Consider the following 72089-nt stretch of genomic DNA (forward strand, 5'->3'; position numbering starts at 1 on the left):
TGGGGTTTTCATGGCTAATTTTTGGGGAAGTGGGTGGCCAGGTCCTCCTTCCTTGTCTGTCTTAGTCTGGAAGCTCCACTGAAACCTGTGCACCATGGGTGACACTGCTGGAGGATGAAATCCCAGTGGGATAGCTCTCAACATCACAGCAACATGCAGCTGCCACAATATGATAACTGACAGATGGGTGGTGTGGTTCCCTGACTGGGAAATGAACTTGGCTGTGGCAGGGAGAGCGCTGAATCTTACCCACTAGACCACCAAGATAGATAGACAGATGATAGAAAATAAAATTGGCTCTGCATCTTCCGTGACATAAAACAACAAGAACACCTGTGCAGCTGGAATCATGACGAAGTAGCTGAACTATCAAGGTGGAGAAATTTCAGCAGGTACCAAAAACCAAACTACTTTTTATGTAGGCAACAATTCATTGTTAATAAGTTCTGTCAGGCTAGCATTAAAGAACACATTTCCCTCAAGCAGTCTTTTAGATATGTAAAACGTGATATTTTATCTTGGTTGAAAATCTTATATAAATATATATCAAGACAGCTCCAAAATCACTTTCATGTCATGATAGAATTTTCACTCTAAGTTACATCCAGAGCGTCAAAGTGAATATTTACATTTAATAATAAATCTAGATGACATATCTTCTGGTATTTCTGAAATTGTTTTCCTGGGCAGATACAAAGGTAACATACACCATCACATGATCATTATACATGCGCAAGTTCTGGGATGGCAGAATGATACTGAAGTGAGCAGTCATTTATTTGCCCTTCCAGAGTCTGAGAAAAAACCCAATGTCAAATAACAAATTTTGAAAAAAATATCAGAGCTAAAGCTGAACTTAAGCTCATCCTTCATTTCCAGCCTCTCTTCTTCATCCTGTAATTTTAAGTCTGTCTCTCCTGATAAACATATTGTTGCATCCTGCTTTTGATTTAATATCCAATAAGAGAGTCTCTGCTTTTTGGTTGTTGAGTCTAATTTGCATTTGTTTACTGTAATTATTGTTTTATTGGGATTTATTTTTGACATCTTATTTCATGTTTTCTTTTTACCCTTTGTTTTTATTTCTATTTTTCTCCTTTCCTCTCTCCTTTTAGAGATAACATTTTTTTACTAACAGTTTGAATTATACATTTGATTTGAATTCTTGTGATGGTTATTAATAACTTATTAATGCTCATATTTGTGTTTATTCTACCCTTAGTTTGTTGAGCTTTCTCTTCCCACAAAACAAGTATCTTTGCATAGTCTCACCTCCTTCTTTTTCTACCCTCCCTTCCCCCCATGCCCACATACGACTTGTGAATTCTTACTCTCTTATTCTATACTCCTATAACTGGATATTGACATTTTTGAGTCTATCTTCCATACCTTAAAAGGTATTCCTATCTTTCTATCCATTCCTAATGTTCCTAATGCCTTCTGTGAGAATTTCTCAACCTAATCTCCCAAGTCACTAACTTCCTTTTAGGCTTTATCCATTCTTCTCAGTTTTTTTTTTTTTTTTAAATAAGAATTTTATTTAGATATAATGCACATACCATACAATTTATTCTTTTTTTTTTTTTTTTTTTTTTTTTGCTAAGGAAGATTCATCCTGAGCTAACATCTGTTGCCAATCTTCCTCTTTTTGCTTGAGGAAGATCCACCCTGAGCTAACATGTGTGCCAATCTTCTTCTATTTTGTATGTGAGCTGCTGCCACAGCATGGCAGCCAATGAGGGGTGTAGGTCCATGCCAAGGAACTAAACCTGGGCCATCAAAATGGAGCATGCTAAACTTAACCACTAGGCCACAGGGCCAGCCCCACAATTCACCCTTTTAAAGTGTACAATTCAACGGCTTTGAGTATGTTCACAGTTGTGCAACCATCACCACAATCTATTTTAAAACATTTTCATCACCCCCAAAAGAAACTCTATACCCATTAGAAATCACTTTCAATTTCCCTCCAACTCCCCAGCCTAGGCATCCATTGATGTATTTTCTGCCTCTATAGATTTGCCTATTCTGGCATTTCATATAACTGAAATCATATATGTGGTCTTTTGTGATTGGCTTCTTTTACTTGGTATAATGTTTTCAAGGTTCGCGTTGTAATATGTATTAATACTTCATTTCTTTTTATCACTGAATAGTATCCCATTGTGTGGGTATACCACATTTTACTTATCCATTCTTCAGTTGATAAGCATTTGTGTTGTTTCCACTTTTTGGCTATTATGAATAGTGCTGCTGTGAATATTCATGTCCAAATTTTTGTATGGACATGTGTGTTTATTTTTCTTGGATATATACCTAGGAGTAGATTGCTGGGCTATATGCAAACTCCGTGTTTAAATGGTCTGCCAGACTGTTTTCCAAAGTGACTCTACCTTTTACATTCCTACCAGCTAAAAATGATGATTCCAATATCTCCACATCCTTACCAATACTTATCTGTCTTTTTTATTATAGCATGCTAGTGTCTATGAAGTGGTATCTTGTGACTTTAATTTGCGTTTTCCTGATGTTTAATGATGTTAAGCATTCTTCATGTGCTTACTGGCCATTTGTATATCTTCTTTGAAGAAAAGTCTATTTAGATCCTTTGCCCATTTTTTAACTTAGTTATTTGTCTTTGGTTATCGCATTTTAAGAGTTCTTTATATATTCTATCACATGTATGATTTAATAATTAGATATATGTTTTGCAAAAATTTTCTCCCATCCTGTGAGTTGTCTCTTCACTTTTTTGATGCTGTACTTTAACATGATAAACATGAATAAATATTTATTGGATAAATGCATTAACTCATGAACCTACCTAATTATTTATTTCAATTAATGCCTTCTTCATTCGTAAGCTACTATTTTCTTGTAGGCTTGTATTCCTCTGGGTGTATTAGCTACATTGACTGGTTACTAGTTACTTCAGGGAGGAGCCAAACATGGCACAGAGGTTTTGCCCCGACTGTGAGTTAGGGTGTGGATATGAGGAACCCATCTCAGGGAAGAGAGTCTCTGCTATTACAATCTGCTCAACCACCTCTGGTCCACTCTTCCCACACTCGACTCTCACAAGCAAAAATTTACCCTGTCTCAAGCAAAAATTCCCATACCTTGACTAACATGATATTCTTCTTTTAGATTCTATTTTGGTTAAATTTAAAATCAATATCACAGCTTTTCTTGAAGTGATATTTTCCCAGCATATCTTTTTTGATCCCTGGCATTGATTTTTGCCCTGAGCTGCTTTTCTCAGTTAAACTTACATAGACAAAGAGTGAGAAGAAGAAAATTCTCAGGAGCTCACCCACTTATTTGCTCTGGGTACTATCTGTTCTCCACCTGAACTGGACCCCAACACTGTGCTGATGATACCCTGTCGCTTCTGGCTGGTTCTGCTGTGGTACCATTGTTTTTCTGTCCTACAATAGTGTAGTTACAGGCAATTATTCCCCCAAGGTTAAGTAGGGGAGAGAGAAAGGCACAACTCTAAAGCGCTCACCCAGGTGAGGCACCCAATCCACCTCTAACCTCAACTCCCCATGTCCCCACTGCAGATGTGGTCCCAAATGTCTTCTCTCTCCTCATTTGTCTCGGGTTATTGAATCCATCGGTGTCATTCTCTTTTCTATTTCTGGTTTTAGGTTTAAGGGGTAAGCCAGAAGCTGTGCTAGATCCTCTTGTCAGGAATCAGAAGCATTTTTCCTGTTAATTTGTAACTGGAAATTTCCTCATATTTAAAAGATTCTAACTCTGTATCACTGAGTATCCTTGCCACTTTCCCTAAAGGCTTAGTAACATTTAACTAGGTCTAGAAATAACCTTTAAAATACTGTTTTTAAGATGTCACCAGGGATTCACTGAAGACTTGCAATCTAAAATAATTTTATGAATAATGTAGGAGAGAGAGTAAGTGTGAAAAGGAAGGGCTTGGGAGAAAAGTGCGGAGAGAAAGAACAAAATTCGATCAAAGACAGTTTGTGGATAAAATTTTAACTTAAGGTAATATTTTAGGGACAAAGGAAAAAATTGGGGGATGTAAGGACATTAGATCATAAAAGATTTTTCTACAGGTTGCCCTTTCAATATACTTCAAATGTTGAGTGTGGCCTACTTTGTTTATGCAGACTTCTAGTTCTGTTAATGCATTTAGACCAAGCTAGGCAATTATATCATATAAAAAAAAATGAAGCTTATTTCTAATAATTTTTCTTTATAGCTGTTTTAAGAATTTTGCAATCTGTAAAAAAATGTTTCAGTAGAAGAATAGGTATTTTCTCATTCAAGTTATAAGTAGAATTTTATGAGTTTATTCTTTCTAATATGTTTTTTAATTTGAAAAAGAGACAGAGTCTCCAGAGAAATCAATCCATCTCAGAGAAGTTTTGTTGTTTTTTCCCTTTCTTTCAATGGCATATAAGGTGCTTGTCAAGAAATTTTGATGCCATTAATATTGAGATAATAGGAACAGTTCTGTAGTTATTTATGTACCATGTTCAAGAAGAGAAGAGAGGGATCTGCCAATTAGAACTTCAGGTTGTCTTTGTCACAGTAGATGATAGAAGAGTTTCAGGGCTGTGATTGAGTATTGATAAAACTGACTTAGAAACATCCTGGGGTTTAAAACATAGAATTAAATCTCCCTCTTGGTACAAAGTATACTTGGCTATTTCTATACCTCCCTACTAAGGCAGAATGATTTTCATTCATTGTAAAAACCTTCATGTGGAAGGCATTCATCTTTGGCATCCCTCATATGTTATTTCTGTGGTTTTTTTCATCTGCTATAAAGTGAACTAACAATCGAAGCTAAATTATAAGGTGAACATTTTGAAAATGGAAACCATTAGGATGTTCCACCCTAAACCACAGTGTCTTTTATTCATATGAGCCAAACTTCTTAAATCTAGTTAACATAGAATGAAATCTTTACATTTTCCAAAACCATGAAATTGTAATAACATAGAAATTTCAAGTAATCTACACATTAAATTCAAGTTATTTTCATTCTTTCTAGCTCCAGATCTAAACATGAATATAAGCTGGTAATGCTGGTTTGTTAGTTGTTTGTTCATAAACTCAATAACTCCATAAACTCAATAAAATGTTTTTTATTGAACTAGAAGTTCTTCCAAATTTTAAAGATTTGGTAGTGTATGAGACAGTTAGAAGGTCTTTTTCTCATGGAGCTTACATTTGAATGGGAGAGACCGACAATTAGCAAGTAAATAAATAAATGAGATAATTTCAGATCATGATCATAACAATGAAGAGATGAAAACAACAAAATGATATCTTGGTGTGGGTAGGCAGTGGAGTGAGTGGCATTAGATAAGGTATTCTAGGAAAGGGCTCTCTAAAAATGAAATATTACAGCTAAGATTTGAATGATAAATAGGAGTGAGCCATGTGGAGATCTGAGGAGGAAACATACCAAGCAGTAGGAAAGGCAAGAACAAAAGAGAAGGAAATCAAAGAAAGCAAACAATTAAACAAAAACTTGACACATGATTGAATTCAGTAATTATCTCTTGGGGGCGGAGTCAAGATGGCGGCGTAGGCAGACTCTGAACTCACCTCCTCCCGTGGACACAGCCAATTTACAACTACTCGTGGAAAAATTACCCCTGAGACAGAACTGAAAACTGGATAAGAGGAACTCCTGCAACAACGGACAATCCTAACTGGGGTAGAAGAGGCAGAGACTCCCTTCTGGAGAGGAAAAACGCCACCTTCACAAGCCGCCAGCTTCACGGCCGCCGGGAGCAGCTCACAGGTACGCAGCCTCCCTGGAGGCGCGGGGCCCTGAGCCGGGGAGCGCCCCCGCTGTGGGCATTTTGTGGACCCAGCACAATTGAGACCAGCAGCATAATATCTGACTTTGCCTGCTACTAAAGCATTGGGTAGCACCCCCAGAAAACCCGGTTCACAAAGAAACTAAAACTGGCTCTTAAAGGGCCCGCGCACAAACTCACCCGTTCCAGAAAGCATCCTAAAATCACCAGAAAGAAAGGTGCACAGTGCTTCGGTGACAAGAGACTCACCTAATAGGCCCTGAGTGCATCTCGGTGAGGGGTGAGACCTCTCCAGGGACTGGGACATTGGCGGCGGCCATTGTTGTGGCCTGGTGTGAGCGTGCTGACACAGACGCCATTGGAGTTCTCCCTGAGGCCTGCTAGCCCAGGGTCTGCTCCACCAGCTAGAGCGCCGATCTAATCCAGCTCAGCCAGGGCAGGCAGCCCACCCTAGAGACTAGCCCCACCCAACAACAAGCCCTCAGGCAACGTGTGGGCCTGCATAGATTGGTGACTGGATTCTCTGCAGCCTGGCAACTGAGCTGACTTGAGCGGGGCAGGGTGTGCACAAGGAGCGGGTGGAGAGTGTGGGGTGGTGGCAGAGTGTGTGGGGCTCCCGCCCTGGAGAGACTGGGTCCACTTGGGGAGGTCGGGGCACTCACACGGGGCAGGACTGTGTTGACTGTGTGTGTGGACCTGTGGGCGGCAGGGCTTCTCAGCCGCAGAAGACTTGTGCTTCTCAAAGACCCACATAGGAGGTTTGCTCCACCTTCCAAAACCTGAAACAATTGGGTGCTCCTGTGCCTGAGGCCAGCCCCACCCAGCTGCAATCCTCAGAGAGCTGACAAGAGACCTAATAGGCTAGAGGCTTACAGCAATTGTAAGGCCCTGAGCCTAACAACCTGCCACGGTGGGGGCCTACTCACTTAAAAGAAATACTGCAACACAAATGTGGTATTAGAACTTGCAGCCAACTGTGCTGGGGCTCCCCACACCTGATAAAGAGACTGAAGGGCCCACAACAACTCCAAGCAGCTGAGCATTACAACAGCTGGCCAGGAGCATAACTCAGCCTCCCTGGGTGCCTACAGGGAGAGCAAACAGGCCACAGCAGAAGGATACACGTAGCCCACATAGGGGTCACCCCTGAAATATTGAGAACTGAGGGAAGCACACTGGAAGCCTCCTAAGCCATCACTTACATAAGGTCACCTATCCAAGAGCAGGAGACGTAGCTGACCTACCTAATACGTAGACACAAGCACAGGGAAAGAGGCAAAATGAAGAGGCAAAAGAATACATTCCAAGTAAGGGAACAGGACAAAACCCCAGAAAAGGAACTTAGTGAAACAGAAATGAGCAACCTACCCGACAGAGAGTTCAAACTAAGAGTGTTAAGGATGCTCACTGATCTGGGGAGAAGAATAGATGGACTCAGTGAGAATGTCAACAAAGAAATGGAAGATATAAAAAAGAACCAATCAGAAATGAAGAATACAATACTGGAAATGAAAATCTCATTAGAGGGACTCAAAAGCAGAGTAGAGGATACAGAAGAATGGATCTGTGAGCTGGAAGAAAGACTAGAAGAAATTACCCAAGGTGAACAGGTAAAAGAGAAAAGAATTAAAAAGAGTGAGGACAGTCTAAGGGACCTCTGGGACAACATCAAGCGCACTAACATCCGTGTTATAGGTGTCCCGGAAGGAGAAGAGCGAGACAAGGGGGCAGAGAATCTATTTCAAGAAATAATAGATGAAAACTTCCCTAACCTAAGGAAGGAAACAGACATCCAGGTACAGGAGGCACAGAGAGCCCCAAACAAGATAAACCCAAAGAGGCCCACACCAAGACACATCATAATCAAAATGTCCAGAATTAAAGATAAAGAGAGAATCCTAAAAGCCGCAAGAGAATGTCAAGTTACATACAAAGGAAACCCCATAAGGCTATCAGCTGACTTCTCAGCAGAAACCTTACAGGCTAGAAGAGAATGGCATGATATATTTAAAGTGCTAAAAGGAAAAACTTACAGCCAAGAATACTCTACCCAGCAAGGTTATCGTTCAAAATGGAAGGAGAGATCAAAATTTTCCCAGATAAGCAAAAATTAAAGGAGTTTGTCACCAAGAAACCAGTGTTACAAGAAATGTTAAAGGGACTGATTTAAGGGGAAAAGAGAAGACCACAAATAGGAAAAATTATCTATTTCCACGATTAGAACGTAATGGATACAAATGCACAAAAAAGAGGTTGGATATGATATCAAAAACATAAAAGGAGGGAGGAGGGGAGTTAAAGAGTACAGCTTTCAGACAGAGGTCAAACTAAAGTGACCATCAATTCTGTATAGAAGAAGTAAGGAACAGAGAAGGACTACTAAAACACTGAGGGAAAAAAAAAAAAAGTTAAAAAATGGCAGTAAGTACATACTTATCAATAGCTACTTTAAATGTCAATGGACTAAATGCTCCAATTAAAAGGCATAAGGTGGCTGACTGGATAAAAAAAAAACCCATATATATGCTGCATACAAGAGACACACTTCAGACCTAAAGACACTCACAAACTGAAAGTGAAGGGATGGAAAAAGATACTCCACGCAAATGGCAATGAAAAGAAAGCTGGGGTAGCAGTACTCATATCAGACAAAATAGACTTTAAAACAAAAACTGTAAAACGAGACAAAGAAGGGCATTACATAATGATCAAGGGAACAATCCAACAAGAGGATATAACACTTGTAAATATCTACGCACCCAATGTAGGTGCACCTAAATATATAAAGCAATTATTAACAGACATAAAAACAGAAATAGACAGTAACACAATAATAGTAGGGGACTTTAACACTCCACTTACACCAACGGATAGATCATCCAAACAGAAGATCAATAAGGAAACATTGGCCTTAAAAGACACACTAGAACAGATGGACCTAGTAGATATATACAGAGCATTCCATCCAAAAACCGAAGAATACACGTTCTTTTCAAATGCACATGGAACGTTCTCCAGGATTGATCACATATTAGGCCACAAAACAAGTCTCCATAAATTTAAGAAGATTGAAATAATACCAAGCATCTTTTCTGACCACAACGGTATGAAACTAGAAATCAACTATAGGAAGAAAATCAGAAAAGCCACAAATACATGGAGATTAAACAAAATGCTACTGAACAACGACTGGGTTAATGAAGAAATCAAAGAAGAAATCAAAAAATACCTGGAGACAAATGAAAATGAAAATACGACATGCCAGAATTTATGGGATACAGCAAAAGCGGTTCTAAGAGGGAAGTTTATAGCAATACAGGCCTATCTCAACAAACAAGAAAAATCTCAAATAAACAATCTAACAATGCACCTAAAGGAACTGGAAAAAGAAGAACAAACCAAGCCCAAAATCAGTACAAGAAGGGAAATAATAAAAATCAGAGCAGAAATAAATGAAATAGAGACCAAAAAAACAATAGAAAAAATTAATAAAACCAAGAGCTGGTTCTTTGAAAAGATCAATAAAATAGACAAACCTTTAGCTAGACTCACCAAGAAAAAAAGAGAGAAGGCACAAATAAGTAAAATCAGAAATGAAAGAGGAGTGGTTACAACAGACACCTCAGAAATACAAAAGATTATAAGAGAATACTATGAAAAACTATATTCCAACCAATTCGACAATCTGGAAGAAATGGATAAATTCTTAGAATCATACAACCTTCCAAAACTGGATCAAGAAGAAGTAGAGAATTTGAATAGACCAATCACCAGTAAGGAGATTGAAACAGTAATCAAAAACCTCCCCAAAAATAAAAGTCCAGGACCAGACGGCTTCCCTGGTGAATTCTACCAAACATTCAAAGAAGACTTAATACCTATCCTTCTCAAACTCTTCCAAAAAATTGAGGAGGGGGGGAAGCTCCCTAACTCATTCTACGAAGCTGATATTACCCTGATACCAAAACCAGACAAGGACAACACAAAAAAAGAAAATTACAGACCAATATCACTGATGAACATCGATGCGAAAATCCTCAACAAAATACTAGCAAATCGCATACAACAATACGTTAAAAAGATTATACACCATGATCAAGTGGGATTTATTCCAGGTATGCAGGGATGGTTTAACATTCGCAAATCAATCAATGTAATACACCACATTAATAAAATGAAGAACAAAAATCACATGATCATCTCAATAGATGCAGAGAAAGCATTTGACAAGATCCATCATCCATTTATGATAAAAACTCTGAATAAAATGGGTATAGAAGGAAAGTACCTCAACATAATAAAGACCATATATGAGAAACCCACAGCTAATATCATCCTCAATGGTGAAAAACTGAAAGCTATCCCTCTAAGAACAGGAACCAGACAAGGATGCCCACTGTCACCACTCCTATTTAACATAGTATTGGAAGTCCTAGCCAGAGCAATCAGGCAAGAGAAAGAAATAAAAGGGATCCAAATTGGAAAGGAAGAAGTGAAACTGTCACTATTTGCAGATGACATGATTTTATATATAGAAAACCCTAAAGAATCCACCAGAAAACTTTTAGAAGTAATAAACGAATATGGGAAAGTTGCAGGATACAAAATCAACATACAAAAATCAGTTGCATTTCTGTACACTAACAACGAAGTAGCAGAAAGAGAAATTAAGAATACCATCCCATTTACAATTGCAACAAAAGAATAAAATAGCTAGGAATAAACTTAACCAAAGAGGTGAAAGATCTGTACACCAAAACTATAAAACATTTCTGAAAGAAATTGAAGAAGACACAAAGAAATGGAAAGATATTCCGTGCTCTTGGATTGGAAGAATTAACATAGTTAAGATGTCCATACTTCCTAAAGCCATCTATAGATTCAATGCAATCCCTATCAAAGTTCCAACAACATTTTTCACAGAAATAGAACAAAGAATCCTAAAATTTATATGGAACAACAAAAGACCCGAATAGCTAAAGGAATCCTGAGAAAAAAGAACAAAGCTGGAGGTATCACACTCCCTGATTTCAAAATATACTACAAAGCTATAGTAACCAAAACAGCATGGTACTGGCACAAAAACAGACACACAGATCAATGGAATAGAATTGAAAGCCCAGAAATAAACCCACACATCTATGGACAGCTAATCTTTGACAAAGGAGCCAAGAACATACAATGGGGAAAAGAAAGTCTCTTCAACAAATGGTGTTGGGAAAACTGGATAGCCATATGCAAAAAAATGAAAGTAGACCCTTACCTTACACCATACACAAAAATTAACTCCAAATGGATTAAAGACTTGAATGTAAGACCTGAAACTGTGAAAGTTCTAGAAGAAAACATAGGCAGTACGCTCTTCGACATCAGTCTTAGCAACATCTTTTCAAACACCACATCTGACCGGGCAAGAGAAACAATAGAAAAAATAAACAAATGGGACTACATCAAACTAAAAAGCTTCTGCACAGCAAAGGAAACCATCAACAAAACGAAAAGACAACCTAACAATTGGGAGAAGATATTTGCAAACCATACATCTGATAAGGGCTTAATCTCCAAAATATATAAAGAACTCATGCATCTCAACAACAAAAACTACCAACCCAATTAAAAATGGGCAAAAGACCTGAACAGACATTTCTCCAAAGAAGATATACAGATGGCCAACAGACACATGAAAAGATGTTCAAAATCACTAACTATCAGGGAAATGCAAATCAAAACTACAATGAGATATCACCTCACGCCCGTCAGAATGGCTATAATTAACAAGACAGGAAACAACATGTGTTGGAGAGGTTGTGGAGAGAAGGGAACTCTCATACACTGCTGGTGGGAGTGCAAACTGGTGCAGCCACTATGGAAAACAGTATGGAGATTCCTCAAAAAATCAACGATAGAACTACCATATGATCCAGCTATTCCACTGTTGGGTATTTATCCAAAGAACTTGAAAACACCAATTTGCAAAGGTACATGCACCCCTGTGTTCATTGCAGCCTTATTCACGATAGCCAAGACTTGGAAGCAACCTAACTGCCCATCAAGGGACGAATGGATAAAAAAGCTGTGGTATGTATACACAATGGAATACTACTCAGCCATAAGAAACGATGAAATCCAGCCATTTGTGACAACATGGATGGACATTGAGGGCATGATGCAAAGTGAAATAAGTCAGAGGGAGAAGGTCAAATACCATATGATTTCCTTCATTAAGTAGTAGATAATAACAACAATAAACAAACACATAGGGACAGAGATTGGATTGGTGGTTGCCGGGGGGGAAGGGGGGAGGGAGGAGGGTGAAAGGGATAATTGGGTACATGTGTGTGGTGATGGGTTGTAATTAGTATTTTGGTGGTGAACATGATGTAATCTATGCAGAAATAGAAGTACAATGATGTACACCTGAAATTTTTACAATGTTATAAACCAATGTTACTGCAATAAACAAAAAATTTATAAAAAAAAAAATAAATAAATAAAAATAAAAAAGTAATTATCTCTTAGTCACGGAACACTGAAGGCATGATCATATGTGTGTGTTTGGCTGGAGAAATCTGTGTTGCTTTTTTTTTTTTTTTTGTGAGGAAGATCAGCCCTGAGCTAACATCCATGCCAATCCTCCTCTTTCTGCTGAGGAAGACCGGCTCTGAGCTAACATCTATTGCCAGTCTTCCTCCTTTTTTTACCCCCCAAAGCCCCAGTAGATAGTTGTATGTCATAGTTGCACAACCCTCTAGTTGCTGTATGTGGGACACCGCCTCAGCATGGCTGGAGAAGCAGTGCGTCGGTGCGCGCCTGGGATCCGAACCTGGGCCACCAGTAGCGGAGCGCATGCACTTAACCGCTAAGCCACTGGGCGGCCCTGGAGTGATCTGTCTTTATGCATATTGCCCAAAAATAATTACTCATAGCTCACCCATTCACTCTTACAATGTTCTGGTTTCAAGAAGAAATGATGTGGTCACTCTGACTATAAATCTGAGATAATTGTAGCTATATATAGGACAATATTGGAAATTTTGAATATTAATTCTACTGTACTTATTAAACTCAGAACTCACAAAACTGCTTTCACTTATTACAATCTATTGTCTTAGGAAAATTCTTTGAATTCAGAACAATCCATTTTATTTATCATCTTTTTCTTGTGATCCTTATACTCTCCTCTGCTAATTATCTAGCTATGTACTCTAAAGCTGCAAAAAAATGAAAACAAAACTAAACACAAAAAAAATCTTTAAATGCCTCCTACGTTTCTAAATTAGGTTTCTCTCATTATCATTGGTTTCCTCTTAGTCTTTGGAATGTACTTGGGAAGTATGACCATGAAAATAAGAGTGATGGATGAGATTTTTACCATGTTCCTTCATGTGTGCTCATCCATGGGTTTCTCTCCCCGTTTTCTGCAGTCTACACACAGAAAAGTCCTGCGTGGTCTGAAGACAGTTTGGAGGCTGACACCACAGACGCCCCAGGACTGGACACAGAGACGATCAGTTAAAAAGTAGAATGTTTGTCTAGCACAAATCTGCCAGAGGGGCAGTCTTTCAATTTTCAAGCTCTTTTAAACCTTGATTTTTAGGAGAAAAGCGTTGATCTTTTTTAAAAAAGCATCGTTATATATTCTATATATGCATATAAATGCATATATTATATATATATGGAGTTTCTATCAGACCACAGGTGCAATAAAAGGTAAATGATATTAATTAATTATTTTTATGTTTAAAACACTCAACAATCCTTAGAAACCAAAAAGCATAAATGTTAGAAGACACAGGTCAAACAGGGGATGGGAAACAAAATGTTTCTTGTGGCATTTTAAGGTTTGTTTTATATCACCAGCCAAAAAGCATCACCCACATTTAAATTTTTTTATCTTCTTTTTTTCCCCTGAAAATTCAAGAAATTCAAAGGTACTCAAATGTGCACTTGGCTTAAAGAGCCAGGGGTATAAATATAGCAAAATCACATAATTTCATAACCTTTTAGCAATCCATTTGTGCATGTGCAGAATAGGGAGGTGTAATTAATCTAAGAATATAATGTGTTTGTCAAAGGACTAATTGATCTTAGTCTGCATTGATTGAAGTATATTCATCAAAATAACAATTCCTTGAATTCTGGACACTACTGTTTAAGAGGAATATGAACATACAGGAAAAAAATTACTTGCAAAGAGATTTTAAAATATAGTATTTGAAATATTGAAAATATGGTATATAGTGTACTGGAAATACAGTGTGTATCTAAAATTAATCCTTCAGATTGTTCAGCATCTGCTATATATTGGATATTTTGGTTAGCACACTTCGTAAGTTCAATGCTATTCACATAGAGTTTACATATTAAGAAATTGGGAATGTCTTCCCCAGGAAATTAAAATTGTCTTAAACTATATAGAAGACTACTTATGGAAGAGGGATTATATTCACTATGTAATGTCTTAGAACAGAGAATAAGGATCAAGTGACCTAGGCCAGGACTGGAAGGAGGGGGTAAAAGGATCAGCCTGCATTTCACCTTCAGTATCAAGGGTTTGATGGACTCTGTGGAAAATATTACCATTTTTTCATTCATTCAACACACACTTTATTAGGCACTTATACATCAAGATCCTTGGTATATACTAGGAAAAATATTAATGTTCTCACAGTTGAGGATTATCTAATTCTTATTTCTAAAATTATGTTCTTGGTTCCCACTAATAAACATCTGATATTAGCCGTGATTATTAGGCTGTGGGTGGTACAGAAGTACATATTTTTATGATCAGTTTTATATAAGCTTCTTGCTATAAATTCACTTTCTTAAAAGCAAAAATACTGAAGTAATGCATATCATCTTCAATTGCTGTGTTGCCCACATTAGAAGTGTCCATATTAAAAGCGTCAAAGGTCCACCAAAAATGAAACCTGTCCAAGAAGGAGCAGGAGGCACCTTGAGTGTTCCTGGGTGTGGCAATTTCTAGGGGCCATTGTTACTCTACCAGGAAGATGTGGTAAATTGGGGTTTCTGATGTGATTTGGTTCTTACCTATTTATCTAAATTACATTCTAAATTACTTAATACATTTCCGGAAATATAAAATCAATGCACTATCTATGCTTAAGCATAGCATTGCTAAATTCTTAATCATGCCCAAACCTAGCCCGTTACTTGACACTAGCAAGAATCAATAGAAAAAATAAGTAGAAAAAACCATTGTACTACCTGAATTGTTCACTAAAAATTACAGACGTGCCTGTAGGACTCAAAAAGGTTTTTCCAAAGTCAAATGCTGCTTGGACACTGAGTCCAGCTCCAGGCCAAAATCACGTGTGTGATCTTGCTCTTTCAGGGCCAGCTACAGGCCATTAATCACAAGTCTTTCCCTGCAGGCCTCACAGGATTGGGGGTGCAGGGGATAACTCAGCTCCCCTCAAACCCCCAGGGCCAGCCACGCTCATACCTTCATACGCATATCTGCCTCCTGCCCAGGCTCCCCCATCAGGAGGGCTGCATCTCCAGGGCCTCAGCTGAGCTACTTGTATCCACTTTGACTCAGCACTTTTCCACTCCCAGCCCTTCCCCTCTCCTTCTCCAGGCCCACAGGTCCTGGAAGGCAGGAGTCTTTTGTTTGGGGCTCCTCAGCAGTGAGATGCCTTCCGCATCTGTGCTGCATCTACCTAACCTCCCCGCTGTGCTGTTCTATGGGGAAAAAGTGGAAGACCAAGGAGCCAGGAGCCGGTTATTTATTTATTTATTTCTAATTTTAGCAATTCTGATATGTGTTAGTGACATCTTATTGTGGGTTTAATTTGCATTTCCCTTCCCTAATGGCTAATGATTTTGAACATCTTTTCTTGTACTTATTTGCCATTTGTATATCCTTATGCTAACATGTCTCTTCGTGTCCTTTGCCCATTTTTTAATTGGATTGTTGGACTTTTTGGGGTTTTTTTCACTGTTGAGATTTGAGAATTCTTTATATATTCTAGATAATAGTCCTTTGTTAAATGTTTGATTTGCAAATATTTTCTCCCAGTCTGTAGCTTGCCTTCTCATTGTCTTAGCAAGGTCTTTTTCGGAGCAAATGTTTTTCATTTTGAAGCAGTTTATCATTTTTCCCTTTATGGATTCTGCTGAGTGTGTCTAAGATTTCTTTGTCTAGCCCTACATCCTAAAAATTTTCTCCTATTTTTTTTTTTATGTTTTATACTTTTACATTTTACAGTTAAGTCTATGATCCATGTTGGGTTAATTTTTTGCATAAGATGTGAGACTTAGGTTAAGATTCCTCTATTTATTTGTGTATTTATTTAGTCTATGAATGTCCAACTGCTCCAGGACCATGTTTTGAAAGACAATCTTTTCTTCAATGAATTGTTTTTGCACCTTTCTCAAATATCAATTGGGCATATTTGTGTGGGGCTACTTAACGGATTTTCTGTTCTTTTCCATCCTTCTATGTGTCTATTTTTCTGCCAGTATAAGCAGTCTTGATTACTGTAGCTATTAATGTCTTTACATTGGGTAGTGATTCTTCCTACTTTATTCTTCTTTTTCAAAATTATTTTATTCAAGTTCTTTTGTTTTTCCATATAAATTTTAGAATAATCTTGCCAATATCTACAAAAAAATCAAACTTGCTGGGATTTTGATAGGAATTGTCCTAAACCTGTATATCAATTTTCAGAGAACTGACATATTTAGTATGTTGAGTCTTCCAATCCACAAATACAATATGTCTCCTCACTTCTTAGATTTTCTTTGATTTCTTTCATCAGCCTTGGGTAGTTTTCAGCCTACAAGTCCTATACAAGTTTTGTTAGATTTACACCTAGGTATTTAATTTGGGGGCTGATTGTCAATGGAATTATACTGTTAATTTTGGTGTCCGCGTGCTCATTTCTTTTATATGGAAATACAACTGATGTTTGTCTTGTTTGCTGTGACCCGACTGAACTCCCTTTATTAGTTGTAGGAGTTTTTTGTAGATTCTTTGGTGTTTTCTGTGTAGACAATCACGTCATCTGAAAATAGGGGCTGTAGCATTCGTCTCCTATCTGTATTATTTTTATTTTCTTTTTTGACTCTCTTACACTGGCTAGAACATCCAACATTATGTTGAATAAGAGTGGCGAGAGTGGACATCCTTGCCTTGTTCCTAATCTTAGAGGGAAAGCATTCGGTCTTTCCCCATTAAGTATAAAGTTAGCTGTAGTGAGTTTTTTTATGTGCTTGTTTGTCTGTTTTGTAGAAGGACATCATCAAGTTGAGGAAGTTTTCCTATATACTTACTTTTCTGAGAGTTTTTTTATCATGAGTGGGTATTGAATTTTGTCTAATTATGTTTCTGCCTTAATTGCTATGATCATATAATTTTTCTTCTTTATCCTGTTAATATAGTGGATTATATTGATTTATTTTTGCATATTGAACCATCGTTGCAACTCTGGAATAAACCTCACTTGGTCATGATGTATAATGCTTTTTATGTGTTGCTGGATTATATTTGCAAATATTTTTAAGAATTTCTGCATTGATTTCCATGAGGGATATTGGTCTGTAGTTTTCTTTTTTATACTGTTACTCTCTGGTTTTGGTATCAGGGTAATACTAGCTTCATAGAGTGAATACCTTTTCTATTTTCTGGAAAAGATTGTATAGAATTGTTGTTATTGCCTCTTTAATCTTTGGTAGAATTCTCCAGTGAAACCATCTGGGCATGAAGATTTCTATTTGGGAAATTTTAAAATAATGAATTACATTTCTTTATTGGTTATTGGGCTATACTGCTTTAGCTGTGTCACACAAATTCTAATATATTATGTTTTTATTTTTACTCAGTTCCATGTGTTTTTTGAGTCTTCTTCTTTGACTCATGGATTATTTACAAGTATGCTTAGTTTCCAAATATTTAGAAATTTTCCTATTATCTTTCTGTTACTAACTTCTGGTTTGATTTCATTGTGATCGGAAAACACATTCTGTATGATTCCATTCTTTAATTTTGGTGAAGTTTACTTCTGGGTTGCCAGCACCTTCTGCTCCAAGTCTGCAACACAAAAGACAAAAAGAAAACCAAGGACATTCACCACTATGTTCTTCCTTAGGTCCTGAGGTCCCTAGCCAGTCTGCCTTCTTCCAGAAATGGAAGGTGAGCCCTTGTTTTATCAATGGCATTTGCTTAGTTATTTGGTTGTGGTGGTGGTGGTGATGGTGGTGGTTGGCATAAGGAAGAAGTCAAATATGCGTATGTATTTGTGTTGGCTCATACCACTTAATAGATTCCTACATAAATTCCATATGTATTAATAAAGAATTAACTGGAAAAATTCAAAGGATAGCATATCATAAGAAAATATAAATTAACAGAAAATTACAGGATAGGTTAAGAACTTCTAGAAGTGTAAGTGATTGAAAAAATCATAAACAGAAATGCAGATAAATTTTGCTAGCATTAAAAAATATCTTTACTTTCTACAAAAGAAGCATACAGCATTAAAAGCAAATACTCATGTATATGTGTGCTTATAAATAATTATGAGAAGATTAGTAAGGCTTGAACAGACAATTCACAGAAGAGAAAGCATGCATAGCAAATTATTAAATAATTAAATCTGTAAAAATAGAAATTAAACAATAATGATTTTCCAGATTATTTGTCTTTGAATATTTATCGTGTCACAGATACACTACGTACTATATACCTGATTGGAACTTAAATTAGGCACATTTGATAGAAATTTTACAACAATGATACAGTAACTTTATGACAATAAATAGCTATCCAGGTTCTCATTGCTGGGGACCACATTGCCAACATGGCAGTCAACAAGCTTATATATTTCCTTCATCATCTATGATTATTTGCAAGTAGATAAAATGGTTGTGCCCTTTCATATAAACTTCATATTTATTGTGAAGTGAGCCAAAACGTAGTGAAGGTCTATATCCTCTTTCTGAATGTTTCAGCCACCTCAGGTGTTGGCAAACTTGCCCTGAAATGCCAGATAGCAAATGTCTTAGGCTTTGTGGGCCACAGGATCTCTGTTGCAACTATTTGACATTGCATTTCTTGGGGAGGAAAAATTCCTCAACTCTCTGATATTCAGTACTTGGGCGCCTGTGAATTAAACTGACAAAAGACAGATTAACAGGAGATAAGAGAGCTCACAGAAAACATGGCTAAACGAGACAGTTAGAATTTGAAGCTTATATACCATCTTAATAGGGGAAAAGGTGGAGTAGAAAGGGTATTTATGGGAAAACAATTTACTTTTAGGAAAGATAAATTGGCCCTTAGGAGAATAGATGGGAGGTATGATAGTTTTGTAATAATTTCTGTTTAGCTGATTTCTTATCCCAGTGCAGATTTGTCATCTCTGTTAATAGAAGTCCGTCTTCCCTGGTTGTGAACTTTGGGGAGAAGATTCATGACAACTGAATTCTTTTAGGAGGCTCTGCTTTTAGGCAGGTAAGGGTAGTTCAGAAAAAGTCTTTTTTTGCATCACTTGACTCTTAAATATCTTGATGCAAATATCCATAATCAATCCATAAATCAAAATTGGGGTAAGTTTATTATGAGCCAAATTTTGAGGACCATATACCCTGGGGCCTTCATTCCCTAAGGAGGGAAGGGCACCAAAGAAGTGGGGTGTACAGAGCAGTTGTATACCATCAAAGAGCATGTATCATATATGATTGCAATGTCCCTTTTACGATAGTCACAAGATCGCCCTGCCAGATTGCCCTGTCAGCATAGCGATGATGGACACAGTGGGTAGCAGGTCTGCTGTGTCCACGGGCATGGCTGGTGGCAGGTCTATTGTCTTTAGTTGGGTGGTCACAGGATGAGTGCAGCAATCAAATCGTAGCCTAGGGAGAAATGCTTATCCTTAAGGAAATTCCAATGTGGGGGAAGTCGCATCCATAGCTTAAGGGCATTTGTTCTTGTCTTTGGGACATGTTAATTGCTTAAAGCAGATATACAATGAATGTTCAAAGGCCACAGGCCCCTTTTGGAAAAACAAGGTCAGGCCAAATTAGTTTTACACTAAATGGCTTCCTCATATACTCCAATATGTCCCATTGCTTGCCATTTATTTATCGTTTTTCTCCCTTTTCATCTACAATCTTTTGATAGAAAGCATTGATGATCAAAATATTGTCCCTTGGTGCCAGGGTGGTTGCTGCCTGGCCTGAGTCCATCATGTCCCTTGGTGCCAGTCTTTTATCTCATTTATTTGCCCAGTCATCCACGTTGGGGGGAATTAATTGGATATAGTGGACAAGCATAGAGGTATATATATTAACAGAGGAAGCATTTCATGGGTTTTGGATTAATTTTAGGTTGTTGCACAAACATTGTATATGTTCTTTTTTTCTTTTTTATGACTCCTTATTTTTACATTGTTCACAATTATAGAACAAGTACAGTAACAATGATAATAATTAAACATCTTTGGGGCCAGTCCGGTGGCGCAAGCGGTTAAGTGCGCGCGCTCCACTGCGGCAGCCCAGGGTTCGCCGGTTTGGATCTCGGGCGCACACCAATGCACCACTTGGCAAGCCATGCTGTGGCAGCATCCCATATAGAGTGGAGGAAGATGGGCACAGATGTTAGCCCAGGGCCAATCTTCCTCAGCAAAAAAAAGGAGGAGGATTGGCAGATGTTAGCACAGGACTAATCTTCCTCACACACAAAAAAACATAATAATAATAATAATTAAACATCCTTGAAAAGATTAGTTTAAAATGAGTTCTTAGGCATAGTCCTTATCAGAAAGGAAATTTGTCCAGGGTTATAAGGTCAATCGACCATCTCAAGTTTCATTACTCCAGCTCACATGCCAGTCTTACAACACTGAGTAAAGAAAACAGCAATTAGTTTAAATATTATGACTAGCACAAGAATTCCAAGAAGTAATAGAAATAGGAATTGCAATCTGGATCAACAAAGGGAATCTATACCACGAGGGAGCCAACCAAACAACTCAAGACCGGGTGTAGGATCCCTTGAAACATTCACCTGCCTTTTCATGTGCTTTAGCAGAGATGACACATTAGAAGACTCATCAGGTATAAAAACACAGCATTCTGTTTGAATGATTTATATATGTACCACGTTGGGATGCAGTTAAAATATCTAAAGCCATTCTATTTTGAAGGACAGTCTTTTTCCTTAAAGACATTTTAGTATTTAATAAGGCAATTCCTGCTTGATTGTCATTAAGGGCTTCTGTATGTGATATGACATCCTTTAGCCCCAAAGAAGGAAAAAATATAGCCAACTGCTTAGTGGTCATACCAGTGGAACACTGAATGAGCCTGTCTGGCCTTAAAGAGTGGAAGGTTGGCAGCAAGCGTCACTGTGAATCCTTCCCTGCATCCAAGAGAAGCATGGGGTGCAGTGTTTTAGCCATGCAGCCAGTAGTCGAGGCCAGAGATTTGTTCCATATAACCACTGAGTTCTATTAGGAGCCACCCGGTAAATGCCTGGCCTTCGAGATCAGTCTGTTCCAAATCAATCACTTTCTTTAAGTATGATAGTATTCTGAAAATCTTAAATGTAACAATTATAAAATAGGTATATAGTTTAAGCATAACAAAGGTTTAAATGAGGAGATATAAGGTTGGGAGTACAGGCCTGGTCCAGAGTCTTCGGACAGCTCTCTGCAACAGATGCCATCTTCTTCTCATCCTGGTTTATAGATATTTGTATTGGCCAGTTGAAGTCAGGTACCAGAAATAGGAACCGAAACCCACTCAGGTGGAAAAGCCTCTTCTTAAAACCAGAAATGTGAATCCATAAGTCTATGCCTTTTGATTCTGCAGCGCATGAATTGGTTAAAAGTACCTGGTATGGTCCTTTCCAACAGGGCTGTAAAGAGTTTTTTTATTTGATGACTCTTCTGATAAATAAATTTTCCAGGTTATAATCCTTAAGATCCGGGAGCTCTCTGTAAAAAGAATCAGCTACCAACCTCTCATCATTTTTTTTTAAGTGTCTCAATGAGACCTTGACAATAATTAAGATATTTCCTTTAATCAAAGTTGGTTTATACATTTCTTTGTCTAATTGCATAAGCTGTCGAGTTATTATCTCGAAGGGAGACAGCCGATGTTTACCAAAGGGTGTAGATCTAAGACTGAAGAGCACTAGCAGAAGAGCTTTTGGCCATGAGAGATTGAATGCTTCTGAAAGCTTTGCCAGTTGAGTTTTGATTGTGCTGTTAGTTGTTTCCAGCAGTCCTGAGGATTGGGGATGGTAAGCGCAGTGGAAATCCTGCATCATTGGCCAAATATTGCAAATAGATTTAATTATTTGTCCAGTGAAATGAGTTCCATGGCCACTATTTAACTCAGCAGGAATTCCCCAAACAGGAATTATTCTCTCTAGTAGTAATTTGTCTAAAGCCCACCCTCTTCTGCAAGGAAAGGCCTCAACCCAATGTGAGAACACACAGATCATTACAAGATATATTTATCCTTGAGATGGATATATCCTTGGATATATTTATCCTTGAGACTTTGTCCGAATGCCACACCTCAAAGGGTCCCTTAGTCAAGGGAAAGTGGCCTTGCAATTCATGAAGCAGTTTCCCTAGATTATATTTTGGGCATATAATACAACCAGTGTAGGCTTTATGAGCCACTGTGGGAGAAAGTTTCCAAAAGCGTTGTTTTCCCCACAAAATTATCTTTTCAGGTGCCCACTGCGTTAATTGGTGTATATCCTGGAGCAGTGGCAATTGTGCTCCAATGGGTACTATGAGTTTCTTATTGGGCCCAAACCACATCTGTGAGTTGTTAAAAATTCCCCCTTTTGACTGCTATATCTGTTTCTCTTCTTCCGTGGTGATGTCTTGAGCCTGTAGAAGGAAGTCTTTTACTGGGTTAGCAGAGTTAATAGGAATTAGCAGGCATTCTCGAGGCTGGACAGCATATCTAGCTTGATAATGTCTTGCTTATCATTGAAGTAAGACCCATCTGTAAACCAAATTAAATAGAACACAGTCATGGCCTTTCATCTTGTGATGTTGGAAGCGAGGTAGTAGGGTTAAAACAGTGAGTAATATTTACCTATGCAATATAACCTATAAAGGTTTATCACTTACTTGACAATGCTTCCCATGCATTTTAGCATACCAAACAAGCCTAACTAGTTAAGTACCTCTGTCTTTAGAGAAAATAAATTTCTTTGAGAATTGCCAGGGCCCTTTGAAAATTCTCAAAGAAGAAAGTCAAAAGAAAGATTTTATTTAGGATATGAATTTTGGGGAGCTTGTCAAAAAATCAAAAGATTTTAAAACACTTGGTCAGACAAAATCAAGGGGTTGCTGACCTTGTTGCAGTGAAACAATGCTTAGTTATTCATTCAGAAAGTGACAACAGAAACAGTCAAGGACAAACAGCATTTAAACAGTCAAAAAACCTTAATAGAGAGGCCTCAGTCTTTTGAACATAGGAAATTACCTTAACAAAACATAGATCTCTGTCCTTTAGATAAAGTTACTCAAAGGTAAAGAAAAACCTTTTTACATAGTAATCTCATTATCAAGAGCAGACTAAGAGTTTAAGAAAATTATCCTTTTAAAAGAAAGGGAAAACCGAATTTTAATTTTTGGTACCAGCTTACTTCTGATATTAAAACTTATTCCCTTAATTAAATTTATTTTAATCCTAGCCAACTTGACCATGTATAAAACTCTTCCCTCAGGGTTCCTCTTCAACAAACTTTCTATAACTTACTTTTTATGTTCAGAATTTGTCCCCTGCTTTTCTTTTTCCTCCTAGTACTTTAGTACAAATTTATCTTTCTTAACCAAACAAACAAAAATATTTCCATTCTTCATATCTTCTTTGTGAAAACATACATCTTACTCTCCTTGAATACAAACATATTTTTCTTAATTTTTAGTAGCTTTAATCATGTATACTAATTAGACATTTTAACCCTTAGAAACCTTAATTTCTAAGTAAAAACTAAGTAAGCAATTATAAACTTTCTTTTACATTAGCATTTCGTGGCTTGGCAAATATATGAATATCTTTTGTAATTTTTAAAAATACGTTACTTCATAGTACATACTTAATAAAGCACAAGACATGTTTACCAATAGAGCCAAAACACCTTTTAGTTTTCCTGTAATAAGAAGCCAAAAGTAGCTAAGCTTATATTTAGCAATCAATGTCTAATATCTTATTTGGAAATGATCTAGATACTCAATGAAGTTTTATCATTTAATTTAACCTAGGAAAACTTCAAAGTTTTATGCTACCAAAGAGATTTTGGAAGCTATTTTAAAAGTACATACACAATAACACATAATTATTGTTAAAAGTTCACTCAACACTCATCTTTTTTTACATCTATTTAGTTATTTGTTCTCAATAATTATTTAGATTGTCTACAAGACTTCATGAGACACTAGATAATATTAGCCATCATTTAAGTTATTATTTTTGTTAACCAGTTTTGTAGTAGAAATAACATCAGCTTATTTGATGAATAAAGGCTGCGTGTCTGCGTTATATTCGATGCTGAAAACCCACAAGCTTAAATAAGCTTTTATTTACCAAAGATTATTTCATATCACGTTAACTTGAAAAACATTTGGGTTAACTTCATTTAGAAATAACTTTTGTAAGCGCTTACTTCAAGTAAATTGAATAGAGCTCTTAATTTTGACCATACCCTCTGGAGGTAAAAAATCACACATATATAACATACATATAGACACACACATAAAGAACAGACAGATGCCATAAAGATTTTATAGCCGCTGTTTTAGAAAATTCAGCAGTTTCCGTCTGCAAAAGCTTCTTTCACCCCCATTTTTTTTCAGTCTTAGGACCCCTGTTGTTTTAAGCACTTGCACAAGTCTCTGGAGTTCAGAGGGGAGGCCGCCCAGCCAGGAACTGGTCGAGCAAGCTCGATTTCCTGCTTTTCTTTTAGTTTTGTTTTGCTAGAATGTCTGAACAGTTTCTAGGGACTGTGTAGTGGGTCAGAAGTGTGCTGCTTGTGAGTGTCACTCCCTAAAAAAGGATTGTAATCACTCTCCTACATGCCTCAGTTTTTCCCTCCAGCAGCCTGGTACCACTGTGGGGGTTCGGAGTACAGGTGACAAACCCTCATATGCGCATCCCCAGATGAACCTGTAATTAATTAACGTGAATGATAGTGGAGTTCCCTATGGGACCACTGCACGTCGTGAGGATCACCTCTGACACTCCCCCTGAGGTTTTTTGCAGTCACCTGAAAAACGCCTTTTGGCTGGAAGGAGCAATGTCCCTTTGCTTTGGAGCTGAACAAATTCAGTCTTTCATTTCTCTATCAAGCAGTTTGTTCAGACGTTATAAACACAATTCTTTCCAATTTTAAAGCCAAATTAAAGCCTGCCTCATTCACTCCAAAAGTTGCCCCTAGGCTCCCCTGGCCTAGGAAATTCCCCCTAGGCTCCTCTGCCCTAGGAAACCCCCCCGTAGGTTCCTCTGACCTACGGTATGTACCGGTACCCCCTTAAGAGACCTAGTCTTAAGCCTTGAAAACAGATCAAATAAACTCTAGACCATCGACTTAAAATAAGGAGGTCTGGGTTTCAGGAGAACTCACCAGGGGCACCTGAAGAATTCAGTGATCCAGGGGGGCTCAATGGGCCCCTATTTGTACCAAATACCGGTTCAGTGTAGATTCCAGGTGGTCTCCGGTGGGTTTCTCTGAAATCCTGCCACGACTACACAAAGAAATGTCAAAGCAAATAATCCATAATCAATCTATAAATCAAAATTGGCGTGAGTTTATTATGAGCCAAATTTTGAGGACCATATAGCCTGGGGCCTTCATTCCCCAAGGAAGGAAGGGCACCAAAGAAGTGGGGCGTATAGAGTGGTTATATACTGTCAAAGAGCATGTATCACACGTGATTGCAATGTCTATTTTCCAATAGTCACAGATTGCCCTGTCAGCATAGCGATGATGGACAGAGTGGGTAACAGGTCTGCTGTGTCCATAGGCGTGGCTGGTGGCAGGTCTATTGTCTCAAGTTGGGTGGTCACAGATGAAGGCAGCAATCAAATCCTAGCCTAGGGAGAAATGCTTATCCTTAAGGAAATGTCAATGTGGGGGAAGTTGCATCCATATCTTAAGGGCATTTGTTCTTGCCTTTGAGACATGTTAATTGCTTAAAGCAGATATACAATGACTGCTCAGAGACCACAGGCCCCTTTTGGAAAAACAAGGTCAAGCTGAATTAGTTTTACACCAAATGGCTTCCTCATATGCTCCAATATATCCTATTGCTTGCCATTTATTTATCAAATGTCTTCAGCTCAAAATAATCCTTGCACCACAGTGGTATGTTCTGGAAACATTTACAATTTTATCATGAAAGCAGTCGTAGATAATATGTAAATGAATGGGGATCACCATGTTCCAATAAATCTTTATTTATAAAAAAAGGCATCAGCTAGGGGGCCATGGTTTGCAGATCCTTGTTCTAGACTTCCTCTATAATTTCAGGGGACATGCATTAAATATAGATAATGCAGTTAAGATGAGTTTTGTTAACAAAGAAGGAGCTTTACTTAATTTCCTATACTTAGTTTGTCAAGGGCCTACAACATTGTATTTCCATAGGATTTATGATGCCATTTTCAAAAGAGTGGAAAACAATAGCATATAATGTTTAGACAACTGGATAATAATGGTCTATTTGAAAGAACATGACTTCGAAAGCAGACGACATAGCTCAGATTTCTGGCTCTGCCATTTACTAGTTGTGGGTCCAGGGAAAATAATGTTTCTAAGCCTCAGTTTCTTTATATATAAAAGAGAAAGAATAATATCTATTTAATAAGGTCATTGTGAAAATTAAATGGAAAATACTTACAAGGAGTTAGCACACTCCCCAGCATGTAGTCACCTTTAAATAACTAATGGCTAAGTTATGGTTTATTGTTTATTATTTATTATTAAATAGAAGTTTTATTGGACAGACAATGGAGAAATGGGCATTTGGGTTCTGCTAACATTCCTGTAATAGATTTGACATTTGCACCTTGAAGCATTCAGTTTTAATGATAGTAATTACCACTGAAAAACAACAAGCTGTAAATTTTATAACCAGAAATATATCCATATTATTTTGTTTAGGATTCTGAACAAAAAACTTCTTCTCAACTCTCTTAGATTCAGTCCTTAAGACGAAAGTACTGAAATGGTACTGATGAAATCAGCACAGTGACGCCGATTCTTCATGAGACAGGCGCAAGTGGCAGTTTGGAAACATCATCTGAAAGAAGCAGAAGAGTCTAAACCAGTGTCACCATAAGGTCAGGAGCGTGCGTCTTGTGTCCTTTTTCTGGACGGCTTGGTTTTATCTAGTGTGACTAGTGACCAAATAAGAAGACTGCATTAAGTAGATTACAATATAATGAATAAATTGCTATCAAGCGTGGGAGAAGCTGATGACATCACAGTCTCCAAACATCCTCTAACAGTCAAAAATGCTTTATTCATCCTTATCTCTCATCAGGGGGTCCTGACAACCCTAATGACATCTGGGTTTCTTTCAAACCAGTGGCTTTTGGACAGGGCTGAGAGGTTTTTTTCTTCGAATGGTTCACAGCTCCAGTTAGGAACAAAATTAGCCACTATTAGGGGATGGATGATTCTTTTCACAGAAGACTTCTTCTGAGTATATTTGAATTGCAAATGTCAAATCCCCTGAAGAAAATGAAGGCAAAAGAAATAAATAGTGCGAGTTTTCTTAAGAGCAGCAGTAATTCATTATCAAGCAATTAGCCTTGCAATAAACTTCCATTTCTCAGTTTAGAATATTTCAGTCAATATTGGAAATATAATTATGGTAAAGGTTGAAGACGCAGTGCAGTACTCAAATGTTAACCATTTACAAACAATTTGTCTTTAATGACAGACAGGAGAGCATCTAATTACACTCAGCTTTTCAAGACAGGCTGACTATTTGCCAAACAACACTCCATTTGATTGCCTTTAAAGTGCGGCCCTGGAATGTTAAAGGGAAAATAGGATTTTTGGCTTCAGGTAATTAATTTTCCTGCTGTTCCTTTCTTAGGCCCTAATGAAGACCCTCTGAAGTCTTCATTACCAATAGGTATTTGTCAAGGCCAAAAAAATAACGCAGAGACTAAGTCCTTCAAATAGCAGTTTCCGTTATCATTGCTCTGTAAAATCTTTGAAATGACTAATGATGGCCTGAAAGGTGCAAAGGGCAAAGCCCACTGCCTGAAATGAGGCAAGTCATCCAGCAGGCTGGGAGAGGACTGCCAAAGAAAGGAAAGTAATACTGAACTGGAGGAGGAGAGAGATGGATTATTTGACAGATTCTTTCAACAAAGGCTCATTCTTCAAAGCTTTGTGGGAAAGTGTAAAGAAAAAAAATGAAAGTATGAAAAGTAAAGATAAGTGAAAAAAAGTTATAGCATATTTTAAAATACATACATGACGATAGGAATTCATTGTTGACTGTGAATGGGCCCATATTTAGCAGCATCTGCCTTGAAATAGGAATAAGGTGAAATCAATCACAGAGTTGTCTGCTCCATTTGTCTCAGAGATCAGTAGGTGTATTTCTTGCTCTTCTTTTTCTCCTAAGAGTCTATCATTTATAGAATCTATTCGAAGAGAACTCACAAGTGCGGCATTCATGGACTCTTGATAAGCTGTCTGAATCATGTGCCACTGTGCCTTGGATTCCCTCAAGCCCCTTCTTTTATTAAGGTGCATGAAGAGACTTGGAATTCCTGATTTGCCTTTGTGAAGACTTCTCTGCCCAGTTTCTACAGTGTCCTAGTCGAGACAAGTTTTCTTAGAGCTGGTAATGAGCTCTCTAATTCTGACACATTTTAGGGTCTCATATTCTAATATCTTTTTCAGAACATTCAGAAAAGAACCACCATTAATGGAATGCTCACTGTGCGCTACATTATCATTTTCTCACTTTAACCCCCCAGCATTTATGAGGGTGAAGGGATAATTTTAATTAGTCCTCTCTTGGTCTCAGTTCCTAGTAGTCTACACTTGGTTTACTTAAACCATTACATAAACCACTTTCCCAGCAATGATTTTAACACTTGGTGCAAATATTCTTCCAGCAAACTCATTAGGCAAAATCTAGACCTTAGAATAATGGAATCATCTGATTTCTCCAGGGCCTTACTCTGTAGCTTATTCCATCTGGGGTATGTTCAATCAATTTGTCTTAAAACTTGCTTAAAACTTTCTTCTCTTCTCAACATGCAAACACTCTACAGCCTCTGCCACTTATAATTGTTAAAAAAAAACAAGACAATGGGCTCAAAATGGATTCATTTATGATAAGCCCCAATGTCACCAAACCAAGACTTAATTACAGTTTCAGGCCTCCCAGAAATGGAATCTTAAACCAGTCAACCAGGAGTTGCCTGATCAGCACTGGTTAGGCCATCTGCCTGATAGGACCCTGCCATCTCCTAAGGAAAGTAACCTTGCAATCATCAACCTGCTTTTTTGTCAAGTATAACTTCCTTGTTCCCACTCCCTTCTCTGTAAAAGTCTTTCATTTTGTACAGCTCCTCTGAGGTCCTTTCCATCTGCTGGATTGGATGCTGCCTGATTTGAATCAATTTTTGCTCAAATAAACTCTTAAAATTTTTAATATGCCTCAGTTTATCTTTTAACATAATAAATCTTCTTTGATCTTACATTCTCCTCTACCATCATCTGATCTCTCCTTCCCCTAAAAGCCTATACATCAGGAAGAGTGTTAAACACTGTCTCCAGTGCCTCACCTGCCATTTAATTAGCCCACTGAAATCTGATTCTGTGCCTCTCTATCACAGTGATTACAGCTCACATCATCTGTGACCTCCCAGTCACTAAATCCAATGGAGAGTTTTCATTCCTTGCTTCAGCTGACCTCTCTGCAGCTCTAAATAGCCCTTCTCCCTTGGGTTCCAAGATCCACTTTCTCCCTGTTTCCCAACCTTGATGGCAGTTCCATCTCAGTCTCCTCTTCTGGATGTTCTTTCTGCATTAATAACTTGCATTCTGATATTTCCTGAAATCAATCCTTGACTCTTCTCTTTCCTTATTTTGATCTCTTCCTGAGATTTCCTATGTTCCCTAATGTCATCCATATCTATGATTGAAGCCAGGCCTCATTGGGGCTCCAGACACAGGTTTTAAACTTGAATTACAGACCCAGGAAATCTCTTCTTGGATTTCCTATCCTTCCCACCCTTCCCTCCAAAAACATTTTTCTCCTTTATTATTCACAAACCTGATTAATGGCACCATCATCTACCCATGAGCTAGTCTGGTAATGGCTGAAAGCTTAGAGATGGTGATGACTTGGCTTGGCTTGTACTTTTCTCTGGTTTATTCATGAAGCCACAGTAGGAAGTGCAAAGGATACATGTGGTAGATATGGTTACTTATTTCTTCCCTGTTCTCATGAGACGAAGTGCTCAAACTTTGATGTTCTTGATGACCCACAGAGAAGAAGATGTCTGCCAGGTCAGAGAAACACAGAAATCTGGGCTCACCTACTGCTCCATCAGTATTCTGAAGCAAATTTTCATATAAGTCTGCTGAACCACCCAGGCCTTCAGGCCTTGAGACTGTTCCAGCACTAAGCGATCCTCCTTGATTTATGCCTCTGCTACCAGGCCCAAGGAGCTTTCCCTTCTTGTCCTCTTAGGAGCTATTTGTGGACAAGCCTAGTCATGGCCCACCGTAACCCAATTACCCAAGTCAGAAAATTTGGAGTTATCCTTGCTTTCTCCCTCTCCCTCACCTCTTATATTCAACTAATGATTAAGTCTGGCCACTTTTATTCATAAATTTCTTTTATCTCTCCATTCCTCTCTATTTCTAGTGCTACTGCCACCATCATCTCTCAGATGAGATACTGCAAAATCTGCAACCTCGTCTCTAAAACTGTCAGCATTAGCATCCTACACTGTAAATACAGTACTACCTCACTTCTCCTCAAAAATCCTTCAAGGACTCCTCACCGCATTCAGGATAAACTCCAACCTCCATAACATAGCAACAGGTCCAACATAAGCTGAGTCCTATTGAGCTCTGAAATTTCCTTTATCATTTGTCTTTCTTCTCCTCCTCCTCCAAAGGATTTCCAATTCCTCAAGCATGTACTGTTTCCTTAAAAGCCTCCATACTTTCAAATAGGCGCGGAATACTGTCCTTTTCTCTCCCACCTTCACCACTCCCCTCTTCACCATGATGTTTACTCATCTGACAAAACTCAGTTCAGGTCTACCCACAGACCCCACCTGCAAATCTTGGATTCTATTTTCAGAACACATCCAGACTCCAACTGCTTCTCACACTAGTTCAAGTCACCATGACCTTTCAAATAGATTACTGCAATCTCCATCTAACTAGTCCCTTGACTTCTGCCCTTACTTGCCCTGTGGTGTATTCTCCCACACATCAGTGAGAAGGACACTTGAAATCCTCAAGATAATATTACTCCTCTGCTTATAACCAACCCATCAACAGGCTTACTCAGAGGAAAAGCAAAAATTCTCACAATGGCCTTCATAGCCTACATGATCTGGTCTCCAGTTACCTCTCTGATCTCACGTCACATGTTTCTCCCACTCTCTCATATTATGTAGGCAATACTGGCTCCTTTACTATTCCAAAAACACACTTTCACCTTAGGACATGTTTCCTTTGCCCAATCACTCTACTCTCAGATTATATATACATTATAATCTGAGAGTATATATAATATACTCTGTGTATATATAATCTCAGATTATATATACACACACATATATGTAAATATGTATAAATCTGATGTGTACACATATATATATATATGATCCATAAGATCCATATATAAGGCTCATTCCCTTATTCCATTCAAATGCTACCTTATGGAAGACACGTCATCTGACGACCCCAACTAAAAGAACAACCTTCCTCCAACATTCTCCATCTTCTTATCCTACTTAATTATTTTTTTCATAACATCATCCAATATGTCCTATATTTTGTTTTTTCTGCTGTACCCCAATAGAATGTAACCTCTGAGAGGAGGGACCTTCGTTGTATTGTTCACTGCTATGTCCCTGAAACAGGGGATAATGAATAAATGAGTGAATAGGGCCGGCCCCGTGGCTTAGCGGTTAAGTGCGCACGCTCCGCTGCTGGCGGCCCGGGTTCGGAACCCTGGGTGCACACCGATGCACCACTTCTCTGGCCATGCTGAGGCCACGTCCCACATACAGCAACTAGAAGGATGTGCAGCTATGACATACAACTATCTACTGGGGCTTTGGGGGGGAAATACATAAATAAATAAAATTAAAATAAATAAATAAATGAATGAATAGATGGATAGATGAATCTATTGTCTTCCATTTTGTGTCCTTCAGTCATTATAGATTCCAAGAAAAATGTGTTATCACTTTTTTATGATTCTAAAGATAGTTTGCTCCCAATTTAGAGCATTTGGAACCAAAGGATATTGCATTCCCTAAGTTACTATTACCCAGTAACTTGTAAATACATGTTCATTCATTCATTTGTTCGCTTCAAAGAGCTTACATTTCAGGTGGATGCCATGTTGGGAGACCATTAACACCATACAGTACCTTGCAGAGCAGAGGCAATCCTTAAATATCACATTTGTTTTTATTCTTTTGCGTAAACCAATTTCATTTTAGAGATAACCCTGAATAACAAAAACAAGACAGTTAAACATTCTAGTGTATTAGTTTCCTAGCACTGCTCTGACAAAGGACCACAAACTGCGTGGCTTAAAACAAAAGAAAATTATTCTCTCACAGTTCCGGGGGCTAAAAGTCTGAAATCAAGATGTTGGCAGTGCCATGCTCCCTCTGAAGCCCCTAGAGAAGGATCTCTCCTTGTCCTTTCCAGCTTCTGGTAGCTCCAGGTGTTCCTCGTCTTGTAGCAGCAAAACTCCAATCTTTGCCTCTGCCTTCACGGCCATCTTCCCTCTGTATCTGTCTCTCCTCTTCTTATAAGGTTACCAGTCATATTGGATTAAGGGCCCACCCTACTCCAGCGTGATCTCACTTTAACTAATTACATCTGCAACAACCCTGTTTCCAAGCCCTGTTTCCACATTCCGAGGTACTGGGAGTCAGGACATGTTTTGGAGGACACAATTCCACCCACAGCACTAGGGAAACAAAACCTTATATTTCCTGCCTTGAAAGTTGCTACTTTATTCATTTCATAGACATTTATTCCGCAATTCTTTTTTGTTAGACACAGTGCTAGATTCTGAGCAATAACAATGCATTAGACCTAATTCTCACCTGAAAGGAGATATAGAAACTGTCAACCTACAAAACCAGAAACTAGAGTAAGAGGCAAACTGTTTATTTGGGATCAAGAATTGTAATTCAGGGGGCGCAGTTTCAGGTAGAAACCCAAATAATTCTTGCTAGGGAGTAATAGTCAGGGGCTTTTAAGGGCAAAGAGGGAAGTAGTATTACAAAGAATTTTAATTGGAGTTGGAGGCAGAGAGCCAGTGTTGGCTAAACATTGATTGACTATTGATTCTATCTTCAGAAAGTCCACAATCATTGGTCTTTGTGGTCAGGATGTCCATTCTCCTGCTGACTTCTCAAATAATCGCTCATAAAACAATTGCCATTTTGGCCCAGTCCAAAGCTTTGGCCCAGCCTGAGGTTCAAGACAGCAAGGCAGTTCCTCTGGAAAGGCAGCTCTGACTGCATTTTACATTTGGTAATATGAACTTGAATTTCAAGTTTTTCTATGCATTATAAAAAATGTAATCTCCTTTTGAATTACTGGATTCTGTAGTAAGAAAGAATTGGGGGAAAATCCTCGTTTACCAGAGTCCACAGTTTTTACTAAACACAATATTTTCTCAAGATTCTGTTTGTCTCAAAGATATCTCAGAAATAATAGTTTTATATAAATGGATATGTGAAAACCATAAGGAATAAATTTATGTATACATGAGAGTATACATGCTATAACTTTATCTTTTTAAATATATATATATAAAATTCTATAATACATTGACTTCTAGAAGCCACCTAAAAAACGGCAGAGAGAACTTTTGCTAAAATTGTTAAGCATAAAATCCTGTCTTTGAGGAAAAACATTTCCTCTACCCTCTTAGGTTGAGCTCTTCTTGGATACTTGCAAATTAAAATGACAGAAGACAGATTAGCAAGAGAAAAGGCAGATTTTAATCACTTGTGTACGTAAGGGAGTTCACCAAGAAAGGTGACTCAAAGTGGTGGCTAGAATTTAGGGCACATGGGCGAAGGGGATGGGGAGAAAGACACTTATGGGAAAACGAATTATTAGAAGGGAGGCATAGAGAAAGGCACTTAGGGGAAAACAAATGATTTTTTAGTAAGATAAATGGGCTCTTAGGAGAACAGATGGGAGATCTGATAGTTTTGTGACAATGTCTTTTAGGTGTGCTGTCCACTTGTCATTGTGTGTCTCTGGTGTTAAGACTCATCTTCCCCAGTTGCCCTCAGGGAGGGGATTTATGACCATTGAGTTCCTTTGTGAGGCTCTGCTTTTAGGCAGATAAAGGATTTCAGGAACTCAAATGCCTTCAGCTCAAAATAATAGTTATGCCACAGTGGCAAATTCTGGATCCCTTCAACGGGAGAATAGAAAGATGGGTACAGGGTCTTAACAGAAAAGCAGAGACAATGGGATCCTCACTCTGTGCTGAGCACCCTAAGGCTCAGAATAATCATCTAATCTTTCTGTGCTCTCCTTCTGTAATGGGGTGGCTACCACATCCAGCGGAGTGTTTAAGGATGGATAGGTTTCACCTCCAAGTTATAACTCAGAGAATAATGGGCGAAGAGCTTTTGTTCTTGCCTCTCTCTTCCTTTATTTCTCTTTGCTTTTCATAGGGAAGAATAATAACAGGCTTAAATTAGCCAAAATCCTCTTTGCCTCAGTTATTTTCTAACTAGCTTTGCAGTTCAAAAAAAATCTACTCCTGATAGTTAAGGAATTTTAATTAGGACTTTGAAATCCAAACACAACAATACAGCCTTTTGCATGCTTAGGAACTAGGGAGACCCAGAGCATCCAGGGCGTCTGCAGTGAGCCAGGAGTATTAGGTCAGGAGAGGAATGGAGCACAAGGCGTTCACCTGGAGAGACTACCTCCAGTACCTCTGGACCGGAGGAGGGGGAGCCTTCAGACAAGGTGGCCACAGAGCCGGTGTGACCAGTGGGGAGGGTGAAGGTGCCTGCACAATTGGTCATTACAGTCCCTCCTCACAGGCTGATTATGATACCGCTAATGTCAAACATTCTTTTAAGTTATCCATACTAAACATATGTGATGCAAATTGTAATCTGAAGGGTTTTTTTCTATAAAATTATTAAAAATGCATTTCTCTTTCTTTCAATGCCATCTTGCTCTATTTCTAACATAAATCTGTGGTTGTAGCTTCTATTCACTTCTATTCTTTTCTGTTTTTTACTCACTTTTATATACAGATGAGAGGTTTTAAAGGCATTTTCATTTGCTGGATATAAAAACTGAAGTGTAACTGAAATCCTTAGAAAAGCAAACTATGTCTATCACGCACCATTACGTTCTACATTGTTTGTGATTACTGGGCTCGAACTTAACAAAATGCTTCTTTAGAAACCAAGGGCAAGGTCCCACCTTTTTGAAAGAATCTATTATACAAAACAAAACACATGAGAGTTGGGGAAAAAAAAAAAAAACAAAGAAAGAAATATCTGACCCATTTTTAGCATGCTAACATAAAGCATCAGCACCATCTCTCAGGAGATTTCAAACAATGGCAACAGCACAAAGACAATCCAAATGGAAAGGTGATTTGAGGTGAACTGTTGGTATGTCTCATAGTCTTTAATTAGTTAATTCATTAATTATTGCCCAGTTTAAACTCAAAACACATTTCATGTATGCAAAATATACAAAATACACGTGCAAGTGTGCATACGTGTGTGTGTACATATACATATATACTCTGTAAGATGGGGTACACACAAGCGCACATACGCACATACAAAATAAAGCCATGTTAAGGTGAGTCTAAAAACACACATTAGAAGGACTTTTTCACATGCTAAGCGTGGACTCTCAGGTTTCTGATGGCAACAAAGGAAATATGATCAGTTACAAGATTCACAGTGGCCAAGCACTTATAAAGCTATTTCAATTAATGTATTATCTCTATTTTGAACAAACAAATGAATAACCTCATAGAGCCCATGACTAATCAGAGTTGTACTGATTGTATTATCCAGCATATCTTGCAAGTTTCTATGTACTACCATTGAAATGGGAGGGCAGTGACTAAAAGTTAACGTGAGAATTACTGAGCGTAGGCATGGATATCCCGGCTGTTGTCGCAAATTCTAAAACGCTGATGATTGCAGTCTTCATTTGAGTCCTTTTCAGAAAATAGGGCTTTGCAAAAAAAGAATATATAACACATAAATATAATTATTTAACTTGTAATCTGGATTAAAATAAGAAGAATGGGGGGGTTGTTTGTTTTTACAAGCAAAACTTTTTGATGTTATTGGTAATCTTCTTACTTTTTCAGCAATCTCCTCTAAATGTCCGGTTTACATTTATCTCCTCAAAAAGACCTAGCATGAATGACTTCACAAAAATGATCCTTGACCCAGTCCCTTATGCTATCCTGGCCTATGTCAGTGTTTTAAAGATATGATTTTAGGTGACAAGAAATAAGTGAAAAGTGACAACCCAAGCCAAAACACCCTATTCACGCTACGTATGAACTTCCTCTTGTCGTAATTGTCCCCAGCATTTGGGGAAGAGGTGCCAATTAGGACCACAATCCAAAGAGTTACACTCTTAGTATAAATATGCTTAGCTGCTACAACATCTATCGTAGAGGCTGGTTAGAATCAGCACTATTAATTTTAGAGAAAGCACAAAACACAGTCCTTATTGTCTTGCTTTGGTTCTACATTAAAAGTGAGGTATTTTATTCAGTGATTTTCCATCTAGTCATGACACAACGGGACTCATGATGGGTGATGGACAGGTGGATGATTGAGTTGTTTTTGAGATCAGAACTGCTTAGCGGAAGAGTTATGGAGCAAAGCAGCCAATAAAACCGTCTACAAAGAATAATGGACAGTGATGACAGAGCTATAAGCACAGCAGGAAACATTTTTAGCTCCCTTTCCTGTCATGAGGCTGCACTTTCCTCTGCATTAGCAAGGGTTGGGTCAACACCTGCAATATAATGCATTTTAAATCTCAAATGCAAGATCACCCTCCTCAAGAGAAAAATGGTCTATCAGATTCCACCTTCAGATTTGTGGAGCCCCTGTGATTGTGTAACTACCTAACAAAACACATGGGGCTAGGCATCAGAAGGAGAAGATAAGATAGATTGTGACAAATTCTTAGCATCTGGTAAGCCCAACTTGTTTACATACAGAAATAAAAAGATCTAATCAGAATGACAGAACCTTACTTTTCCCTCAACGGCAAACATAGAAAATGTGCTGAGTGAGCACATTTTATTCCGGACTCCTAAATTCAGTTTCATTTCCACCATCTATTTCCAAGTCATCATTGAAGATAAGTGGAGAAGAGTAATGGGAGTGCAAGAGAAGGCCTGGCTTGAACCTCCGCTGCTGGTACTCTTGGGCGTCACTTGGAAACTTGAAGAGAAGAGAAGCCTAATTTTATGAGAGACTGAAAATTTCCTGGGAAATAACTCAGGCCTAGAGAAACTAACCAACCCCTTTTCATTGGAGGGCAAGAGCAAAGAAAGTCAATCATAAAGATTGCCCCAATAGACATGTAGCTAAGTGGAGCGTCCCACAAATAAAAACAAAATTCTGTCTTTCTAAGAACTTGGTAAGACACAGGCAGACTAGATTGGGACACAAGAGCTCCCTGGACTGGTTTTATCTGTTGCTTCTTCAAACAGGTCTAAAACATTTTTGCATTCAGTGTATATTTAATGGGGGCAAGAAGAAATTGATTTTTTATTTAATGTCATTTAAAAAACAGGTTCACTTATTATTTCATTTTCATTGTCTGAATCAGACCTGGTATTCTGGAAATAGTACAAACCATCTCACTTTCCTTTGTACATATTCTTCTTTATACTCTTGTGATCTTCCAAAACTTCTTGGGGGGCACATTAAGCCATTTACTACTTAGACAATAAAAGAAGAAAATTAGTTTCAGTAAACAGCACCATGACATGTATTATTATTTTTAGGTTTTCAGTTAACTTGACCACTGGCTTTCGACAAACCAAGGTGTGTGACCTTGCAAAAACAATCAACAGAAATAAATCTGTGTTAGCGAGATGCTGCTGTTGTTGCTGTATTGTGGTGCTATTTGGTTTGTTTTTCGGCTTCTAGCCCAAGGCCCTGTCCATGTCACAGGGAGTAAATATCACAACACGCCAGCAATGTTTCATTTCTATTACGTACGGGCAGCAGAGCTAGCCCCTAGCTGGGCTACTCTTTTGTCAGACTCTTCACTAGGACAGAAGTAGCCCTGCTTGGTGCCCTCTATTTTAGAGCAATCTTTCAAGATGAGAGACCAGTTAGTCACCAACTTTGCCTTAGAGCACTACCGCGTTAGGGGCTATCTCATTCCATTTTCCCCATTGATGTGACTTTCTTCCTCCGGCCTCTCTATCCTTTCCTTAGTTCTTCCTTTCCACAGAAAAAGGATTGACTGGTCTGATTGGTGAGATGAGGAGGATCTGGTGCCCATTGTTGCATTGGTCCAGGTTCCTCAATTAGTTAGCGGCCCATGCCCTGGGGCCTCACTCTCTGCTCCTGCTACCCAGGCTCAGTGGGCATGAGACTGTGATTTCCCCTTGCAGCAGATCTGTGGACACAACCTGCGTACACTGTATTCCTAAAAGGACTTTTCCAAGACCAGAACTCAGGCAACAGCTATTAGAAAGTCCATGTACAATCACAAACCCAAGCTGTGTTTTCTAATCCACCTCCACTGACGACGAAGCTGATATTTTAGTCTACATTTATCTAGCTCCTATGTCTATCTTCGAATGACTCGAAACTTAGGGGGAAAGGGGAGCGTGTACTATATTGGCTCTATTTAAACTCTGAAATCACAGGTTGGCCACCTCCAAAGCTCCAGGGCTCTGTTCCCAGAGAAGACGGTGGACCTGGCAGGTTCCCAGGACCTCTCCCAGGGAGGCCAGCGCAGGAGGAAAAGTAAGAAATTGTGGGTAGCATTTGGCAGCTGATTGAGAATGTTTATGAGAATGTGAGACATTCCTTGGAAGCTCACAGAAAAACTCAGAAGAGAAAATTCAGGAGGAAGTGTGGCAAACATGTGAGCTGTGGGATCAAAGCACTTCAAGTCGTTATTACGTATGAGATCTCAGACTAGGGAAACCTGGGGAAATGCAGGTTACCTGTCGTATAGCAAGTCAGTTGTTATAAGCAACCTATTTCTTCAAAGCACTTTATTTCTGGTTTATGTCATTTAATATAAGAATATATCCGTGAGGTAGACAGGATAACCATAATTTCCCTATTTCACATATAGGAAACAGAGGCATAGAAGGCTAGAATTTACCCTATATTCTGTAGCTGGCAAGGGGTGGGAAAAGATTTAAAAATATATATGTTCTCTAATTTCTACACTGATCTAATAATACATTACTTAGAATTCCTCAAGCCTACAAATTCTCCTTCACAGAAATATTTATAGAGAATTTTGCAGGAATATAAAGTTATTTAGACGTAACTGGATTCAAAAATAGAGAAATACTTCAGGGCTTAGTAACTGTGATGGGCAGACTTTAAGATGGCCCCCAATGATCACTGACTCCTGATATTCACACCTTGTGTAATCTTCTCCATTTGAGTGTGGACAGCACCTGTGACTTGCCTCTAGCCAACAGAATATGGCATGGTGATGGGTGTCACTTTTGTCATTATGTTACGTAGGATTGTAGTTTCCATCTTCTAGCAGACACTCATTATTGGCTCTGTGTCTTGCTGGCTTTAATGAAACAAACTGCCATGTGAAAAGGCCTACGTGGCAAAGAACTGAGGAAGACCTCCAGTTCACAGCCAGCAAGGGATTGAATCCTGCCGACAACGTGAGCTTGGAAGTGGATCCTTCCTTAGTCCAGCCTCTGATGAGATGCCATCCCTGGTGGACACCTTGTTTGCAGCCTCGTGAGCCTAAAGCAGGGGCCTCAGCGAATCCGTGCCCTGATTCCTGACCACAGAAACTGTTAGGAAATAAATGTGTATTATTTTAAGCTGCTTAGTTTGTGATAATTTATTTCGCAACAGTAGATAACTAAAATAGTAATTGATCCATTTTTTTTCAATAAAACAACAGGAATCCTCTTATAAAGGTAAAAGCTACAAACAGGTCTGACATTACGTTTGCTCTCATCATCCTGTTTCATAGGCTACCCTAACTTCTACCAGGTAATATAATAAGTACATGTGCCTGGTGATCTTGCACGGCAGACATAGTCATCTTACTGTTATCTCTTACTTCCCTGGCAGAATTTAATGCTCAGTTGTCTACTACCAGGCACTGTAAGGCCAAAATCATTTATTACAGAGTGTTTAAGAATATTTCTGTATTAACAAGTCCTGTGACATAAACATTAATGGAAAGCATAACTCAGTCTCAAGGTACCTTATGGAACATTTATCCTGAACTGCTTTACCAAGGCCTGGAGACAGGTGATCAAAATCCTCCTCTGATGATGTATGTGGCCCAGGACTGTTGTGGCAGAAGAAGGAAGGGAGGGAAAGAAAAACAAAGACGTCAACTCTCCTACATTGTTCCCAGGAAGCTTCTCACTTAGGGCATCTATTTTATCAAATGTCTTTTATTCCTCTTTCTCCCCATGCAAGTATTGGAAATGAGGAAGAAATTGGTTTAATGGTTTTCTGAGAAATCAGCTAAATTCTAATGTTGTTTGATCACACCCAGTTGCAAAAATATCAAGTGCATTTCCATTTAGAGTGCTTGCTTAAACAGCCGTGCAAATGGGGAACACCCGGGAATCAGCATACATCATGAGAGAGTTTTGAATTTTTTTCAGTACACACTTGCATTAATCCACTCTGTTACTCTTGAAAATAATGCATTTTTCCAGCACATCATTCCTTAAATGAGGGTGATCCATCACCACCGGAGATTCACCAGTGAGGAGCATTAATAAAAGCAGACAACTTCAGTTGTGTTTTCTTTGGGAAGGTTTGCTCCACATGAGTACAACTTTTGGTTGCTTATGCCAAAAATCCAACCCAGATGTTTCTACAACTTTTATTTTCCTTGCTAGGACATTTCCCTAGATAATAGTCTATCACAACTCTCATTCTACTCTTCATTAAGGAGTTGTTCATCTCAAAATATTCTATGTCATATAGTGGGATGGGGTTTTCTCACTTCTTCTGAAAACTGAAGAATTAAACATGCCGTAGCAACTGGACTAGACATTCTGCTCCCTAACTCAGAACTCTAATGTGATTAAAAGACACGCACATTCAAACAACCATTTGAATAGTAATTGGCGAGGCTCAGGTGTGGAATTTAGATAAATTTCACATTTTTATCACATATTTTTCAAATTTTAAATATTTCTGGATCATTTGCTTCCTGCAAATGGGTAATAATGGGCTATATAGGAGAACTGAATATTTAAATTTCGGTATTTAATTAGATTAAGAATTAGCTAAGTGATGTTTTATTGAATGAAATTATATGGTATTTTTTCTCCTAATCAAAACCTATTTTTTTGCCATTCCAAAATGTGTATAAGTACATCACATTTTTAGGCAGCATTACTGACTGTGGGGTTTAATCTCTAAATATTGCTACTGTGTTTTAGAATCTGGACTTCCCATAGGGTGGGGTGAACTCTCTAGCGTAGCTACATTTTAGCTTTAATGATAAGAAGATTTCATCTTCTCGTATTCCACACTAAAACTAAACATAATGATTTAAGTGAGTGTCTACGCTTGCAGTGTTGCATCAAATATTGTCACCTCAATAATACTGAAAATAAAAATTTCTTAATCTACAAATCATAATATATAATCAGTGCTCAATTATATAATATGTTTATGAAATTTAGAGAAATATAAAAATATAACAATAAAATATATAGAAACTCCCTAGAGCTAATCACCTTTTTTGATGTTATTCTCAGTAATTAGATATGAGGGAATTTAATCAGGTAAAAACAATTGATAATATATGTTAATATGTTGATTAATCATAGCAATATACTTACATGATAGATCCACGGGGATATGCATCATTTGAAACATACCTTACAAAAAATTCTCAGTAGAAACTGTGCTGAGTATCTAATTGTGTGAAGTTGACAAGAGATGGGAAGGGTTTTAAAAGAAAAGAATTACCATAAGACCCAGATGTAAGATCAGGGAGAGTCATGTGTCTTTATATAAAGAAAAGCTGGCCTGAAGAAAGAAATGGTACATCCCAATCAGCTGAGGAAGTCGGCACAAAGAAAGTACTGAAGAAATGAATTAGAAGCCTCAAAGGCAAACACTGAGTACGAAAAAGGAACATGGTGTGAAACAAAGGAAGAGAGGTGGCACAGATAAATTTACGTGCTTGATTTTTTCCTTATAATTTCCTGAGTTTGGCTTTGAATTTTATAGTGTCCCAGAGCAACAGAGTTCAAATTAGTAATATAGGAATAATAATTTTTAATCACCGACTGGAGTTAGTATGTAGAAAGTCACAAGTGAGTATCACTCCTTCCAAAGAAGTAGACGAACCTGGGTAAGCTACAAAATCAGTTTAAAAAAATCAGAGAATTAGGTATGCAAAGAAACCACAATGAACTAAAATCCTGAAAGCTATGAGCACTTGAGCAGCTGTCACCACTAACAAAGGGATGAGAAGAGGAGGAATCTTCCAGAGATAAGGGCAAGACATGTAGAAATCGGACCAACCTTTAATGAACTTTCACAGCAGTCTGTAGACCAGTGTGACGGGTGAGAATCACATGGCATCTCAGCCACAGAGGGACTCTGCACTCACTAGCCAAATCTTTCCCCAAGCGTTCACCATGATGGGGTACCCTGAAGCCTGGAGACATAGCGGGAGAGTTGAGAGAGATTCTCTCTGAGTGCATGGGCCTTTCCCATGGGCAAAGCAGCCATCGCTGAAAGCGGGTCTGGGGAGGGAGTGATGGAAGAAATTCATAGAGGTCCTCTGGGCTTCGCCGGCTGGCCTGCAGCAGAATGCCAAAGGCTGGGCCAGGGCGGGAGGATAGAGAGAAATCCCTAGAAACTCTGGCCCTTCCCCAAGTGTACTGCAGTAGGCCTCCAAAACCTGAGGTCTGGGCTGCAGGATAGACAAAGATCTCCCAAGGAGCAGGACCAGAGAGCAAAGAGAACTCCAAAACGGCCCAGAAAGCTGGAAGCTGGAAGTAGGGGAAAAAAATCACCAGACTCCTGCCACTGCTCAGATCCGAAGCCTTGCTAAAGGGAGGCATTTTAAGTCAGGTCTTCAAAGTGCTTTAAAAGTCAGTGATGAGCTGCATTTAACTAAAGCTGCAAGAAAAGTCAGATGGAGGTCAAATATAGACTAGGCAGATTTAGCCCTCATCACTAATGGCCGACACAAGAAGAACATCCCTTTACAGAGATAAATGTTATTTACCTTGGTTTCTTACGTACAAAGTCTGTCATAAAAAACAATAATAATATTAATAACAGACACAAAGAAATAAGCAATATGACCTTTGTTGAAGAGAGGAAACAATTGATGGAAATAGAACTAGAATTGGCCACAGTGCTGGAATTATCAGACAGGGACTTTAAAATAACTGGGAGAGATACGCCTAATGGAAAAGGTGGACAACACGCATGCACAAATGACAAATTTTAGCACAGAGATGGACACTATAAAAATAAAGAAAATGAAAAATACGATATAAGAAATAATTTTTTTCTATGGGATTAACAGAAGACTGGACACAACAAAGGAATCAATGAATTTGAAGACGCGTGGATAGAAATTATTTAAAGTATAACCCAAAGAGAAAAAGAAAAGCACAGAACACCTGAGATCTGTGGAGCAACATCAAATGGTAATATACGTATAATTGAGGTCCCAGAAGGAGGGAAAATAGAAATTGGGCCAGGAGAATTATTTGAACAGATTACAGCTGAGATTTTTTTCCAATTTGATAAAACATATCAATCCATAGATTGAGAAAGCTCAACAAACCCTAAGCCAGATAAATGCAAAGAAAACCATAACTGGTTTCATCATAGACAAACTGATGAAAACCACATATAAAGAAACAGCTAAAGAAAGAAGAATCATCACATAGAGATATATTGGTAGCTGACTTTTCATCAGAAAAAATGTGGACCAAATACAATAGAATGACATCTTTAAAGTGCTGAAAGAAAGACAAAAAAGAACTGTCAAACTGGAATTCCATACTGAGTGAAAATATTCCTCAAAAATGAAGGCAAAAGAAAGACATTTTCAGACAGATAGAAGCTAAGCAAATTCCTCACTAGCAGACCTGTACTGGATGGAATGTTAATAGATGTTCTTCAGGAATCGATACCATAGGGTAGTCAGATATGCAGAAACCAATAAGGGGACCAGATAGGGTAAAAATACGAGTAAGTATAAAATATCTTTTTATTTTATTTAAGTACACATATACAAATTCTGTGTCCAGCAAGACTATCGGTGCCATTTTGCTAACAGCATTTGTTCACTTCGTGTCTCTGTGTCACATTTTAATAATTCTCTCAATATTTCAAACTTTTTCACTGTTATATTTGTTATGGTGATCTGTGATCAGTGATCTTTGCTGTTACTATTGTAATTGTTTTGGGGCGCCACAAACCGCACCCATATAAGACAATGAACTTAATAGATAGATGTTGTGTGTGTTCTGACTGCTCCACCTACTGGCCAATCCCCTCCTCTCTCCCTCTCTTCAGGCCTCCCTATTCCCTGAGACACAACATTATGTCTACTATGGCCTCTAAATGTTCAAAGGAAAGGAAGAGTTTCATGTCTCTCACTTTAAATCAAAAGCTAGAAATGATGACGCTTAGTGAGGAAGACACGTTGAAAACTGAGATAGGCTGAAAGCTAGGCCTCTTGTGCCAAACAATTAGCTAAATTGTGAATGTAAAGGAAAAGTTCTAAAGGAAATTAAAAGTGATACTCCAGTGAACACATGAATGGTAATAAAGCAAAACAGCCTTATTGCTGATACGGAGAAAGTTTGAGTGGTCTGGATAGAAGATCAAATAAGCCACAACATTACCTTAAGCCAAAGCCTAATCCAGAGCAAGGCCCTAATTCTTTTCAATTCCATGAATGCTGAGAGAGGTGAGGAAGATGCAGAAGAGAAATTTGAAACTGTCGGAGGCTAGGTCATAAGGTTTAAGGAGAGAAGCAATCTCCATAACACAAGAGTGCAAGGTGAAGCAGCAAGTGTTGATGTAGAAGCTACAGCAGGTTATCCAGAAGATCTAGCTAAGATAATTAACGAAGGTGACTACACCAAACAACAGATTTTCGATGTAGGTGAAACAGCTTTCTACTGGAAGAAAATGCCATCTAGGACTTTCATAGCTAAAGAGGAGAAGCCAATACCTAGCTTCAAATCTTCAAGACTCTCCTGTTAGGGGCTAATGCAGCTGGTGACTTTAAGTTGAAGCCAATGCTCATTTACCATTCCAAAAATCCTAGAGCCCTTAAGAATCATGCTAAATCTACTCTGCCTGTGCTCTATAAATGGAACAACAAGGCCTAGATGACAGCACATCTGTTTACAACATGATTTACTGAATATTTTAAGCCACCTGTTGAGACCTACTGCTCAGAAGAAGATTTCTTTCAAAATATTACTGCTCATTGACAATGTACCTGGTCACCCAAGAGCTCTGATGGAGATGTACAATGAGATTAATGCTGTTTTCATGCCTGCTAACACAACATCCATTCTACAGCATGTGGATCAAAGAGTAATTTTAACTTTCAAGTCTTAGTATTTGAGAAATACATTTCATATGGCTATAGCTGCCACATATAGTGATTTTTCTGATGGATCTGGGCAAAATAAATTGAAAACCTCTGTAAAGGATTCACCATTCTAGATTAAGAACATTTGTGATTCATGGAAAGTGGTCAAAATATCAACATTAACAGGAGTTTGGGAGAAATTGTTTCCAACCCTCAGGGATGACTTTGAGAGGTTCAAGACATCAAGTGGAGGAAGTAACTTGCAGATGTGGTGGAAATAGCAAGAGAACTAGAATTAGAAGTGGATCCTGAAGACGTGACTGAATTGCTGCAATCTCATGATAAGACTTTAACAGATGAGGAGTTCCTTCTTAAGGATGAGCAAAGAAAGTGGTTTCTTGAGATGGAATCTATTCCTGGTGAAGATGCTGTTAAGATTGTTGAAATGACAACAAAGGATTTAGAATGTTACATAAACTTAGTTGATAAGGCAGTGGCAGGGTTTGATAGGACTGAATCCAACTTTGAAAGAAGTTCTGCAGTAGGTAAAATGCCATCAAACAGCGTCGCACGCTACAGAGAAGTCGTTCATGAAAGAAAGGGCCAATTGATGCGGCAAGCTTCACTGTAGTCTTATTTTAAGAAATTGCCACAGCCACCAAAACTTCAGCACCCACCACCCTGACCTGTCAGCAGCCGTCAACATCGAGGCAAGACCCTCCACCAGCAGGAAGATTACAACTCGCTGAAGACTCTGATGATGGTTAGCATTGTTTAACAATAAAGTTTTTTTTTTTTTTTTTTAAACAACTCAGATTTATTGTTTTACAGTTCTGTAGGTTAGCAGTCTGACATGGGTCTCTTTGGGCTAAAATCAAGGTGTTGGCAGAACTAGGTTCTAACAATAAAGTATTTTTAAATTAAGGTACATACATTGTTTTTTAGACATAATGCTGTTGCATGTTTAATAGACTACAGTATAGTGTAGACATAACTTTTATGTGCACTGGGAAACGAAAAAATTCATGTGACTCGCTTTATTGTGATTGGCTTTATTGTGGTAGTCTGGAACCAAACCTGCAATATCTTGGAGGTGTGCCTGTATAGAAGTAAAATATATTACAATAAGATCATGGAATTATACTGTTGTACTTTTTGACATTGTTAATAAAGTAGTATAAATAGAAGCAAATATGAAAATGATAGATGAAATCAATCATAATATATTAAATTAAAATGGACTAATCACTCCCCGTAAAAGGCAGAGGTTGTTAAACTGGTTTAAAAAAGAAAAAATGGATTCCATTATATGTCGTTTCCAAGAAACACAGTTTAAATATTAACAAAGATGTTGAAAATAAAAGCATGGAAATATGCACTCTGCAAACACTAAGCACAGGAAACTGTCGTGGCTACATTAACATCAGAGTAAATTTCAAGACAATGATTTTACTAGAACTAAAGACATTTCATAAAGATAAAAGAGTGAATTCATTAAGAAGATCTAACAATTTTAAATATACAAGTACATAAAAACAAAGCTTTCAAGTACATGAAGCACAACTTAAACACTAAAGGGAGAAATAGATAAAATTCACATACAGTTGGATATTTTAAGAACATTTTCTCAGCGATTGAAAGGACAAGTAGACAAAATATTGGTGTCACAGAAGACTTGAACAATAACATCTATTAAGCTGGCCTGATTGATATCTCTAGAACACTACACCCAACAGCTATAGATAACTCACACTTTTTGTAAGCATACCTAGAATATTCACCAAGAGGGACAATATGCTGGGGCATAAAACAAGTCTCAGTACATTTCAAAGGATCAAAATAATGTAGAATAGTGTTTATGACCACAATAAGGTTAATTAGAAATTAATAACAATAAGATATCAAGAACATCAGAAAATATTTGGAAATAAAAACACAATTTTAAATGGCCCATCATCAAGATGCAGAACCAAATCAGTCTGGCAGACTTCCAGATGTTATCAGGACACAAGATTACAAATATAGAGCTATATAGTTGAGTGGACCCCCTTTAAGAGCACAAGGAACTGATTAGTCCTTCGAATGTGATATAGAAATATTCTTTAGGTTTCATGATCACTGATAGTTAATTTCCACTCCTCAGGGTCTTGATCAACTCTGTCATTCAGTTCTGTCTGAAATATCTGGAAACATTCTTTTACAGTTTCTCCCCAACTCCCCATTTTATTCTCCATTCTCAGAATAGTTTATAGCATTACCAGAATAGTGCAGGAGTCAGAGGTGGTAAAAATATCTAGTTCCCCTAGGAGTCTGCAATGCTAAAGTTATCGTTCTAACAACAGGAATTTTATAAGGGAAGGTTAGGCTCTGGGAATGAATGTTATTAATGTAGTCAACTCAACATCACAGTTGCAATTTAAATAATGGAATGTTGGCATAGTTAAAAGATAAGTTCTCTAGTATTATTAAACATCTTGTAATCAAGCAAGAAAAACGAATGTAAAGAATGGGATATTATGCAAAAATAGAACATAAAAGCCATAATGATTGTTCAATAGGTAAGTGCAGCTGCATGAAACTAATGTGCATAAAAATATTTTACTTTTACCTCTTTTAAGAAGACTTTCTGGAAATTGATAAAGTGTACCAAAATCAAAAGATTTTACATCTGATTGCAATACCTGCATCAATAGAATAATATCTGATCACAAATATTTTCTGTTAAATTGCTAGTAAGTATTGGGCCTATTTTGCAGATGTAATTAAATTTTCTCCCCTCTTTGGAAGATGTTTTTGCTCTTCAGATTGTTTCTATAATCAAAGTAACCTTGTTCTATTTAATAAAAGTAATGCATGGATATTATTAAATATATCATATATAGAAACGTCTAAACTGAGGAAATGTATAAAGGAGATAATGAAGTTGCTCCTGAAGTCACCCTAGAGATCATCACTGTTTAACAGTCAATAAATATCCATTCAGACTTGTTTATGTACATAAACAAAAATTAGATATATATATGTAGATATGTGTTTATGTAGAGCATTTATTAAATGTGCATGGAATTATAAGTATATATACATACATATTGTCCTATAATCTGATTTATTCACATTAATTATGCGATGCAGCTATATTTAATAATGTGCTATAGATAATAAAATCCAACTTTTATAATAGCTATATGCTGGGCATCTTTCCCAGCACTTGATATAAATTAACTCATTTTATCTTTATAATAACCAGTGTGTTATATACAATTATTATACTCATTTACAGGTAAGAAAAATGAAGAGCAACGAGATCAAGTAAATTGTCCAAGTTACATCACTAAGAAGTGGAACAACAGAGCACTTCATCCTCTTTAACAGTTGCCTGGCAGCCCGATGTACAGACGCACCTTGGTTTATTTAATTTCACACATGGATGAACATTTAAGCTACTTCTACTATTACAATTGAAGTTGTAATAAACATTCTTGTACATATATTTTTGTATATTTGTCCATAGGATAATTTCCTAGGGTAAATAGACTAGCTGGACTCTAGGAAACTGGGAGGTGGAGGGGTACATAGGCATGTATATATATATGCATGTATATACATAATAAAATAAATAAAAGAAATACAGTTTTTGTTTTTTGAAAGATTATTGGTAACAGTATGTATGGAGAAATATATACTTTGATGATAAATTTCATACATACATATAGATATATTGCACATGTGTGTATATATATTCTTACAAATAGATTTTATACACACAAACACCTATATATATATCATGTAAGTATTGTGTATGTATCATGTGCATACCACGTATATGTATAAATATACGTACATATAAACATGAAATTTTACATCAAAGTGTATATTTCTCCGTACATCCCCATTACCAATAATCTTTGCAAAAAACCCACCAATTTGTGTTTCTTTTACTATTAGTGATATTATGCATCTTTTCATAAAGTTTGTTAGCTATTTGTTTTTCCTTTCCCAAGAATATTTGATCCTGTGTTTGCCTCTGCTCTGGGGGACTACTGTTCCACATTTGTGCTTCGGTGACTATGCTTCTAGGCTACTCAGCGCCCCCAAAGGAAAGCACGTGTTCCCTATAACTCATCTATAGTTAAAATAAAAGTGCCTGAGAGTTGACCTCTGTGGGAAGAACACCTGCCTGGAATGCGAGGCGAATAGATGCATAAACCCCATGTGAGATGCGCCTGCCTCTATTTGTAATGCAAAGTTTGTTAATAAGAGCCAGCTGTCTCACAGAGCCAGCGAGTTCCTGCTCAGAACATGTTTACTAAAAGGCCCTCTCCAAATGACAACCAACTGGGCAAGTATCCTCAAGCTGTTTTTAGATGAGAGAAAAGAAGGAAAAATGGGATTAAAGATACATTTTATAGAACTCCTGCTGAACAACTCCAGGAAGCTTTCCAATAAATTTAAGGTGGTACTCAATAAAGCAAAAACTTAATTCTACTCAGAAATTGCTTTCAAGAGCTCATGAAAAGGCTAAACAGTTCTTATGACCCTTAGTATTCTTCATTTTTCCTTCATTTGGACCATTTCATCAAAGCAACTTCTAATCAGTCAGTAATGATGCAGATCTCTTTACTCGTTCAAAATATATATCAATTATCCATTTTTCAGTCTCATGAAAAGAGTTTAAATATCATTGTTCCTAGATCTAAAAATGAATGCCTTGAAATGACTTTTTCAAAATATAATGTTACTTTCCCCCACTGTGTGTGTTTGTGTGTATGTGTGTGTCTTTTAAAGCACTTTAGACAAAGAATAACATACATTTCATCTAGAAATATTTAGGAGACCAACAGGAAGCTTTATTACTCATAGAAGGAAAATTATGAAAGAGAAATTAAGCAAGTTGTTTAATGCGTGGATTGTAATTTGGAATTTTCTGAGAAACAGGACCTAATTGGAAGAGAGCCTTCAGGAGGAATTCCATGCCAACTCAACCAGCATTTTACTTATTTGGAAGTCACAAATTTTGAACAGTCTAAACTAGCGATTTCCAACCTGTGGAAACTTTGCAGAATCCTTGGCTATACTGAGTTATTGCACAAAGTTGAATAAGATCCAAACGCAAACCGAAATGTAGTAAAACAGAGTTGTTGCCTTACGTTTGAAGGCTTCTTGCAAATCAGTACAAAAAAATGATGGTCCAAAGGAAAAAATAGTGAGCAAAAAATACAAGTAGGGAATAGATTTTATAAAATACCAGGAGCCAGGACATGGAATTTTTTTTTTTTATAATTTTATTTATTTATTTTTCCCCCAAATCCCCAGTAGATAGTTGTATGTCATAGCTGCACATCCTTCTACTTACTGTATGTAGGATGCGGCCTCAGCATGGCTGAAGAAGCGGTGCGTCAGTGCGCACCCGGTATCCGAACCGGGGCCGCCAGCAGCAGAGCACGCGCACTTAACCGCTAAGCCACCGGGCTGGCCCCCGGGACATGGAATTTTGATGTGTTGCCTTTCATTTGGAAGGACTGAATGACAGAGTGCTGAGAGCACCGGCGCCTGAGTGAGATGGACTCGGGTTCCAGCCTTGTCACATGAGGCAGGTACGTGAGTCTCCTGCCTGAGTCTCCTTGTCTTTATTTATAAGAGGAAAATAGCAGTAGTTCTTACCTTATAGTGTTCTGTGGGAATTGAAAAAGAGAATGCCTTGGTGCTTGGTGGCTAATAATGAGATAGCATTCTTTGTTTATTATTTAGTCAAAGAATTGAATGATACTATTCAATGTTTGCATGATGTTGAGAAATAAACATACCACATTATATGTAGAAGTCCAAACGGAATCATCTTGCTACACTGGAAGAAAAGTTGGCAATATGAATTGACAAGGTAAGTAATTCCACATGTAGAGTCCATAATAAAGAAATAGAAAAATAATGAAAAGTATATGTACAAGGTTGTTTGCTAAAAATTTCTTTATAGTAGCAAAAAATAATTCTAAAAGTATAAAATGTATAACTTTGTATATGTATATAATGGAGTGTAACAGTCATAAAAAATAATATGGTGGACTGATTTAATTACATGAAAAGATGTTCATACATGTGGATTGTTTTTTTTTTTTAAGATTTTTATTCATTTATATTTTTCCCCTCAAAGCCCCAGTGATAGTTATATGTCATAGCTGCACATCCTTCTAGTTGCTGTATGTGGGACGCGGCCTCAGCATGGCCGGAGAAGCGGTGCGTCGGTGCGAGCCCGGGATCCGAACCCCGGGCCGCCAGCAGCGGAGCATGCGCACTTAACCTCTAAGCCACGGGGCCAGCCCTGGATTGTTTTAATCCACATAGAGTAGTCCTGTTTTCTAAGAAGTTCTAAAATATACACATTTTTAAAGTACAGAAGAATATGTATGAAAAATTTTGTGAGTTATTTCTAAATAGTGAAATTTGAGTTGATGTATTATTTTATTACTTTCGTAATTGTTCCATAATCAATGCATTTTACTCATCTACATTTGGAACAGTGTATGAGAAGTACAGATGGAAGAGAAGTATTACAGTTCCTGATTACAGTAACAACACCTTTGCCGCGTAAAGCAGTACATATTAATGCCTATTTACATGGATCGTATAATTCCCTCACAATAGCAGGTAAATTAAACCTTAATGAATTGCTACTTCTTAATAAATTCTTAACTTTTATTCGTCCTGCCTTTGATAGGGTGAGCTATGGCAAAGATGGAGAAAAGTTTTTTCAAATCTGAACTCTAGTCCTAGCTCCACCTTTCCTCTTGTGAAAAAAAAATCTGAGCATTTCTCATATTTTTAAAAATGTTACGAGACACATTGGTCAGGTAGCAAAGAGTAAAACTTTACATCAATAATTTTGCTAAAGTTTCCTAACACATTTTTTACTCAAAAACATAGAAATCAATGTTACATCACTCTTCCATTTATTGATCCAAGAAATGTTTATGGAATACCTACTGTGTGCCCGGTACAGACCCAGAGTTGAAGCTTAAGTGTAAAAGATGACTGGATACGTCTGTTGATATCTAAAACAAAAGTGTCACTAACGATTTGTCAACGCAAAATAACCAATAATCGTTCAATAGATAAGAGAAATAAAGTGAGTTTACTTGAGCCAGAGTGGGGATTATAATCGAGGAAGCCTTTAGAAAGCGTTCTGGAGAAGCATGGTTTACAGTCCCATCTTATATCTTTTTAGAACAAAGAATATACATTAAACGCACCCAGGATACATTTTGATCAAAGTTTCAAAGAGGTTTTCAATCACAAATTAACAGGTCAATGTGACTGTGATGTCAGGAAAGGGACTAATCCGGGCGTTACCAATAGGGCGTGGGGTGTTACCAATAGGGCGTTACCAATAGGATGTAGGAGGGGAAGTATGCATTCTTACCTTAAGAGAGTGTATTCTTTACCATAATGGTTAAGCAGATGTGCAATGTAAGTTTGATAGGTCATAAATCAGGCTTTTTAGTTCAAGCCAAATCAGTTTTGAACCAGAATAGTTACCCCATATACCTTAATATGTGAAAATCTGTCAGATTAAAAGAATTAGGTAATGAAAGGAAGAAATTACTAGTATACAGGAAGCATTTCGAAGAAAAAAATAATAAAATTTTTATCCAAGGATTGATATTTCTCTAAGCTCATTTAATGGTATTGTTTTTCTTTTCCTATGTTGGCCTTTATTTCCAACTGATAAACTTTTTTTTTTTTTAATTTTTTTTATTTATTTCTCTTTCCCCCCAAAGCCCCAGCAGATAGCTGTATGTCATAGCTGCACATCCCTCCAGTCGCTGTATGTGGGACGCAGCCTCAGCATGGCTGGACAAGCGGTGTGTTGGTGCGCGCCCGGGATCTGAACCCCGGGCCGCCAGTAGCGAAGTGCGAGCACTTTACCGCTAAGCCACGGGGCCGGCCCCGAACTGATAAACTTTTAACTACTAGATTTGATTTGAATATTATAGAAAAGATTACCACGATAGCATTTCCATTACTCCTATGCAGAGTGGAAAGTAAAGATGGAACTGTCATAGTACCTGGTTAATCACAGATGAACTACTTCACATACGTCAGAATCCCTTTCTAAGGGTGTTATGTATAATTTCAGTACACCAACAAAATACTATTTTATCTAATCATGACTGGCTGAGCTAGAATTTGTGAATACAGGGACAATGACTTTTCTTAGTGAATTTGTTGCTTTCTTGATAAAATGCAGGTTGTGAAGAGAAATGAACAACCACAGAAGGCTCCACTCAAGGTTGCTAAGTCAATTCATTTAAATTCAACAAATGTTTATTGAACACCCACTGGGTGCCAAATCTTGGTGCTAGAGTGATCGATTTATAATGGTTTGGATGGTTATCAATTAACAGAGTTTGCAATATTTTCATTGCTATATGTGTGGTTGGGTGGGGTTCTGAGATAATTAACATATTAAAATCCTGTAAATTCCTAGAGAAATGATACAGAAAGATAAACAAATGTTATTCTCTGTACTCATAACTATCATTTCTTTTGTAACAACCTATTTCTTAGAAAATTGTGCTTTAAAAACAAATATGGAAAATTCATAGTGGATAACGAATGCAAGTGGAAATCAAGTTTGCAAATTGAGACTTTACAAAAATCCTGGCAAATCAACATCTGTTCCTAGAAAGTTACTCAGACATGCTAATAAATAAAGAAAGATAAAGTTATACATAAAATCATGAGGCTAAATGAGCCTTCAGGATGAGGATGTTTATTTTTTATCTTCTCAGAAAAACTATACCAAATCCTTCACAGATTTGGCTATTCTATTCATGCAAACCTCCAAGAGAAGAGATTCTCTTTTTTTAAGCTGTGACAGGACATTCATTTATTCATTAAAGTAATATTTATTGAATGCTGCGGCAGGCCACTTGATTTCTCTTCATATGGTCAAAACCCATTAAGCTTACCAGTTAGTTGCCAATTTCTAGTTTTTTATTGCTGAATTTCCTTTTCACATCTCACAGATTATTCTACAATATTTCACACCTCTGTGCCTCTCTTGCTCTTCAATCTACTCTTAAAACTCTCCCATGGTTCTTTTAATATGAGCAAAGTCAAAGAATCTAGAGTTTAACTAGTGCATAGTCTTAGTAGATAAACTCTTATAGTAGCAGAAGCAAAAAAACCAGGAATCCAAGATTTTTATTTTAGACCCAGTTTTGTCACACCAATTGTTTATCTGAATTCTAGTCACTGGCGAAGGAAACTGCCAACATAGGATGCTTGGTTAGGACATGAGGTTGGACTTCTATAAAGTGAGGTACCAGGAGTGGTGAAAAGCAAGAAAAGTAATTCCAATAGGTGGTCCTCAGAGATAGCCACTGACAGCTTTGCCTGCCCATTTGCTTCCCATGAAGCCACGCGGCTTAGAAAACAGATCTGCTCTCAGGGCTAGGCATGTCGCAATGAGGGTTTGTGCTTTATAGTGGCACAATGAAATATTGGGCATCTCTTTGCATACGTTTTCAAATAATGATGGGGGAAACGTGATAGAGACAAATTCATTATCTATGAATATCTCTGCCTCCTTGCCTACCATAATTCCCTCCCTTCCCCCAACGGGAAAATATAGCTTCTTAGGTATTTTATAAACGAAGAAACAGGATACAGGGAGAGGGTGCAGACAAGAGTAGAGGACTTGATTTCAGAGGCTAAATCAATCAATGTAACAAAGAGCTGGGAATAGAGGAGGAAATTGAGAAAAAGAAAACTTGAGGTGGGAAGAATGATTGGTGTGAGGTGTGAGAGATTCCAAATGAGTTACAGTGAATGAACAGGTTCTTTGGGATGTCGCCCGGGGCTCTTCAGGGGACCTGAGTAAAGGAGGAAGTTCTTTTTTCTTCCGTGGGTTGTCTGTCCTCCAGCACTTCTCTAAACATGACTGTGCAGATGTGGAAGCCCAGTGTCCCAGGGTTTGTGGGCTGTAATGTAATACTCAGTTTATCTGTATTTCTCCTTCTCTAGATTTTAAACTTATTAAAGGCAGTTCTGTTTTATTCATCTTTGACTTCTGGCCATCATTGAATGATTGTGGGATTATTTCAACATTTATCTAGGATTCTACTTTAGCATTTCCAATACTAACCTTTCATTACAGTATTTTAATTATCACTTTCTCTGGAAAGCATTAATATGTTTGTGTTACCATGACTAGATTAGATAGATAGATAGATAGATAGATAGATAGATAGATAGATAGATAGAGACATAGGCATACATATATTCAACCTATGTCTCAAAGGTATATATGTTAAAGGTACAATCAGAATATTAGACCTTATTCTTGAGAAATATTACAAAGATGTGATGATTTTGTGCCTGAGAAAACTTGTCTTTTACCTCTGAAGGTATACAACTTGGCAGCTACATATACAGCTATATATACAAAGATATATATATGCTGATATTGAGGATTTAAAACATTTTAAAATATCTTTTAAGTTTTATTATATTCTAAGTCTAGAATATCACCTAAGAAAATAATTTTTAATTCAGAAAACAAATTTATGTGCAAAGATATTCATTGAGCATTGTTTTTTGATAATGAAAAACTGGAAATATCCAAAATATCCTAAGAAGAGAATAATATAGGTAAATTGTTATAGTCTTAAAACAAAACAGTTGGAAAATATTTTAAGTTATGATGTTGCTGAAAAATGCAAGATTAAACTAATATAAATATATATAAAATTAATTTTAAAGTACAGATAGAAAATGATTAGAAAGTAATACTGTTGAATGTGAATAATGGGTTTTTTAGTGTTCTTTAGACTGGGTTATTTTTTCTTTCCTTTTACATTTCTGTATTAACTACATTTCTATAATAGTATAACTTTCAAAATAACTTTAAAATCTTATTATGAAGGAATAATTAGAATACTATTTCTACAATTCTATTAATAAAATTTCTTCAAATTTCTCACGTGCCCAGTAAATTAGCATGCACATCTACCATTCAATCAACATATATTGAGTACGTTCTGTATATGAGACAGTGTATTAGATGCTGGGCATACAAAGGCTAGGCTTTTCGTGTCAGGAATCTCTCCTATGTTACTTTTTAAAATAAGGAAAAATGACTTATATGACAAGGTAATCATATGTATTTTGGGAATTTTTACTAAGATATTAAAATGTTGTGTACTACCTTTTTGTATATGTTGGGGATTAAAAATATACGTAAAATTCACAATAAAATATATTAGCTACAATGAAGTTCCAAATAATACTTTAGAAGTAAGCCAGCCTAGGGCCGGCCCCGTGGCTTAGCGGTTAAGTGCGCGCGCTCCACTACCGTCGGCCCGAGTTCGGATCCTGGGCGCGCACCGTCGCACTGCTTGTCCAGCCATGCTGAGGCCGCGTCCCACATACAGCGACTAGAAGGATATGCAGCTATGACATACAACTATCTACTGGGGCTTTGGGGGAAAAATAAATAAATAAAATTATAAAAAAAAAAAAAAAAAAGTAAGCCAGCCTAAAAACATGTAATGAAAAGCATGCTTATACTACCCCTTCCCTCCAAAACAAGAATCAAACTAAAAGACGCAAAGAATTTAAGAAACAAAAAGACAAGAAACCAAAATCGACTTTGGAGTTTAATCCATCTCTGAGTTTCTTTCACTATCTGCCTTCACTCCTTAGGTCTCATCCAGTTCAGTGGATTAAGTCTTCAGATTCATGTCTCCAGATCTAGGACATCTAGTCTAGATCACTCCCTTGAATTTCAGACATGTATCCAACTAGCTCTTCCTTCTCTTCACTTGGATATCTAATAGACACCTCAAACCTAATATTTTCAAAACTGGCTTCCCAAGAGTTTCCTCCAAATCTCTTCCTCTTACAGTCTTCAGTTCTATTTTCCCAGAGGCTCAGGCCAAAATCCCGAGAGTCTCCCTTATCTTCTCTTTTTCTTTTCTTTCATACCCATATCTGATCTGCCAGCAAATCCTATTGGCTCTACCTTCAAAATATTTCCAGAATCTGGCCAGTTCTCTCTACTTCCACTGCTACCCTCACCTGAATCGTGATCTCCCTGTTTCTGTCCTTAGTCTCTTCTCATTCTCTTCTCAAAACAGACACCAGATCTGAGATCTGGTCAAAATCTAAGTCAAATGCCTCATCTCTGTTCAAAACTCTCCACTGATTTCCCATCTCCATCAGAGTAAAAGCCACAGGTCTGGCGAGGCCCTCCAGGGCTCGCCGTGATTTGCCTCTCCCTCCCCTCTGACTTCGTCTTCTGTTCACCTCGTGCTGGTTCCCTCTGCTCGACCACACTGCTCTAACTGCTATTCCTTAAACAACAAGCTCCCGTTTCAGGGAATTGGTAGTGTGCTGGGTTCTTTCCCTTAATAGCCACAAGCTCACCCCCACTCTTCCTTTTGACACTCCCTCAAATGCTCCCTTCTCCATAAGACCTGCTCTGGCCACCTGTCCAAAATTGCAACCCCACCTCCCACACTGAAATTCCTCAACCCCCCTCCCTGCTTTATTTTCCTACCTAACACTTTTATTTAATTATTTTAATATCTTACACTCTCCCATCCCCAACATAAGCTTCATGAGAGCAGGTATTTTTGTCTGTTTTGTTCATTGCTACATCTCCAGCGCCTAATAGAGATGCTTGGCACATAGTTGATACATAACAAATATTTGTAAAATTAATGACTGAATGACCCATGGGATGATGGGATGATGGGTGGTAACTTGGGTAGAAATCTGAGCAGATTCAAAAGAGGATCTAAAGAAAGAAATATGCTTGTTTAAGAACTGGAGAATATAGCTGACTTTTTTCTCCCATCAAATGGATTAATGGACAGAGAAAATAAATCAGTATTGGCCAATTTGTGTTGTTCCACTTTCTCTACCCCAGCCTCATTGTAACACTGGCTCATATCTTCAGAGACTGAATTGCTTCGGGTTGGTCAGTTTCTGGCAATCTTGCCACAACGTAGTTACTCTCCCAGCTCATGCTCCCAGCTGATGCATGAGTTAGAGAGGAGGCTCTTCACAGTATCTGGACATGGGGGCGAAGTTTTCAATGTCTTTGAATTTACATTAAAGAGTTAAATTGCTGAACAGGATGAACACAATCATTGGAATCATTTACATTTGCAGTTACTTTGAGCTAGAAAGGCTTTTGGAAAAGATATAGTATATTCAGTGTTGAGGGATCTAACTTTTTCAGTAACTGGCTAAAGATGGAAACAAATAATTACAAAATTAGATAATAGAAGTTACACTTAGTTTTATATTTCAACAAGATCACTTGATAGCATTTTTTTACTATGTTTTATACAAATCGTCTGTTAGATATAGTAAAGCTCGAGCAAACATAAATACGACCTCCTATTTCTATCTCTGAGGCCCAAGTGACAATGATTCAGAAGTGCCATATCCAGAATATAATTCACAGATAATTACGTTCCATATTTGTAAGGAATCTAGTACATAAATCCTTAAATGGAGCAGTTTAGCCAACTTTAAAAGAATGAACAGCTGAATGGAATTGTAATGATATAATGTAGAAGCATAAAAATTGAAAGAGTATAGTCACCATGTAAATTTTCTCCATTTCATATTTATGTTCTCTCCTCTATTTATTGTATCATATATCAAACGATTCAGCTTCCTTGGAAACCCGTTTTTATAAGAATAGCCCCCGTGGTACAGCCATGGTAAATCTGGAGTGGGACCTGAAGGATACACAACCTCCTACACATGCCAGATGGCCTCGTATGATTTCTTCAATCATTTTGAAATGCAAAGAAGCTCTGTGGACATCAGTCAAATGGTGACATGTGAATGTTCACTAATCTAAGGTTTTCTTGGCTGAAGAATGAGTCTGGATAAATGTGCACATTTGGAAAACAGTGGAGTCCTGGCCTCCACCAGGCAGCCCTGTGAAATAGTTGGTGTGAGTCACGAATAATCTGGTGAGCTCCCACACAAAAGCAAATCATGTCATACCTTGAACCAACCCTTCATCTTGAGTGTCAAATTAAAGTGGTTAATATATCCATTGGTCTTAGAAATCGCTTGATAACTGTCGATCAGACTGGATTATTTAACTTGCCACTGAATTGCCCCCTTCAATTACTTTGCCATGATCAGTAAAAGGCTCTCTACATTTTATAAGGGGTATCTAAGGCTATTGTTCATGATGGGATGTATGAAGCATTTTGTATTACCTTGCTTAAAAGATACTTATTTCATAAGATTCTGATATATAGTTTTTAAGATATTCTTCTGTCTGTTGCTAATAACTACTTTAGGTGTACTGTGAGTAACCATTTAAGAATATTCATATTTATCTCTCTATCACATATTTTTGGCCTTCCTTCATCTCATTCAAGCATATTCTTTTATTAGAGAAATAAAAATTATTAGCTTATTTCACAGAGAAAGTCTTTCCCTCTTTATCTATAAGAATAATTCAGATGTGTAGAACGTTTACACTTTACAAAGAAGCCGTATGCCAGGGAACTCTTAAAGCCAAAGTGCATCTTCGCATGGCATCGGTTTTACTCAGGAGTGAATAAAAAATAAAATTTTATTAAAGCTAATGCAATATATTAAGGAGCAGAATTGAAAAGTTATATGTATTTTTCGTTTAAAAAAACTAGTAAATCAAAGAAATTTTGTGTTTGTGTGGCTGGTCCAGAATAAGCCCCAGAGTCCCAGCGTTACATATCCACAGCCCCAGGACCTTAAGACATACTTACGAGAATCTGTGAGACACGTCGAACACATTAAGTTCATGCTAACAGTTGTGTGTGGTAGGCAGGGAGGAAGTTTAACAGCTGCATTTTATAGGAGACGAAGCTGAGGCTGAAAGAATTCCGTGATTTGCCAAAATGATTATTAAGTTTGAGACCTGATCCCAGGTCTTTGAATTACAAGTCTGAATCTCTTTCTTGAATTTCATGTTCATTTTAATAATAGTGGTGAAGGACAAAGAATTATAAAGAAAAAGGTAACGAAAACATAGACAAAAGTAGACCTAAAACATCAAATCAGGAATTAACTTTCTTCTCCAATTCTAATATATACTTTCTCTGATTTATAAAAATTCTATTCAATAAATTTCTCAGTACAACACTTTTAATATGGTTCAATTGCCAAAATGATCTAGTGTCTATTTGTATCAAGAAGTGTCTGTCTATCTACCTATGTATCTGTCTAGTTATCTATATGTCTATGATGAGTGAAGTACAAAAACAAAAAGCTAAAAGGAAATATTCTCTGACCACAATAATGACTACAATAAAACTGTTCTCTGCAAGACAGCCGTGGCCTGGTGTGATCTGTATCGTATGCTGCAACATGAACCAACACAGTATATCAGCCAAAGGATCTCAGCAGCATATGCAGCTGTTAATTGACAAAAATAAATTCAGCTTGTACATGAACTCATACCACGAACCACATTTTATATTCCAACAATTTATGTGAAACTGAATGGGGCCCACATGGCATAAGAAAACAATGGTTGTTAGAAAAATTGCCCCCTCCACCGCCGTTTGATTTGTATGTTTAAATACTCCCATGGTTTCATACTTCATGCAGACAAAGTCATTACTTGAAGGAAAATCAATGAAGAAACAGAAAGAAAAAAATTGTTGAGGAGTTCAACTATTTTGTAATGTCGACTAAATAAATATATATATATATAGAGATTCAGTTCAATTCAATTTTAGAGAAGGAATTATTTAAAATGTGAGCTTTATGTTTGGTATTTCTTAAAATAGATAGAACTTTTTGAAATTGAAATTTCCAAAAACTTGTGTTATGGATTAATAAAGAATGACTTCAAATGAAATGTGTAATCAGTGAAATCTCTTTACATGGCATGCATTGCATCTGTTTGACAGGTTGATTTATTGTACAGAGTCCATGTAAAACAGATATTATTTTTGCCACAATACCAACTTTCACTCTTGCCTGAGAATAAGGAGGATACATTTTTTTAAATAAAAATGAAAAATATATAAAATAAGTAATTTGTGTTGTCTCACTTTACTAAATATGCTACATGTATTCTGTACTTAATTCTCACAAAAAAACTGTTAGATAAATCATTTTATTTGCATTTTCTATAAGAGTAATTCAAGATTTTCAGCAGTTAAACAACTAGCCCCAAATTGCACATTAGAACTGGTATTTAGTCCCAGGTTCATGTAAATACTCCAAAGTCAGTGCTCTTAACCAATGCTTACCATATTTGCCTCTAAATGAGTATAGGAATTAAAAAAAAAAAATTGGGGCCGGCCCAGTGATGTAGTGGTTAAGTTAGCACACTCCACTTCAGTGGCCCGGGGTTTGCAGGTTCGGATCCTGGGCACAGACCTAGGCACCATTCATCAAGCCATGCTGTGGCAGCATCCCACATACAAAATAGGGGAGGATGGGCACGGATGTTAGCTCAGGGCCAATCTTCCTCAGCAAAAAGAGGAAAGATTGGCAGCAGACGTTAGCTCGGGGCCAATCTTCCTCACCAAAAAAAAAAAAAAAAAATCAACCCAAGCCTGGTTATCTTTTCATTTTCTAAGCATAGAAAAACAACATGAAATCAGGAAATCTTTTTTTTGTTTTTTTTTTTGTGAAGAAGATCAGCCCTGAGCTAACATCCGTGCTAATCCTCCTCTTTTTGCTGAGGAAGACCGGCTCTGAGCTAACATCTATTGCCAATCCTCCTTCTTTTTTTTCCCTAAAGCCCCAGTAGTTGTACATCATAGTTGCACATCCTTCTAGTTGCTGTATGTGGGACGCGGCCTCAGCATGGCCAGAGAAGCGGTGTGTCAGTGCGCGCCCGGGACAAAACCCAGGCTGCCAATAGCCGACGGTGGGCACTTAACCGCTAAGCCATGGGGCCGGCCCAGGAAATCTTTAACTAGGTGTGACAGACAGACCCTAAGACGACCCCAATGCTCCCTGCCTTCTGGCATTCATGCCCTTGCATAATCCCCTCCCCTTGAGTGTGGGTGGGACCTGTGACTTGTTTCTAACCAATAGGACATGAAAAGGTGATGGGATGCCACCCCTGTGATTACATCCCAGTATATAAATCTTGCTAGCCAACTTGCTTTATAGCTTCTCCTTGCTGGCTTGAGGAAGTAAGCAGCTATGTTGAGAAAGCCCACATGCGAGGAATCGCTGGTGGTCTGGAGGACCTGAGGGAAGCCTCAGATGAGAGCTGACAGCCAGTAAAATGTCATGGCCCTCAGTCACACAGCCACAAGGAAATGAACTCTGCCACAGCCTCTACGAGCTTAAAAGCAGGTATATTCCCAGGAAGCCAGATGAAAACACAGTTGAGCCAACACCTTGACTGCAGCCCTGGTTCATCTTGAGCAGAGAACCCAGTCCTGCGCCAGGTCTCCTGACCCTCAGAGGCTATGAGATCGTAAATGTGAGTTGTCTTAACCACTAAGTTTATGGAAATTTTTTATGGAGAAGTATAGAACTAATGCTCTGGATGAGGAGCAAGATCGGCAGGAATATTTCAGAAAGGAAAAAGGATGTCTCTACTTCAGTTCACTTGCATCTGAACTGTATCTGTGTGCATTCTCCATCCCTGAGATGCCCCCTCTAGACTTCTGGAGTTACCTCAGGGATCTTGACCTTGAGGCTTGGAGCAAATCTCAAAGTGAATAGTGCTCAGAGTGCGGTCACGTGAAGTGGACAGAAATTTTGCTTTCTCTCAAGTTAAAGGTTTTTTATTCTGCAAGTGAGAAATCATCTCCTGAGTCATTATTATTCAACATCAAATATGCAATATTTGCATGAGATTTGCTAATGCACCAGGAAAAAAATAACAGTATTCTTCTATTTTTCTTGTTGTCCCTTGGTATTCTTGGGTGCCCTTTATAAAAAGTCAAGACACACCCAGGGAAAAAGAACTGAATTTCAGAAACTTTGGAGTTATGTTGCTTAATTTCAAAAACTATCAAATTTCAGGAAACCATCTGAAGGGAAAGGTGAAAATGTTTGGAAATGATATCATTTTGGTTGCTGTTAAATTCTGAATAGTGTTTGGAAGAAATTTAGATGTATTTACAAGCACTGCAGTGTTTCCTGATTTATTACTTGTACAGTCTCAATCACTACCATAAAAAGTCACCACAAACTTAGCAGTTTAAACACCACAAACTTATATTCTCACAGGTCTATAGGTCAGAAGTCCGGTAGGCTTGGCTGGTTCCCTTACTCTGGGTCTCACAAGGCCAAAACCAAGGTGTCATCAGGGCTGTGTTTTCTCTGGAGGTTCTAGGGCAGAGTCCATTTCCAGATTCTTTTGGATTCCATCCATTGGCAGAGCTCAATTCCATGGGGATGTGCTACTGAGGTCCCTGCTTCCGTGCTGGCTGTTGGCTGAGCGCCATTCTCAGCAACTAGAGGTGAGCACGTTCCTGTGCTCTAGACCACCTTCCTCTGTCTTCAAAGCCAGTAAGAGGGGCTCAGGCGCTTCTCTCGTTTCAAATTTCTCTCCCTCGTCTACCCGCTGCCTTTCTCTTCTGCTGCATCTCTCTGACTACAGCTAGAGAAATTTTTGTTTTTAAGGGCTCATCTGATTGGATTGAGCACACCTGGATAATCCAGGCTCATCGCCCTCTCTCAAGTACCACAATCATAATCACATCTGCCAAGTCGCTTTTGCTATGTAACCATGACATATTCACAGGTTCTGGGGATCAGGGAATGGGCATCTTTGGGGGCCATTGTTCTGCGTACCACACTATTCTTCAGATAAGTTAAATTATAATTTAATAATAGACAGCTGTATAGAGCCACAAACATCTTTAAATTGGGGAAATAGTGTCTTTTTTTTTTTATTTTATTTTAGTGATGAAGATCGGCCCTGAGCTAACACCCATGCCACTTCTCCTCTTTTTGCTGAGGAAGACTGGCCTTGGGTTAACATCTGTGCCCATCTTCCTCCACTTTACATGGGATGCTGCCACAGCATGGCTTGACAAGCGGTGCCTCGGTGCCTGCCGGGATCTGAACTCTGGCCACCAGCAGTGGAGCACACGCACTTAACCACTACGCCACGGGGCCGGCCCCGGAAATAGTGTCTTAAAGAAGGTTTTGGTTATGTGATTTCTGTGATCTTCGTTAAGAATTGATCCAATCAGCTTGGAGTAGGGCATCAATCTTGATTACACATAATAATAAAATTTCAAAGCAGAAAAGCATATAACTTCTTATATCACTTTCTTTTCTTCCCTGTGTAGAGGCCCATTTGAAAGGCTCTCTGTAGTCCCCAAACTTCATAAACTTTTTATTCTATGTTTTTAGTATCTAGTTGTCTGACAATGACATGTTCTTTTATTTTTCACTCTTTACTCCGAAAGTTTACTTCATTGACTCTTTTTTTCAATCGTGATAAAATTTAAAATTTTAATCATTTTTAAGTGTATAATTCAGTGTTATAAAGTACATGCACAATGTTGTGTATTGTAGGGGAGGAAGAAATTTTCCTCTACCCTTCTAGGTTCCTCTGGGTGGTCTAAGAATTAAATTGACATGAGACAGATTAACAGGAAAAAATCAAACTTTAATAATATGTGTACATGGGAGACACCCAGGAAAACCGAGTAACTCACCAGAAGGCCAAAGCCACCACCTTAAATACCATCTTCAGCTACAGACAAAGAGCATGTTGAGGGTAATGGTTTGGGACTTCAAAGGGGAGGAAGGCAATTCACATGGAAATGGAAAAGCAAATGTTTGATAAGCAAATGTTTGCCATGCTTTGCAGAGACAATGGGACGTGGAGAGGACTCTGTTCTCTAGGCTCTGCCGAGTCTCCCCCGCCACACTTAGCCCATGTTCTTTGTAGATATCACTGGTAACAGCTCCGTTCCTGTTGCAAGACATTTGTCTAAATTCTTTTAGGCAGTTCAGGGGGAGGTAATAAGAAAAACTTTTGAGTCTTTTGTTTCTTAAAAATAACCAGCCTAAGGGCTGGCCCGGTGGCGCAAGCAGTTAAGTGCATGCGCTCTACTTTGGAAGTCCGAGCGAGGTTCGTCAGTTTGGATTCCAGGCACGCACCGACGCACTACTTGTCACACCATGCTGTGGCGGCATCCCATATAAAGCAGAGGAAGATGGGCACAGATGTTAGCTCAGGGCCAATCTTCCTAGGCCAAAAAAAAAAAAAAAGAGGCTCAGTATTAGATGTTAGCTTGGGACTGATCTCCCCCACAAAAGAATAAGTAAAAAATAAATAACCAGGCTAAAATAATTATCATGTTAAAGAAACACACTTTGGGGTGGCAAATTTTGTTACCCTTTGTTATCCTTCACCATTATCTATTTCCAGAACTTTTTCATCATTTCAAATAGAAACTCTGTACCCATTAAGAAATAACTCCCCATTGCTCCCTCCTCCCAGCTCCTGGTAACAATTTCTGTAGTTAAGAATTTACCTATTCTAGATGTCTCATATAAGTACAATCATACAATAGTTTTCCTTTTGTGTCTAGCTTATTTCAGTTAACATAATGTTTTCAAGGTCCATCCACGTTGTAGCGTGTATCAGAACTTCGTTCTTTTTGATTTCTGAATACTATTCCATTGTATGTATATATCACATTTGTTTATGCAATCATCTGTTGATGGACACTTGGGTTGCTTCCACCTTCTGGCTTTTGTGAATAATGCTGCTATTAACATGAATGTACAAATATCTCTTTGAGACCCTATTTGCAAATCTTGCAGGTATATACTGAGAAGTAGAATTGCTGGATCATGTGATAATCCTATTTTTAATTTTTTGAGGAACCACCATACTGTTTTCCATAGCAAATGGGCCATTCTGTATGCCACAAAGTTTCAATTGTGCATAAGGGTTTCAATTTCTCCACGTCCTCACCAATACTTGTTATTTTCTGGGTTTTGTTGTTGTTTTCATTGTTTTGTGTGTTTTTTTGATAGTAGCTACCCTACTGAGTATGAGGTGGTATCTCATTGTGGTTTTGATTTGCATTTCCCTAATTATTAGTGATGCTGAGTATCTTTTCATGCATTTATCAACCATTTGTATATCTTCTTTGGAGAAATGTCTATGTAAGTACTTTGCCCATTTTTTAATTGGGTTGTTTGTTTTTGTTGTTGCTGCCATTAAGTTGTAAGAGTTCTTTATTCTCAATATTAAACCCATATCAGATATATAATTTGCAAAAATTTTCTCCCATTCTGTGTGTTGTCTTTTCACTCTCTTCAAAGGTTTTTAATTTTGATTAAGTCCAATTTATCTATTTTTTCTTTTGTTGACTGTGATTTTGGTGTCATATTTGAAAACTCAATGCCAAATTCAAGGTCATAAAGGAGCTGGCCCCATGGTCTAGTGGTTCGGCTTGGCATGCTCCACTTTGGCGGCCTGGGTTAATGGGTTCAGATGTCAGGCACAGACCTACACTACTTGTCAGCCATGCTGTGGCAGCACCCCACATACAAAATAGAGGAAGATGGGCACAGATGTTAGCTCAGGGCTAATCTTCCTCAAGCAAAAAAAGGAGAATTGGCAACAAATGTTAGCTCAGGGCAAATCTTCCTCAACAACAACAAAAAAATTCAAGGTCACAAAGATTTTCCTCTATACTTTTTTCTTAAGAGTTTTATAGTATTAGCTCTTAAATTTAGGTTTTTCACTGACTCTTAAGTTTATAGTTTACTCTTCTGTTTTTCAAGATTTTAATTCAGAGAGCAAAAAGTGTTCACATTTTTTTTTTAATGGCTTGGCAGCAGAAAGGATTTCACCTCTGTTTCAAATGGAAATCTAGGAAATGAACAATATTTGACTGCTTGGTATTGTGTGTTATTTATTTTAATAAATGCAATATAGAATGAAGATACAGATACTTTAAATCTATGACCACTGGCCTTTTATTCATATGGTTTAAAAATGCACACGTGGAAATCTAAGGAGCTAAATTTTCTTCTGCTCAGTAAGAAAGTTGTTAAATTTTCGTATTTACTATTGTGTAATAAAGGATTTGGGTATTGTCTTTGAGCGTTGTCACATTTTGAGTCTGAGAGGGTAACACATCCCTGGAAACTGCATTTGGAACTCTCCCAAATTTGTATCTCTCCTTTCGGCTGGTTCTGGTTTGTACCTGTTGCTATAATAAAGCAAATTGTAAGTATGGTGCTTTCAGTAAGTTCTTTGAGTCTTTCTTGTAAATTACTGAACCTAAGGGGAGTCATGGGAACCCCTGAATTTGTAGCCAGCTGATCAGATTTGAGGGTGCTCTGGGAACCCCCAAACTTGCAGCTGGTGTCTGAAGTGAGGGCAGTCTTGTGGAGGACTGTACACTTAACCTCAAATTTGCCAACTCCAGTACCCATTCAAATAAATACTGTTTGACTAAGGCAATAGCCATCAGCCTTTGGGCCAGGACATCTTAGCGCCACCCTCCCCTTGCCCCAAGCAACTGAAATTTCACCATTAGAAAGATACAACTAAAAACCACATATCTTCGGGGATGTCCTTTAAAATTCAAGTGTATCTGTGATTGGTAACAGATTAAAGTGTTTTTAATCACTCACATCTAAGGCCACTTAATCTATTAGATCAGTAAATGCAAACTGTAATCACAGTGTGAAGGAATAAGAGTTTCAGGAAAGGATAGTAAGCTGAGACAATTTTCAAGGTTGGGGTTTCATGAGGAGCCCAGAGAGCATCATGTGCTCTGGAGATGTAAGTGGAAAAATGAGATTGTAAAGAGAAGGGGCAAGATACTGTAAGAGCAGGCAGGAGTGTCCCCAAAGGAAACCACCAACTTCATTATTTTGCCTGAGACTAACTATACATTTTGAAATAAAAATCACTAGTCTCAAAATCCTCAGAAGATGCAATGCATATTTATTTTCCTTTTATAAAACAGCCTTCCTAAGGGGCCAGCCTGATGATGTAGTGGTTAAGTTCTCGTGCTCTGCTTTGGCGGCCCAGGGTTTGCAGGTTCGGATCCCAGGCACAGACCTACACACCGCTCATCAAGCCATGCTGTGGTGCTCTCCTATATACAAAGTAGAGGAAGCAAAAAGAGGAAGATTGGCAACAGATGTTAGCTCAGGGCCAATCTTCCTCACATAGACACACAAAAAGCCTTCCTAAACTCATCGCCCTTAAGATAGATAACAAAAAAATATCAGAGTAGTCCCAAGCCATAAACCAACAATAAAACACAATGACCTTCATTTGTTGTTGTGGGTACTTGATGAATTATAGATAAATGAACTGAATAACTGTGAAGCAGACTCATGTGATCCACTAAAGGGGCTTCTGAGTTGTGAAATCCATGCACTAAATATTCATTGATCAGTACCTGTAGTTCAGCCTTGTACTAAGTGTTATAGGGTATTCAAAAGAACAATCACTGGGGCCGGCCTCGTGGCGCAAGCGGCTAAGTACGTGCGCTCCACTGCGGGGGCCAGGGGTTCACCGGTTCGGATCCTGGGCACGCCCCGACGCACCGCTTGTCAGGCCATGCTGTGGCGGCATCCCATAAAGTAGAGGAAGATGGGCATGGATGTTAGCCCAGGCCAGTCTTCCTCGGCAAAAAGAGGAGGATTGGCAGATGTTAGCTCAGGGCCGATCTTCCTCACACGAAAAAAAAAGAAAAATCAGATTATCTTTAGGAATCTTATAATTACTTTGGGAAGACATTTCACATTTTAGTAATAAAGGCAATGTACTAAAAAAATAATTCATTCCAGGGCCGGCCCTGTGGCTTAGGGGTTGGGTGTGCGCTCTCCGCTGCTGCGGGCCCGGGTTCGGATCCTGGGCGCGCACCGACGCACCGCTTCTCCGGCCATGCTGAGGCCGCGTCCCACATACAGCAACTAGAAGGATGTGCAACCATGACATACAACTATCTACTGGGGCTTTGGGGGAAAAATAAAAAAAAAAAATTCATTCTGAAAATGATGAAGAGGATGAACAAGCATAGAAACATGTGTGAGTCACTAGTTCTTTCAGGATGGGTGTTTCAGGAAAGGTTTTTCATATGGTTATTTCTGAGAAGGACTTTACAGATGAATAGCAGTTTTACAGGCAGATCATGGCAGGATGTGTATTTCAGGTGGACCAAACAAAATATGGTATGTTTGACGACCAGAGGTAGTAGAAGCATAGATTAAAAGCATAGATTACTAGCCGGGGGGTATCTAGCCACACATTAACAGGTAAACCCTGTGACCTTTCCGGAGGTGTGGAAAGGTTTAATCAAGGAAGTTCTCCTCTGCCCTCCTAAGAAGCTTGGGCTTCATCGGGTAGTGGAAGCCAAATAAATGGTTATTGGAAATAATGATAACTGTTAAAAATAAAGTAGAACTCTGACTTTAGTGTGGAAGACAATTAGACGGGAGTGGAATAGAGGCAGGGAGACAAGTTAGGGGTTTATTGCAATACTCTTGCTAAATGATGTATTTAATAGCTGATATTACAAGAGCAGGTTGAGGGCAGTGGGAGAAAGGGAGAGAAACTAAAGGTGTATAATGATTCTTTCTCAGGTATTAGGTGCATGGTGATGCTACCAGTCATAAAAAGGAATATGAAAAAATGATGTAATTATTATTATTGGGGGAGGAGGTGAGAGTGGTTTGTAATTAGTTCAATTTTAACGTGGTGTTTCAGGTATCTGTAGAAAATCCAAGTGTACATGTTCATAGGAGAGATAGAGATATAAGCAAAGAACTCAGGAAAAAAATTGCATCCTGATTTACATCACTGAGAGTTATTACCATGTCAGTTCTAGTTGAAACTCTGGGAGTAGATGAAGTCACTCAAAGAAAGTAGATGCAATAAACTGAAGACAGGAAAAGAAATAAAAAACCATAATCCTCGGGAACACAAATCCCAAATGAGATGGAAAAGACAGAATCCAGTAAAGGAGAATAATATAGAATGATCTGAAAAGTAGAAGGAAAATAAGGAGAGAGTGGGGTGGCAGCCAAAGGAAAAGCTTTTCACAAAGGAATGGTGGCCGACAATTCAATCACCACAGGAAGATCATATGAGAAATTGAAAATTGTCAATTGGATTTGATTGTTAGAAGGTTATGAGTAACCTTTTGTAACACAGGTTCAGTTACATCCTGAGGGTTTTAAAGCCTGACCTGCATGACTTAAAGAGGGAGGAAGTGGAGATATCATCCGTCAGCTTGGCTGGGAAGGCCAGGGGAAGGGAAAGAGCTTGCTGAAAGTGTGCGCAGTGAAAGGCCTTAACAGGTGTAGCTTTAACAGTTGTACATGCTAAAGAAAAGGACCCACTGGTAAGTGTGAAGGACAGATTCATGGAAATAAAGGACAATTAATGGAAGAGAAAGGAGATGGAGTCAAGGGTTCAAGTGGAAAATTAAACCTTACAATTAAAGTAAACACAGGGCCGGCCCCGTGGCTTGGTGGTTAAGTGAGTGCGCTCCATTGCTGGCGACCCGGGTTCGGATCCCGGGCGCGCACCGACGCGCTGCTTCTCCGGCCATGCTGAGGCCGCGTCCCACATACAGCAACTAGAAGGATGTGCAGCTATGACACACAACTATCTACTGGGGCTTTGGGGGAAAAATAAATAAATAAAATCTTTAAAAAAAATAAAAATAAAAAAAAAAATAAAGTAAACACAGGTGTGCTGAATGGGAGAAAGAGAGATGACTCTGGGCTTGAGGTATCTGAGAGAAGTTCCTGGAGGTGTCAAGGCTTGTCCAAGACCTTGAAGGTAGATCAAAATGAATGAGAGAGAAGAGGCGAGCGTTCCAGACAGGGAAACAATATGAGCATAGTCACGCATACTGCTCATCTATTTTAAGAGAAGTTTCATGGTACAAGGTTCTAGACGTACAAATTGAAACTGAGAAATAGTTTTATTTTTTTCTAGAATTACTCTCCTGAATTAAACTATAAAATTTTGATAGCCAATAGAATGGACTAGGCATATCACCACGTATTTCTTATTTTATTAGCGTATAAGAGACTGAGCATCAAAGAGATCATAAGCCCCCAAAATATACCACTTAAGCTCACCACATGGAACCAGGATACCTAGGGTTTTTTTCCTTTTATTTTTCTTTGTAGGCTAAATTTGTTTATTTTTTTTATTATAAATGTGTACAAGTATGGCATAAAAGCTACTTTAATAAAGATAATTTAAGAAGCAAAAT

At 38.0% G+C, this 72089-nt stretch overlaps 1 long non-coding RNA gene across 1 annotated transcript; it reads left to right on the forward strand.

Moving 5' to 3' along the window:
* The first annotated feature begins 17796 nt into the window (after positions 1-17796).
* LOC147916518 (uncharacterized) lies at positions 17797-49425 on the forward strand. The gene is made up of 3 exons (XR_015553021.1): positions 17797-17958; positions 26995-27137; positions 49145-49425. It is a non-coding gene; the product is annotated as an uncharacterized LOC147916518 (long non-coding RNA).
* The last annotated feature ends 22664 nt before the right edge of the window (positions 49426-72089 follow it).

This window comes from Ceratotherium simum, chromosome 8 (assembly GCF_057802395.1).
Source record: "Ceratotherium simum simum isolate JZ-2026a chromosome 8, ASM5780239v1, whole genome shotgun sequence".
NCBI lineage: Eukaryota > Metazoa > Chordata > Mammalia > Perissodactyla > Rhinocerotidae > Ceratotherium > Ceratotherium simum.